At 41.6% G+C, this 72089-nt stretch overlaps 1 protein-coding gene across 1 annotated transcript; it reads left to right on the plus strand.

The window, feature by feature from the left end:
* The first annotated feature begins 11282 nt into the window (after positions 1 to 11282).
* Positions 11283 to 44534, plus strand: ACBD3 (acyl-CoA binding domain containing 3). Its single transcript, XM_079697313.1, has 8 exons — positions 11283 to 11579; positions 28374 to 28515; positions 29160 to 29300; positions 32118 to 32276; positions 34019 to 34193; positions 37939 to 38125; positions 40034 to 40318; positions 44101 to 44534. Exons 1-8 carry the CDS (start codon positions 11294 to 11296, stop codon positions 44310 to 44312), a joined length of 1587 nt encoding a protein of 528 aa, XP_079553439.1. The 5' UTR covers positions 11283 to 11293; the 3' UTR covers positions 44313 to 44534.
* Positions 44535 to 72089: the final 27555 nt, after the last annotated feature.

Genomic DNA, 72089 nt, shown 5'->3' on the forward strand with positions numbered 1-72089 from the left:
GATAGGAGATCAATAAATATTTGTTGACTTAATAACTAGTTAGCTATGAAAATAATTTGGGGAAGTTAACACCAGCCCCTTGCTCTGCCTTTTGCATATAGTAAGTGAGCAATAAATATTTCCTGATTGAATGTGTGAAAATATTTGAGCTTTTGGGTAGAAGAGGAAGGCTGCAAAGGTTACATTTAAGATAACCTGCTCTTCAGAGACTGTGGGAGGACTTCAGGGGCTGAGCTCTATGAGTACAGTGAATTGCCTCCAACAGATTCACCAAATTTATTCATCCACTGAATAATTTATTCTGTATCTACTATGTGCCAGGCATGAGGAAGGTTGGCAGTCCTGGTGGCCATAACGGGTGCCACCTCAAAAATTCCTAAATTAGGCTTTGAAAAAAGGTTAATTTTTTAAAATTTATTTTATTGAAGCATAGTTGACTTAACAATGTTGTGTTAATTTCTGCTGTACAGCAAAGTGATTCAGTGATACATATATATAAAAGGTTAATTTTAAAAATACAAAAATAGGGAATTCCCTGGCGGTCCAGTGGTTAGGACTCCGCTGCTGGGGGCCCAGGTTCGATCCCTGGTTGGGGAACTAAGATCCCACAAGCCGGAAAGCGTGGCCAAAAAAAAAGAGTATTTGTAATACAGGAATAGAAGATTCATGTGTTTTTTTAATATAAGAATACACAATGAAAAGATTTTAAAAATTAGCTGTAACCCTTCCTTCCCAGATAATCCTCAGTGACATTTTTTTTTTTTTTTTTGGCTGCGGGGCTTGTGGTATCTTAGTACCCGGACCAGGAATAGAACCCGTGCCCCCTGCAGTGGAAGCGTGGAGTCCTAACCACTGGACTGCCACGGAATTCACTGTGATATTTTAAAATAATGCCCATATAAGATTAGAACATTCAAACAGTACAGAAAGGTAGAAAATGAAAGGTTAAAACCTCCCTCATATATCCCATATATATTGATTTCTTTAGCTATATAAATATTTTAACCTAAAAGAACCATACTATAAATATGGCTCTGTAATATATATATATATATATATATATATATATATATATATATACATATATATATATATATATTTGTGTGTGTGTGTGTGGTACGCGGGCCTCTCACTGCTGTGGCCTCTCCCGCCGCGGAGCACAGGCTCCCGACGCGCAGGCTCAGCGGCCATGGCTCACGGGCCCAGCCGCTCCACGGCACGTGGGATCCTCCCGGACTGGGGCACGAACCCGCGTCCCCCGCATCGGCAGGCGGACTCTCAACCACTGCGCCACCAGGGAAGCCCCATAGTAACATATTTTTGAGATCTTTCCATTTTGGGGCATTTTTTAAAAATAGCTACTAGAACTCCCTCGAATGGATGCACCATTATGTATGTTGCTTGCCTCTTACTGCTGGGCACTTTGGTTGCTACTAATTTTTTTTTCTACTATAAATGTTGTTGTAATAAACATTCCTGTGCCTATGTCTTAGTACCCTTATGAGGGGCTCTGTGTCTCTTATCAAGAGGCCAGGCTCAGCCTACAGCCATACCACCCTGGGCATACCTCATCTCTTCTGATATTGGAAGGTAAGCAGGGTTGGACCTCATTAGTACCTGGATGGGAGGCCACGTTCAAATCTTGTCTCACCTGCCCTGCCCCAGGCAAAACAAGGGGACTGCAAAGGAGATTTTGTCTCTCAAATAGCAGCCTCTGCTGGGCTGGGTCAGGAGAGCCTGCCATTAGGAAATAATGCTAATACGGTTAATAGAACTTGTGTAATAGTGGTTCTCTGGGTGGCAGAATTCTGCCTAATTATTTCTTTATATTATTATATGTTGACAGAATTTTCTATAACAAACATGTACTTCTAAAGTTAAAAAAAAAAAAAAAGCAACCTCGACTTTATCTTAAATAGTTTTATGGCACGTCCTGGAGGGAGGTAGCAGTATCTTTGATGCTTCTTTTTCAAATTTTTAAATTTATTTTTATAGAGGTATAGGTGATTTACAATATTATTTTAGTTTCAAGTGTACAACACAGTGATTCAAACTTTTTGTAGATTATACTCCATTCAAAGTCATTATAAAATACAGCTGTATTCCCTGTGCTATACAATATATCCTTGCAGCTTATTTCTTTTAGACATAGTAGTTTGTATCCCTTAATCCCCTACACTTATCTTGCCCCCTCCCCCTTTCCTCTCCCCACTGGTAACCACCAGTTTGTTCTCTACATCTGAGAGTCTGTTTCTGATTTGTTATATTCATTCATTTTTTTTTTTAGATTCCATATATAAGTGATAACATACAGCATTTTTCTCTGACTTATTTCACTAAGCATTATATCCTCTAGATCCATCCATTTTGTTGCAAAATGGCAAAATTTCATTCTTTTTTTTGGCTGCATAGTATTCTAGTGTGTGAGTGTGTGTGCGTGTGTGCATCTTCTTTATCCATTCATCTGTTGATGGACATTTAGGTTGCATCCATATCTTGGCTATTGTAAATAATACTGTTATGAACATTGGGGTGCATGTATTTTTCCGAATTAATGTTTTCACTTTCTTCGGATATACACCCAGGAGTGGAATTGCTGGATCATATGATAGTTCTCTTTTTAGTTTTTCGGGGAACCTCCATACTGCTTTCAGTAGTGGCTGCACCAATTTACATTTCCATCAATAGTGCAAAAGTGTTCTCTTTTCTCCACATCCTTGCCAACGTGTTATTTCTTCTTCTTTTTTTTTTTGTGGGTGGGGGGCTGTGCCGCACGGCCTGTGTGATCCCAGTTCCCCCACCAGGGATTGAACCCGGGTCATTGCAGTGAAAGCATCGAATCCTAACCACTAGACCGCCAGGGAACTCCCAACATTTGTTATTTCTTGCCTTTTTGGTAATAGCCACTCTGACAGGTGTGAGGCGGTATCTCCTTGTGGTTTTGATTTGCAAAACCCTGATAATTAGCGATGTTGAGCACCTTTTCCTGTACCTGTTGGCAGATCTTACCAGGCAGGGCCTCCTCAGGGGAAAGGCTGTGCATATTCTGCATATGAAATGCAAGGGCCTCACGGGTCAGCAAGATGCTTGAAGCACTGGCAAACCTTCAGGGTACGGTCAGCTGTGGCTTCGGGGTCAGACAGACCTGTCTGCAAATCAAGGCTCCTCCACTGGCTCTGAACGAGGGTTTGTGACTCTGTGTACGTAGCTTAACCTCTGTAACTCAGTTTCCTCATTTTTAAATGTGGACGATGATGCTTATTTCAAGCAGCTCCTGTAAGGCTTAAATGAGAAATGTACATAAAGAGTTTAGCCTAGTCCGTGACACATACAACATGTTCAGTAGCTATTATTGGTGTCCTCCAATCATAAGTTCTAAGTTTTAGAAAGTTTTTCCTCTTATTGAGCTAAAATTTGTTCCTGTAACTTCCTTGCATTGCTATGAAATCTGCATGCTCTTTTTTTTTAAATTTCTTTATAATGTTCTTTATTTTTGCATGCTCTTTCATTCATTCAACAAACATGAATTGGTTGTTTCCCTCGTGCCAGGGGCTGGGCCAGGCCTGTGAGCACAACTGATAATAAAGACCAGTCCCTGTATGTGGGAGAAGTACCCCTCGTCCACATGAGAGTCATTGGGTTATGTAAGGAGAACAATCACTGCCTCCTTGACATACTTCTTTCCCAGGCTCAGCCTCCCTCTCCCACATCCATTTAGCTGTACTTCTTGCTCTTGTTGCTTGTTGATTTTAATCAAGGCTCAAAATTATCCCTTCTCCAGGAAGTCTTCCCAAACCGCACTAAGCAACTGTGTCCCCCTGCCCCAGTTATCTTGTCAGCCCTTGGGGACGCAGTTTCCATTCTTCCTATTTGTTTGCACTTGACAATCTTTTGGTGTGTTCCCACTTTTTTGGAGAACAACCCAAGGCTTCCAGGCACTGTGCAAGGAGATGGAAGACAGCAGTCCCGAACCACAGCCAGTGTCCCTCAGGAAACCTCAGTCACTCTTTGGCTTGGCCACCAGGGAGCTAAAGCGCACGTGCAGGTAAAGGAAGGTTGCGCTGCACGAGTGTGTGCTGGAGCTGGAAGGAGGCTCAGGCTGCATCCGAGACACAGGACCACAAGTGACCAAGCCAACCCGGAAGTCTGGTCTCCCGGCTTTAGTTCTATGCTCTTTGGAGAGCAGTCCTCCAGTACACCCAAGCAAGGGCACATCCAGGCCTGAAGCTTGTTCAGTTATGGGGGGAAGGGGAGCTCTTAAAGAAAAAGGATAAAAAAATTAGGTACAAAAACGAATGCTTAATCATAATGAGGAATGAAACCACAATGAAGCACAAATGCTAAAAGAGCTGATTAGTGTGACAAAATTGAAATGACACAGTCGTAACAACAGCTATTACTGTTATTTGATTCCCCGATACATCTCTATGCTTATTTTTCTTCCTACATTTTTTCGGCTGCATACTTCTTGTTCGCCATATGATACCAATTTCATAACTTAGTTTTCTACTGAGAGAATGGAAAGATAATTCATTCTTTCCTCTAGCATGGCTGATCAAAATTTGGTTTTTATATTCATTTCAAAAACTTTCCTCATCTGGGCAAACCTGCCCAAACCCCCAGGCTTCATCCTGGCTCTCCAGCTCCCAGGCAGGGCCCCAGCAGCTGCTCGTCTCACTGCCCGCATCCCTCTCCCCCGACTCAGGAGATGGCTACAGGGCCGTGGGTGCAGCGGCGAGCCTGCAGTCCCAGGAGCACCCCGCGTGGAGAGTGAGCCCGGGTGGGGCAGCGCTACCGCCTCCAGCCAGCAGGTGGGGCTGAAAAGCCCCTGAAGCAGAAGCCTTAGTCTCGGAGCATCTTTTGAATAGATCCTTGGAATCAGGGGCCTCCATTCCTAAACATTTAACTTCTTCTTACTGTAAGTGGAGGATATTACTTTATAATCATCATCATCGTTATTATTATATGAATATTATTATTTGCAATACAAATGAAAATTTTCTTTCATTGCTAATGTTGATTAGATCTCAGTAATGGGATTACAGAAGCATTGTTTTTTTAGATACAAATGTCTATGTCTTTGTGTGTGTGTGTGTGTGTGTGTTGGGTTTTTGTGTGTGTGTGTGTGTGTGTGTCTATGTCTTTGACTTTTTTTTTTTACTATAATAAAGGAAGAATGCTCTTTTATTAATCTGATGTCCATTAAATATCTTTGCAGCTGTTACATGAATGTTAGGTGTCTGGTGCATAAATGTATACACACTACCACAGTTGATAGATTTACACTGTACACTAGTCATCCCTGTCTGACTTCTTTTATTAGACTCACTTTTACTTTTGAACCTGAAGAAATATATATCATTTCATAATGGAAAGTGGCCCTTAAGAGTGTTTTGGATGTGAAGGCCTGAGAGGAATGATAACAGCAGCTATACTGATCATATCTTATCTGTTCAGGGATTTTACAGTTTCTAAAGCACTTTCACAGATATAAGTTAATTTAGGCCTTTCAACATCTTGTGACGGAACCAAGGCAGAAATAATTTCTACCTTTTATAGATAAAGAGATAGAGGTCCAGAAAATGGTCCTAAGGTCACAACACCTAAAAAGTGACAGGTTCAGTCTCTTGCCCTTACCTACTCTGGCTGGCTCTGTTGCACATCTCTTTGGAATCCATCTCTTCCTTGTCATCTCCCTATGCAGCTCCTCTTCAGGATCACATGGTCTTCTCCTGGGCTAACAACAGCTTCTTTCTGAGCTCCCTACTGCCAACCTCCCCTCCAGATTCTCCTTCCACCGCCGCCCAAGTTATTTGTGAAACTCCCTTGCATAAAATCCTTCAATGGCTCCCCATCACCTTCAGGACTATCCCTGGCCTACCCTTCTAGGCTCTGCACATCTGACCCCTCCTACCTCTTCAGGCTCATCTCCTGTCACTTCTCCAAGGCTAACCAAACATGCTGGTCTCTCTTAACCCTCAGGAAGTTAGCAAATGGTATTCCCTCTGCCTAGAATTCTACTTTCTTCAAATGTAAACATGCACAATGATCATACTTATCTCCTCTCTGAAGCCATCTCTAAACCCTCCTGGCAATAGGCTATTCTCTTTCTTCTGCATTAGGGAGTTCCAAACACAAATGCCTACAGTGGCCAGGCAGGTAACAATATAAATAGAGTTGGTGTAAAATGATCACTAGCACCAGCTACAGGCCTGTGATAAACATCAAGGACAGTGTCTATCACAATGGGCTGGGGGGATTCTCGCAAACTCGAGAGCACGTGTCCCTTCTTAAGAAGGCAGCCTCTACATAATTCCAGCTCATGGATGTCTAGCATCAATACCAGGCCCAGTGTCACCAAATTTCTTAATTTTTAAAGGTAACTCAGAAATCTGGACTTTTACATTAAAATTCCAGATTTGGGGGGAACTCCCTGGCGGTCCAGTGGTTAGGACTTGGCGCTTTCACTGCCATGGGCCTGGGTTCCATCCCTGGTCAGGGAACTAAGATCCCATAAGCCATGCAGCAAGGTCAAAAAATAAACAAATAAAATAAAGTAATAATTCTGTTAAAAAAATATTCCAGATTTTGAAATGCTAGCAACCCATTCAGATTTAAAGCACTACAGGGGCCAACTCTTGCAAGCCAAGTAAAAGACATTAGTGGGCAAGGTTCATCCAGTGGGCCTCCAGTGTGCAATCTTTCTTCTACAACGTTTTGGCTGCGTGGCTTGCAGGATCTTACTTCCCCGACCAGGGTTTGAACCTGAGCCCTTGGTAGTGAAAGTGTGGAGCTGTAACCACGGGACCGCCAGGGAATTCCCTCTCGTCTACATTTTAATGGAACATTGTACATAACAGTGGCCAAAATGTATTAAACACTCACTAAGTGCCTGGCAGGTCCTTTTCTAAGTGCTTTACGTGTATTCATGCATCCAGTCTTCCCAACAGCCTGAGAGGTGGTTACTATTATTATCCCCATTTTACAAAGGAGGAAGCAGAAGTTAAGTAACCTGCTCAAGGTCACTGAGTTGGTGAGTGCATTCCAGTACTGGCAGCCCGCCTGTAATATAAATGCTTCTCTCATGATCTCACCTACTGGACCATGATTCCTTTGTGGTCCACAGCCTCTCATCTGTGTATTTCCTACAATGTCTAGTATAGGGGGCACTCCCTAAATGTACGTTGAGCTGAACTGATATTGCATGTAATAGATGTAACTATACCTTCATTCACTCACTCAGTAAGACATTTGGAGTGCCTACCATGTTTCCTGTCCTGTGTTAGGGACTGTGGGAGTCCAGGGACATAGCCTTTGGTCTCCAGGTGCTTCCAGTCAAGGAGCACAAAATAATTATCATTACCAAAGGGCAGTAATTATCATTACTAAATTAGACTCACTGCAAAATTTTACCAAGGACCGAATATGAATTCACAAGATAAAGCAGGGAACGTATAATTCAACCCAGTCTCTGTCTGGTGATCTAACCGTATTTCAGAGATGAAAATATGTGGAGGGAACAAAGGGAAAGATTGATTTTAGGGAAGAAACTTCAAAAGCATTTCAGCAATGGTAATACTTCATCTGGCAAATGACTGAAAGGGATGGAGCTTAACTGAAATTCACATAACAAAGTTGGTTGATTGAAAAGCACTCTCTTTTGTATAGGAACAGACTTGGGGAAGATATTTGAAAGGTTTCAGAAAATATACATTTTTGCTGACTCTGTGTCTCCTCACATATAAAAGACAGGAGTGGGGAAATAGAGGTAGCTTCTCTGAACTGTTTGTAGAAATCAAATTCTACTGTGACAAACACATTCTAACTAATACCTATTGAGATGGCTTGAGGGAGGGAGGCATTACAGAAAGGGTGAAGGACATGTCATCTTGATTGTCTGACAGGTCTGACAGGTATACGTGTATGTTAAAACTCATCAAATTGTAAACTTCGAGTACTTGCAGTTTATTTGACGTCAGTCATACCTCCATAAAGCTGTGGAAGAAGTTTCCTAGACTCTTGCTGTTCAAAATGTGGTCTGTGGACAGCAGTATCAGCCCAGAAAGCTTATTGGAAATGCAGACTCTCAGGCCTCCCTCCTGAGTCAGAATCTGCCGTTTAACGATACCCTTGTGTGGTTCTCATACACATTAAATTTGACCTCTTATAGTGAATGTCTGGAACTCATTTCCTACCATGAGTTGTTAAAGGAAAATTATATTTCCTAATCTGTTTTAGGTCACTAAGAGCAACTACCTACAGGGCATTCTTTGATGGTTATATTAGGAAGAGGTTTATGTGTTTGATCTAGAGGACATGCAGATTTTTCAAGAATATTCAATATGTTAAACTCTAAAACAATAAAATGTCAGTAATTACCACTGTATCATATTTTACCTGTCCATCTTCCTAGGTGTGTTCTGTAGGTTTTAATATTTACATTAAGTTTAAAAAATTTTTTTCTGATTACAAAAGAAATGCTTATTGTAGAAAACTTGGAAAACAGAATCTATAATTCCAGGAAGTAGAGTTATATTTACCCATCTCATTATCACCCTTAAAAGTTATTGAGTACTAAAGATAGAATACAAACATGTAGTGTATTTATGACTTCTTGGAGGTTAGGCCTTGTGATATGCATATCTTTAAAGTAATTAGCGCTTCTCTGGTGGCGCAGTGGTTAAGAATCCGCCTGCCAATGCAGGGGACACGGGTTCAAGCCCTGGTCCGGGAAGATCCCACATGCCGCGGGGCAGCTAAGCCTGTGCACCACAACTGCTGAGCCTGTGCTCTAGAGACCGTGCTTCACAACAAGAGAAGCCACCGCAATGAGAAGCCTGTGCACCGCAGCAAAGAATAGCCCCCACTCGCTGCAGCTAGAGAAAGCCTGCACGCAGCAACGAAGACCCAACACAGCCAAAAATATAAAACAAAACAAAACATTTAAAAAAATAAAGTAATTAAAGTTAAATCTAAAGATCCAAGCTAAGTGAAAAAAAATCACTGGGCTTAGAGTACTAGAGTCTGTTTCGAGATGTGGGTTTACCATAGATCAATGAAGCTTAAGCTTCAGGGCCCCTCACTTGCACAGGCCACTTCCAAGGCCCTTGGAGAGGCCCTGGCAATATATTTACCAGATCAAATGTTTCTGTAAAAGTTTCTAAAGTAAGATATTTAAGACCACTGTCACATTGTATTCAGACTTCCATCACTTCTCTTCTGCATTAAGTGGTGCAGGAATGGCCACTGGCTTTTTTGAGACCTGGCTAAGGGAACAATGATTGAATTAGGGATACATTTCATTTGGGTTTACTGGCGTGCATTTATGGTTTTCAGTCATTTCCAGCTACTGTTAAATTATTACTCACTGTGGGTGTAGGAATGGCTTTCTGGAATACACCTACGGCTCATTATGCCAGCTCAGCCAGCACCATGTCACAGAGGTGCAGGACTAGAGGGCAAAAGAACTCTATGATGCCTGGCACAGGAATGTAATGGCATGGGCAGCAGAGGAGAAACAAGATTTGAAAGAAAAGGAGAAACTAGCCCATAGAAAATCCTTCCGACTGTCAGAAGTAAAAAATCCTTCCGACTCTAAGTAGGGGATCAAATCTCTCAATGCCTAACCTAAAATGGAGGTTTTCACTCATCAGGAATCTAAGTAATGTCATATATACAATTATAAGTGCACCATACTTATTTTTGTTTCTATGGAATCGAATGGAATATATTAGAATTCTTGCATTTGTGGGACACAAACTTGCAGTTGTACTGTAGTGAGTCTTTATGTAAAGTCACATGTTTTGTTCATCTTAATGGGTGAGATTCTGTCTTAACATAGCAGATAAATCTTGTTCTGAAAATCGCTGGAGATCCAGTAAAAACCAGGCAAAAAATTGCCATTGAAGCAGCCAGACAGTCCTGAAATATTATAGCTCATAGGTGAGAGAAATTTGACACGTCTTCCCAAATTTGACAATAACCCTAAAAAAATACACAGTAATTCAGTAATAAGTTGTGAAGCTAACATTTATAAGCAATTAATAATAAAAAAAGAAAGGATCACCATGCTAAAGACTGATTTTTTCTATTTTCCTTATAGAAAACATTACAAAATAATTATCATAGGAAAAGCTGATCAAAAGTATACAGCCGGGCCTCCCTGGTGGCGCAGTGGTTGAGAGTCCGCCTGCCGATGCAGGGGATACGGGTTCGTGCCCCGGTCTGGGAGGATCCCATATGCCGCGGAGCGGCTGGGCCCGTGAGCCATGGCTGCTGAGCCTGCGCATCCGGAGCCTGTGCTCCGCAACGGGAGAGGCCACAACAGTGAGAGGCCCGCATACCACAAAAAAAAAAAAAAAAAAAAAAAAAGTATACAGCCAAAAAGTGTGGGGAAAATTATTATAAATGTTGCCCATAAAGTCTAGGAACACAGATAAATATACATAATGTTGTCAAGAGCTTTTTCAATCTTTAAAAAATAAATAAAATAATTATCTTCTGGATTTTTGGACGCCCTGTAGAAGTGTGTCAGGCAGTTAATAAAAATTTTATGGTTATCTGTGTGATGTTTGTGAGTTTTGTTAACTTTTCAAAATGTCACTTGTGAGTTCTTTCTCATTCTAAATATATATTCACTTTCCTACCTCTCTGCTCGTAATTTTTGTGTTTTTTACTTAATGAGGGCCCCACAAATAGTAGGAGCTTCAGTTCCCAAAAAAACCAGGATGTGCCTTTCCACGACAGTCTCAGAAGCCACGGAATTTCTCTGCAGCCTCAGTTTCTTCTTAAAAAAAAAAAGGCATTTGCTCGGCATTTCCTTAGAATTGCCAGAGTTCTGCCAACCATACAACTCTCTACAAATGCGGAGGGTCTGACCGGAGGGGTAGGGCGCTCACCAGCAGTCACCCTCCCGTCACAGACCTTACTCGGAGTCCCTCTGACCCCGCCCGACCCCTCCCCTGCCGGACACCGCGAGCCGCAGGAAAGAACGGCGGGGCGGGGGCCGCTGGGCCGTAGTACCCTCCCTCCGGGAGGAAAGAGGGCCGGAGGGGGACCGGGTGAAGGTGGGCGCGGGGCGCTCGGGACCCGCGGGGCTAGGGGTCGGGGCAAGTGGTGGCAGAGGGGGGGGCCGACCGACGGATGGGGGATGGGGGGCAGGGCACCATGCTCGGGAGCGCTAGATTCTACTCGGCGGCGGAAGTTCCGGTGTCGGTAGGCGGAGGTCAGAGGTCAGCAGGAAGTCGATACGTGGCCGCCGCCTGTCCCCGCCGAGGAGGCGCAGCAGGCGGAGATGGCGGCGGTGCTGAACGCAGAGCGACTCGAGGTGTCCGTCGACGGGCTCACGCTAAGCCCGGACCCCGAGGAGCGGCCCGGCGCGGAGGGCGCCCCGCTGCTGCCGCCGCCGCTGCCGCCGCCCTCGCCTCCCGGGTCCGGCCGGGGCCCGGGCGCCGCAGGGGAACAGCCGGAGCCCGGGGAGGCGGCGGCTGGGGGCGCGGCGGAGGAGGCGCGGCGGCTGGAGCAGCGCTGGGGCTTCGGCCTGGAGGAACTGTATGGCCTGGCGCTGCGCTTCTTCAAAGGTGAGCCGAGCAGGCCCCACCCCCGCCGCCTCTGCCCGGCCCCGGGGAGACTGGACCCGTCTCGTCCTCACCCACCCGTGCGGGACCGCGGTGACCGGAGCTGGGCTCTGTCCTTGGGGTTACCCGAAGTTTGTCACTACCCGCTTGGCCACTAGGTCCCACCCGTAGGGGCCTGGAACCTTGGTTTAGCAGTCCGGGTCCCGCCTCCCTGAGGTTACCGGGGCATCTTACCTGATTTAGCTTCTCGGTTTTCCAGGAGACTGGGTGGAAGAATGAGCCCTCTCTCTCTTTCCCAGAGGTTCCCGTTCTGGGATTTTTTTTTTTTTAACTGTCGCATTCCTTTTCCTGTTTCATTATGGCTTGGCACGTCAGAACCACCGATTTTTGCCCTTTTTCCACAGTGAAAGAAATCTTTCCATGGGTTTCATACATATAGTTTCCATTCATTCTGGAGAGCCTAGGACTTGATCATCTGGCAGTATTGAGGTGGCAGAGAGAAAGAAGTAAAGTATTAATCCCCCTTGGCTTGTCAAACTCTGAAGAGAAGGGATGCTCACTGTGTAACTAGTAACTTCTAGATGGTTAAAATTTTACCTTATAAGCAATGTCCAAGAGTGAATTCTCAGATTAAGGCCTAAAAGTACCCTCTGTACTTCTCACAGAATTAATTGTAATACATCTTGTCCTAGAGCTAGATTGTGGTGTGTGGGTTTTTTTAATTGGGTGATTCACGTAGTCAGATGGTGGTGGTACCAGTCACATGACCTTGTCAGTGGGAAAAACTGATGAGAAGAGATGCTTAGATCTTGTGGGGTAGTTGAGCAAGGAGAAACATCGGCAAATGAAACTTTAGACGTGGTTGCTAGTTTCCGTTTACATTCCAGAACAGCATATTTATGACACTTTTCCCAGAGGGAGTACCTTTTGGAGTACATATTTTACTAGCTGAAGTTGAGTCGTTGAAAGTAGTGATACATTTGAAAGTTATTTGTTTTCTCTGAAAATGACTCTGTGCAAACTAATGAAAGTCTTTTATAAAATTTCCAGAATATTTGGTCATTCCCCTTCATTGCATTTTTTATTGAAAAGTTTACCCTTGAAATATTCATCGTCATTGCACGGTGAGTTCAGCTCTCCGTGCCAGCTTGGGGAATTGGTAATGGCTAATGGGTTTTGGATCACTTGACCCTTAGGTCACTGGCTTGAATTTAGAGTTTCCTGAGGTGATGATATACTACCACTTACGTAAAAATATGGTGGTTTCTGTACAATTCATATAACTACATTTTACTTAAAATTTTTATTCTTGGAACTTACTTTTCCGGTGTACAATAAGATTAAAGTATATTATAGCAGAATAACGTGTAAGAATAGAAAAGAATGAACTTCTAACTTTCGTCATATAACTAACAAAAAAATAAATGGATAATTTTATCTTCTGAGCCTGTCTTATTTGAAAATGGAAGTAATGTCTTCTTTGAAAGATTAAAACACTCTTAATGTGCAGTAAACTTAGCATTGCTTGGGAGTCAGGAAGCTCTGGATTCTTTTTTTGGGGCTGTGCCGCGCAGCCTGCGTGATCCCAGTTCCCCGACCAGGGATTGAACCCGGGCCACGGCAGTGAAAGCGCCAGGTCCTAACCACTGGACCTCCAGGGAATCCCTCTGGATTCTATTTACCATGTACTCCTAGACAATTAATTTTTCTCTTCCAGACTCAGTTTGTTTATATACAGAGATATTATATGGCTGGATTAAATGAAATTTGACATCTCAGATTTAAGGTTTAGTGCTCTAAACCTAACATTTTAACATGTTTGTTGAGTGGTAGGACTCCTAGGGGAACCTGTCATTTGGGACCTAGTTGTCAGTCACCTTAAAGAAAAAAGCTACATTGTTACTTATGATTTACTCAGTTCCTAAGTTAAGCTCTCAAAGCAATATCCAAGTACTTAAAAGGAGAAATAACAGTCTAGCAATCAAAAGCTCCCTTTCTGCATGGATCATTACATGTTAGCAATGAAGAAGCTATTAGTATATGAGGTTCCTGAGTTGGGGTGGGGGGGAAGGATCTAAAAACAGAAGAATTATGGAAGGTAGGGTGAGTCAAGTGTTGGCTGCCTTTGTTTTAATGTGTGAATTTTTCCAGCATAATACTTGGCATTTTTATCAGTCTTGCAAGGACTTTAATAAATCACTGTTTTGTGGTTTTGTATCTCACATGAATTAGAAATAACATTACACTTTATCTTTTGCTGTGGAATAAATACGAATCTTGAAAGCATGGCTATCTTTTTCCATTGAAAATAACTTGGATTGGGAATTAGGAGCCCTGTTTCTCATTCTGTCCCTGTCACAGTGATCACAGGCCAGTGACTGAACCCGTTGTGTCAATTACCTAACCCTCTTAGTTTTTGAAGGTAAAAGTAAAATAATAGATGAAAATACTGGAAAATGTAAGTTAGCATTCTGCCATCTAAGCTCCAGACATTGTTGAATCCTTATTATGGATCAAGTTTTATATAAGGTTACCACTGTAAATGAATAGTATATTCCCTTTTGCTATTATGGAACTTAGAGTCCAAAAGAGGAGTTAAAGACCCGGTGGCAACTGCAATACAGTGTGGAGGATCCAGAGAGCAAATGCCATTCCAGAGAAGGAAGGGGGAAGGCCAAGAGCCATGAAAGGGCAAGGCACGTGTGTCGGGGAAATGGCAAATAGGAAGTAGGTACTGTAGTTTGATGGAGAGAGCTGGGAAGGTAAGTTGGTGTCATATCCGTGGAAGGACTGGAATGCTATTGTAAATAGCCTTTTTGACAGCAGACAGTGAAGAACCATTGAAGGTTTTTAAAAGGAGGAGCAAAGTTGCCCAGTTCTACTTTAGGAAGGTTAAGCTGGTTTTCTTATCTCTTTGGGTTAAGGAATGAATCAGCTGGCTTTATTGTAGCCTTTATACTTATTGGATAGAGTTAACCCGGGGAGCTGTGTTTTGGTTTTTAGAGTTCTTGGGGGTGAGTTTTTCCTTCTCTAATACTTTGTTGCCTCACTCCATTAAGCTGGTAGATGGTTGCATTAATTTAAAATTCCAGAGTGATAATTGCCACCAGTTATTGAGCAGATGGTCACTAAATATCAGGTACTATTTTGAGAGCTGTATATATACTGTTTTGTTTAATCCTCTACAAGCCCTTCAGTGGGGGTGTTATCCTGGTTTCTTAGTTGAGAAACTTGCCCTGTAGGCCCGTTAGTTATCAGTAGTAAGAGGCAGAGCGGGTCCTGGGTCTGTCGGATTCCAAAGGCAGTTCTTCCTGCTATAGGAGATGAAAAGCAAATAGGAGCCTTGCTTTTTGATGGTGTTCCTAGGAAAATATTCAAAACTACCTACCTTGTTGCCTTATCACATTTTAGAACTTCTTTAATATATTTGCTTGAAAATATTAAGAGCTAATGGAAAGAGATTGTTTTTCTGCTCATGGTCACTTGATCGAGAATCTCTTTAGAGATCTGGAAAGGTAAAGTGGGGGAGAATCATCTGCTCTAAGTTCCCACATAACAGTGTTACCCGGTTTCCAATTTTGGTTGTTATGAAAAAATCCCCTCCAAAGGACTGAAGTAAATGTGCCCATCAAAAATATTGATAAATGCTAAATCTCGTTGCTACTAATACATTATTAGACCTTTTGAGAGGCCTGCATTTAGCCAACATAATGATTGTGTTTTACTCTTGGTAAATTGAAAATGGATGTGTGATTCATTAACAATTGAAAAATGGTAATATTCTAATTGTCTTTCCTTCACTGTAATACTTTTCCTCACATGCTATTTGGTTTGGGGTACAGCTTAAATAAGAAAGAAAAGATAAATGCTTCTTTCCCATTATTAGGTTTCAAAATAATGAGTTGTTTCCCTTAGCAGCCTCAAAAGGTGACAGTTTTCAAAATGTTGTATACTCATGCATGTAAACCTTTTTTTTTTTTTTTTTTTTACTTAGGCTCTTATTATTGATGCTCAAATTGTACGATCTTTAGCAAGTGGTGGCCTCTTAAGATTGGCTCCTAAGTTCCTTTGACATGACTAGTAGTCTTTTATAGCTTCCTTGGTATCTGGTATGATGAGATGTTCCAGATTCATCTTATACATTTCCTGCCTCCATAGGAATCAGCCATTTCTCCAAAGAGACATGGTTCCTGTAGTGGGAAGCGGCATTTGAAGAGCCGTAATCTGGGTGTTAGCAGTGGACGCTCATTGCTACTGGATTGGTCGTTATTTCAGTAGACAGATCTAGGGTGTGTGTGTGTGAGGGGAGTGATAAGTTTTTGAGGTTGCGATATGTGAAAGGAAGCTGTAGTTGAATTTGGAGGAACTTAAGTCTAGGACTCAGTTTCTCTGTGGAATTGTTAATGCATTTCCACTAGCGTTGCTGTCGGTGACACTGCGTTACGTTGCTGATAGCAGAGCAGCAATCATATGGACACACTGAATAGTTCCATTTCCTTCTGTCCTCTTGAAACATATGCATCTCCAAGAACTTTTATAAATGGCTCCATTAATGTTTTAAAATACTGTACAACTGTAATTTATTCTTTGGTAACATAATAATTAGTGTGTGCCTCCTGGACTTACGTGGACTAGCTTCAGATAATTTCAAGTTTAATTGTTACTATTGAATATCTATTAAATGTTGAGTTTATTTTTCCCTTCTTTCTTTATTTTCTTTATCTTTAGGTATACATGTATAGCGTAGGAGGATGTAATAGACCTAAGAGACACTTATAAGAAAGAAAATGATAGCCGCCAAGAATAGTAATGCCTTTTAAACATCTGCTTTTTTTATTTGCTATTTCATATTAGATTTGAGCTGAACTAAAATTTTCCTTTGATACTGGATTCAAGGATATGTTTATATATGTGTTTGTATATGTGTATTTTTTGTATATATTTTGTATATGTGTATATTTTAGTGTAACTGATTTTAACATTTGCCTGAGGCCTCCCTTTTATTTACTGCACATGCAGAAAAGTACACAAGTCATAAATGGTGCTTGATGAATTTTTACAAAGTGAGTACACTTTGGTAACCAACAACCAGAAGGAGGTAATGTTTACTTTTATCAGTTAGCTAAAACGAGAGCTACTCTGGCTCAGTATTTAAGGAAGTTGAGTTCTGGAGTGAACACTACCTGGGGTACTTTTTCCTAGTTTTGCCACTCAGTTGTTTAAAATCTGCCTTCCTTTACTCAAATTGTTGTAAGAATTATAAGAATTGTGTATGTATATATATATATGTGTGTGTATATATATATATATATATATGTATATAAACTCTTAGCACAGTACCTAGCAATTGGTATTCTGTGACTGCTTATGTTGTTGAAGAGGAGAGATTACCAAGAATTTATTAGAGAGTGTGTTGAATTAATGGGGGGGAAGATCAACTTTTATTAAGCACTTTGTACATGCTAGACAGTTTCCAGAGTTTCATACTCATTAACTCAGAAATACTGCATTTATTATACTTTCTTATAAGTAGTATAAGAATGTATCAGTCAGTTTTTTTCTCAATTGAACATGGACGAGATGTGGTTTTAATATTAATATTTCTAAAAGATGGATTTTATTCAAAGTGTATTCTCTGCCAGGCAACAGTGATAGGGCCATGAAAGAAAACAGATTTGAGCTTAGGCTGCTTTGGGGGAAATTCTGTATCTGGCATGAGAGAAGGGGGAGGTGGTCCTGCTATCTTCCACACAGTTCAGACAATCCCTGGATACTGCTTTCAGTTTGAGGCATCATTCTTCAGGGTTGAAGACAAAATGGAGCTCATTCAGAAGAGAGCAACTTGTATAGTGTGGGAATTCGAATCCCTGCCATCATTATCGTAATAGCTGCTGTTTAGTGAGTGTCTGCTCTACTCAGGCACTGTATCAAGACTTTGGAACACATTATTTCTAACCCTCACAAGAAATGTGAGAAGTTATTATCTCCATTTTATTGATGGCAAAACTGAGGCTAAGAAAGGTTATCTGTGTCTGTGTTATATACTTAGTAAATAGCAGAGCTGGGTCTTTAGGAGGTATGTATGAGTGAATAAGCTGGGAATATTTAGCCTAAAGAATAGAGAACTCAGGGCAAATATGATGTACAGTATTTTGTGGCTTTTTTTGAGGTCTGATCTGTTAGATGTGTTTTATTTAATGCCAAGGACTAGAAATAGACCCTGTGGATAAAATTGAGACAGATCTACTCAGAATAAAGAGCTAAAATAAAAGTCACAGCTATCCAAACATGGAATAGGCTGTTTGAGACAATGAATTCCCATCACCAGGAAGTGTTCAAGCATACGTTAGCAGTAACTAGGTGGGTATGCTTTGATTTCTTTATCTTAATCTTTTATGTATCTACTTCAGGTTTTTTCTTCGTTGTTACTGTGAGGCTTATATAATATAGTTATACTATAAAATACCATACTGTAGTATAAAAATATAGGTTAAGCTGATAACTTCCATAGCATACAGTAACTCTATTCTTTCACTTCTCCCTCCCTCACATTTTAGATTATTGATGTTACAATATACATCTTTTTTTTTTTTTTTTTTTTTTTTTTTTTTTTTTTTTTTTTTTTTTTTTTTTTTTTTTTGCGGTTAGGCGGGCCTCTCACTGTTGTGGCCTCTCCCCTTGCGGAGCACAGGCTCCGGAGCACAGGCTCAGTGGCCATGGCTCACGGGCCCAGCCGCTCCGCGGCATGTGGGATCCTCCCAGACCGGGGCACGAACCCGTGTCCCCTGCATCGGCAGGCGGACTCTCAACCACTGCGCCACCAGGGAAGCCCTACATCTTTTTATATAGTGTGTCCAGTAACAAATTATTGTAGAGCAAGTGGTTATGTAGAGAGGATTTGAACTTTGGTTGTGCATTTCAGTCGTCTATCTTTAATATCCTTTCCAACCCATAGATTTTATTGGCTTTCATTTCATCAAATAAAGGCTAGAAGGAACATTGAAATAATTTGTTACCTTCCTCTATCTTAACCTCCAGAGAGAAGAGAAAAATATTTCTCAGTAAACTTACTCTGACAGTTGACATGTGAGACTAATAACTTTTTGTTTAATTAATTTCAGATGGAAGGGTAATCTTTCAGAGCTTTGGGCTTGGTAACTGTGATTATAATGCTATTATCAAATTATTTATGCTGTCTTACTAGAACCGTAAAGTTAGATACTTATGAATTTAATAGAAATGTAATCTAGAAGCCATTTCTCTCTTTATTGAGAAAATGTGTTACCACAAATTTAGTGACTTAAAGCAACACATACTGTTTTATAGTTCTGGAGGTTAGAAGCTCAAAATGGGTCTCACGGGGTTAGAATCCAGGTGTCAGCAGAGCTCTGTTCCTTCTGGAGGCTCTAGGGGAGAATCTGTTGCCTTTTCCAGCTTCGGGAGGCCAGCTGCATGCTTTGGCTTGTGGCCCCTTCCTCCATCTTCAAATCTAGCAACATAACACCTTCAAATCTCCGTCTGACTCTTCTTGCTCTCCCTCCATTTATAAGGACTCTTGTGATTACTTTGGGCCCACGTGGGTAGTCCAGGATAAGGTCAGCTGCAATCTTAATTCCCCTTTTTCATGTAACCTAACATATTCACTGGGATGTAGATTCTGAGGATTAGATGTGGATCTCTTTGGGGGGGGGGGTGGTATTACTATACCTACCACATGTTATAATGTCTTAAGAGCTGATTACTGAAATTGAGCATATGAGTTTACTCCTTTTACCTTTTTATCAAAGTGAAAACCAAGGCAATTTAAAAGGTCAAGTTGTACTATAAAATTTATAAGGAAAAATAGCTAACCCCATCTCTCTTTTTTCCCATCTCCAAGACCTTCTCCCCCAAGGCAACCACTTTCCATTATTTTAACTATTTCTTCTGGTATTTGTCTCCATTTTCCTGCTTCTTTTAATTAATTAATTTATTATTATTATTATTATTTAAATATTTATTTGGCAGCACCAGGTCTTAGTTGTGGCACGAGGGATCTAGTTCCCTGACCAGGGATCAAACCCAGGCTCCCTGCATTGGGAATGTGGAGTCTGGACCACTAGGGATGTCCCTGCTTCTTTAATTTAAAAAAAAAAAGAAAAGAAAAAGAAAAAAGTAACATACATGTATGCCTCTCTCTTCCTCCTTCTCAAACTCTTAATTTTATAATATCACATTTGTGATTAAATCAGTGTCAGTTGTTTCTGTTTGTTTTATTCATACCTGAGACAGATCATGCACTTTGATTATATTTTGGTTCCTATGCAAACTCTTTGTCTTTTGTGTAGTTAGAGGTAATTATCATTTTTTTCTCTGTCCTCAGGTAAACTCTTTTTTTTAAGAGACATCTCTCCTAGATATCCTTAAATTTTTGATTCAGTCTTAGCTTTCTACCTTCTGAGTCTCTGCCCACTGTCATCCTGAAAATTACCTTCACCTCTCTGTTGTGTTGGAATTCCTTCTCCTGGAATTCCGTATTTTCTTTTAGACTTTGTTTTTTCCTGTTGGAAATTTCTTTCAGCCTTTTTTTTTCCCCATGTTGGGAGCTTTCTCAAATGTCCGGTGATCCTTGGGTATTCATTCTTGTTAAAGGGTGAGGCACTGGAGAGCCAATTGTAACCTTGAGTACAAGCTTTTATTGTAGGTAATGAGGCAGAAGTTTCATTGGGGAACCCTCGACATCAGTATCTTTCAAACTAGTATGTGTAGGTCTTTTATTTTGGGCCAGTTTTTCATGAAAATATTCCTGTCTCCTGCCTGGAGTGTATGAATCTAGTTGGCCAGCATTTAGGCACTAGGCAGAAGGGAGGGTGGGTGGAAGTTGTTTACCATTTACTAGCGTAACTTTCATTTCGTTTCTCTTTAGTCCTGCAGTTCACGCTCAGGCTGGTGTTCTCCTACCTGGAGTATCTGTGATTCATGTTCTCTAGGATACACATCCAGACCTCTGCTAAGTAGGGGCAAGGTAGCCATCTGCCTGCTTGGGGTTGCCAAACAAAATGGGAGGTAGGGGTACCTGCTTTTTAGATAGTTTTTATTTATATACATATATATATGTGTGTGTTTATTTATTTATTTGTTTGTTTTACTTCTTGGCCACGCCCCAAGGCATGTGGGATCTTAGTTCCCCAACCAGGAATGAATCCGAGCCCCCTGCATTAGAAGCATGGAGTCTTAACCACTGAACTGCCAGGGAGGTCCCTAGATAGTTTTTAAACCAAAGCCCCTGTTTTTATCTAGACTTCAGCTTTTAAAGAACCTGGTACCTTCAATTCCTGAGCCTTTCCAGGGTTCTCTGAATTGGCTTCCTTTTTCCTTTTAGTGGGGTTTCACTGAGGATCAGGTGTAATTGTGTGTGTTCAATTCACCATGTTTAACGGGAAGTTGAATTTTATGTTTTCAATCCTTTTAATTATATTCGAATTTTTAAAATATTTATAAATCATTTGGCTTTTGCATTTATTTCTTCCTTTAGTCCAGGGTCAGTAAACATTTTCAGTAAAGGGGCAGATAGTAAATATTTTAGGCATTAAGGACCGTATATGGTCTGTGTTCATATTCTTTGTTTTTTGTTCATCTATTTCTGCTTGTTGTTGTTTGACAATTCTTAAAAAAGATAAAAACCATTCTTAGCTCACAGGCCTTAAAAAACAACTGTGGGCAGAGTTGGTCTAGTTTGCCAATCCCTGCTTTAGTCTGTCTCCTTTAGGTAAAATAGATTTTTAACCTGACTTTTGGTCTTCAATTTTATAGAAAATAAACTTTTTAATATAATTGTTACTGAACAGATGCCAACAAGTGATCCCTTTTAGTCCATTTGATTGAAAACGACTAGCTTTGTCCTCACGCTCCTCCAGGTAGTAGAGGTGGTCATTTCCTGCTTCTCACTGCTGTGTTTTCACACACTTGCACCTGAAGAATAGCTCTGCCCCTTCTTTCCAGCATAATTTACATTTGTCTTTTAGGTTGTCATGGAAAGCGCTTTTCCAAATTGATTGAATTTAATGACTTTGTACTGATTAACTCTGTAAGTGCAGGGACCGAGGTTGATGCCTCTCTTCCTTACCGGCAGGACTGAAAGAGCTTTCCTTTGGGTATATGGTCTTGGCTAAAGATCTTTGAGTTTCAGCAAGGCTTTTCTGTCTATTGCCGTTATGGTAGTTATAACTTCTTTCCTGCTAACTATGTTTAATGCCCTTGGAACCAGAAATAATTTTAGGAGAGGGAATTCCCTGGCCGTTCAGTGGTTGGGACTTGGTGCTTTCACTGCCAGGGCCTGGGTTCGATCCCCGGTCAAGGAACTAAGATCCCACAAGTCGTGAAACAAGGCCCAGTTTAAAAACAATAATAATAATAAATAAAATATATTTTTTAAAAAAGAAATAATTTAGGAGAAAATTATTCTCTTCTAACGCAGAAAAACTAAACAAAACACACCTTTGTGGTGTGTGAACTAGAGCCATCTGAAGAGTAGGAGAGAAGTAACTTTTTTGTGATACTATAATAGTCTGCCGAATGATATTGATCGTGAAGGGTTTTCATTTTCTGCTTTCGTTGAAGTTTAGAGTGTCAACATGATGTGGGCTGTCCTGTACTAAAGGTGGTTGGGATTCTTAGTATATCCTTCTGGGTTTTGTATATTCCTCAGGAGAGAATAATTGATCTGTTAATCTCATCCCAAAGGCTTAAGGATAAGTTGCCTTGACTTTTTAAAAACATTTGTTAAAAAAGAAAAAAAGCATATGTGTATTTGATATAAAAGTACATATGCACATTGGAAATCTGAGGAAATAAAAAATGAATAAAGAAAAAATCTGTAATCCAATCTTTCAGAAATAATTATTAGTATTAACATTTTGGTGTGTTTCCTTTTCTTTGGTTTGTGTGTGTGTGTGTGTGTTTTTAAGACAGATTTAGTTCCCAGCTAGAATAATGATGAATAATTTGAAGATTCAGTAATACGTATTAAAGGAAGGATTATAGAGCAAGTCTTAAAACTAGCAAATACATAAAAGATTCTATGGAAAGGCCAGTAAAATTCACAAGATTGGATGTACTGTTGTGCTCATTTTCACAGAACTTGACTTGTACAGTCAGTTTCTTCTTTAGAGAGATTTGTTGGGTGTGGTTTTGGTGTGGTGAGTGCCAGTTAACAAAGCGTGTGCTTAGTGCTGGCGTTCATGGTGGTGAACAAATTTATGTGAGTGCTTGACAGAAACTTATACTTAAAAACATACTCCCCTTTTGAAAAATTAATTCCGTCAGGCATAAAAGGGCAGATGTTAAAATGACATCCAGGGCTTCCCTGGTGGCGCAGTGGTTGAGAATCTGCCTGCCAATGCAGGGGACACGGGTTCGAGCCCTGGTCAGGGAAGATCCCAAATGCCACGGAGCAACTAGGCCCGTGAGCCACAACTACTGAGCCTGCGCGTCTGGAGCCTGTGCTCCACAACAAGAGAGGCTGCGATAATGAGAGGCCCACGCACCGCGATGAAGAGTGGCCCCCATTTGCCGCAACCAGAGAAAGCCCATGCACAGAAACGAAGACCCAACATAGGCTAAATAAATAAATAAATAAATAAGATGACATATTAATAAATAAATAAATAAATAAAATCTTAAAAAAAAAAATGACATCCAAAAATCCTAAAACCCCCCTCCCTCTGTTGATGAGTCACCTTTTAGGGTCAAGGTTAGACTAACACCTTGCTGAATAACGGGTAGTTTCCTTGTTGACTCACCCTCTCCCATGGTCCCCGATTCTAGTTTGAAATAAAGGAGCAAATTTATCACCTCATAAGAAATGGACCCTCCCTCCATTAGAATAACTTTATAGTAGTCATATTTTTAAAATATTTTTTCATACCCGTTAGCTTCAGAACATCTTCCTAAAGCAAATAAGAATTCTTGTGTGTGTATGTTTGAAAACTGCTGTATTACATGACTACTCAGAAAAGTGTTTGGTCTTCTAGTGAATAAAGTTTCCATCTGATTTTATCTTTATTTGGGTCAAAGCAACTACTTTCATAGAATTTAGACTTTTTTTTTTTTTTTTTTTTTGCGGTACATAGGTGTCTCACTGTTGTGGCCTCTCCCGTTGTGGAGCACAGGCCCCGGACGTGCAGGCTCAGCGTCCATGGCTCACGGACCCAGCCGCTCCGCGGCACGTGGGATCCTTCCGGACGGGGGCACAAACCCGTGTCCCCTGCATCTCAGTTTTCTCTGAGAAACTTAGCATAAGAAATTAGCATAAGAAAACTTTTGGTGATTAATATGTACAAAATTAAGGTAGATGGTAAAGGAAGCTTATGGGCATCTTTAAAATTGGAGAAAGGCTTTTTGGTAGAAAGTTGCCACTATTGTTTCACATTTTTTAGCACCCTAACATCTTAGAATAAAGAGTTCTGGTAAGCTAATTTTGTAAGAAAAATCTTAACTGTAATTTTTAAAAAGAAAAATCTGTATGTGTAATCACCTATTTTTACATAGTTATAAACCTAGTATCTAATTTTTTATTCTAATTATTTAAATTAATACATCATAAATATATTCTCTGAAATGCTATATAGCCCTTATATTGTTATTTTAATAGCTGTATAATCTATTCAGTGGATTACTATAAGCATTGCGTTATTGTTGAATAAATATATTTTAAATTTTAAATAATGCAGCAGTGAACAGGTATAACACCGTGTTTCTTGCTAAGATAATTGTTCAAGGCTGTATTTAGAAAAGATTCATTGGGAAGTGAATGAAATAAGGAGCACCTCTTTTAGGCTTGTTGGGTTTCATTTTTTATTTATTTTTTAAAATTAACTTATTTATTTATTTATTTTTGGCTGCGATGGGTCTTCATTGCCGCACACAGGCTTTCTCTAGTTGTGTCTAGCAGGGGCTACTCTTTGTTGCAGTGCGAGGGCTTCTCATTGCTGTGGCTTCTCTTGTTGTGGAGCACGGGCTCTAGGCACGTGAGCTTCAGTAGTTGTGGCACACGGGCTCAGTAGTTGTGGCTCACAAGCTCTAGAGCACAGGCTCAGTAGTTGTGGCACACGGGCTTAGTTGCTCTGCAGCATGTGGGATCTTCCTGGACCAGGGCTCAAATCCGTCTCCCCTGCATTGGCAGGCGGCTTCTTAACCACTGCGCCACCAGGGAAGTCCCTAGGCTTGTTGGTTTTTACATGAAAAATAATGTAAAGATGTATTTTGGTTTTGTAAGCTCTCATCTGTTCTGCTTTATTTTGATTAAATAATATGTTGGAATTAAACGTAACTACTGGCCCAACCTAAAGAGTTGTAACAAGTCATATTACCTCTCTGACATAATTTATTTTTTCCTTAACTCTAAAATAATCGTTCCTTTATCTCAATATAATTTTTAATAATTTGTTTGCAGTATATATATACACCTGAAATATGCACCTAAACACAATTATATACTGTATTGCCAAGCTATACATTTTTTTTTTTTTTTAAATAATTTATTTATTTATTTATTTATGGCTGTGTTGGCTCTTCGTTTCTGTGTGAGGGCTTTCTCTAGTTGCGGCAAGTGGGGGCCACTCCTCATCGCGGTGCGCAGGCCTCTCACTATCGCGGCGTCTCGTTGTGGAGCACAGGCTCCAGACACGCAGGCTCAGTATTTGTGGCTCACGGGGCCAGTTGCTCCGCGGCATGTGGGATCTTCCCAGAGCAGGGCTCGAACCTGTGTCCCCTGCATTGGCAGGCAGATTCTCAACCACTGCGCCACCAGGGAAGCCCCAAGCTATACATTTTTAATTGAGCTCAGTAGTTTGTAAACTCCAGGAGGGCAATGAATCCTCGTGTCTAGCACAATGATTTGCGTACAAGGGCTCAATAAATATTTATTAAGTTGAATGAATGAATGTAAAAAAGGGCTTATAATTTCCATCATTGATTGAAATAGACTTCTAAGAGTTAGATTTTAAAATGAAGATTGCCTTTTAGTTGGTAAGTATAGACCTATGGATAATCCTGTTCTAAAAGCTTTAGAGGAAGTTCCTACTCTTCGTGCTAATTGTTTAGTGATAGTGTTTGCTCAGTAGCAAAGACAGATGGCAGGTCCACAGGTTTCTGAGTTGTTTTCATTTTTATTACATAAGTTAAGGTCAGAGTCACAGTTTTGTCTTTTTTCCAAATATTACATGAGTTTGTTCTTGTTGAAAAAAATGCAGATAGAAGTGCGTATGTGTAATTCTCTTCAGTTCCCACCCACAGTTTTGGCAATCACTTCCCCAGAGGCAGTACCTCTTAACAGTTTAGTTTGTTCTTCCACATATTTTCCTTTGAAAGATTAAAATGTTTCTAGTTTTGGGACTTACCTGGCGGTCCAGGGGTTAACACTCCACACTCCCAGTGCAGAGGACACGGGTTTGATCCCTGGTCCAGGAGCTGAGATCCCATATGCCGCACAGTGTGGCCTAAAGAAAAAAAAAAGAACTATAAAATGTTTCCAGTTTTCAATTTTCTGATCGTCACTCCTGATCTTAGCCCCCTCCCACTTTCTCATTCTTATCTTTTTAGTGTGACTCCTTCTAGATATTTTTCTTTGCATTTACATTCATATAAATGTACCTATAGAATATATGTTGACATGATGTATTTCATCAGTTCTAAGACTTACTATTATGTAATTTAAGAAAGAAAAACTGCCAATTATAACTGTAAAATACAATAGATTGTAAAAGCGAATCTGATTTTAGAGATGTTAAAGTGTGGGTGCAGAAGTACTTAGAATTGAGGATATATATTTTGTGCTATGATTGTACGTAGTTTTGTGCAGCTTGCTTTTTTCATTTAACAGTGTTCCCTTTATGTGCTTCATTTATACCACAGGCTGAATATGACACATTATTTAGCTGTTCCCTTACTGATGAACTTTTAATTTGGTTACAGTAACAAGAAAAGAGTGCTGCAAGAATATCCCTATATCTACCTCCTTATGTGTATTTGGGAGTGCTTATCAAGGGTAGATGATGAGAATTGGAATTATTGGACCATAGGGCATCTACATTTATAAATTTGGAATATATTGCCAAATTTCCTTCCAAGATAACTGTAACAGTTTATACTTTCAACATTAGTGTATGAGAATGGGTACCTGTTTGTCCTGTTCTTACCATCTCTTGATGTTACTTAACTTTTTTTAACCTATCTGATGGCAGAAAGCGTCGTAGTATCTAATGGTTTCACTTTCCATTTCCTTGACTAGTGAAATTGAGTATCTTGGCATGCTTATTGGCAACTTCTGGTGTTTTCTTCTCCTCTGAGTTTCCTGTTTATATCCTCTAAACCATATTCTTCTCTCATCATCAGTGATTTTCTTTTGGTGACCTCTGTGTACATGGATAAAATCTGTAGGCAATATATACTACTTTCTACCTCCTTTTTTGTTTTGAAATTTGGTAATCTCTTATTATCATTAGAATCAACCAGTAATTAATCCTACCATTTATCAAAGAAGTAGAACTATTCTATAAGGACTTCCCATTTACCCAGTTTCATACTACTTTGGAATGTTGTTGGTGGTAGTTAAGTCTCTACAGGTCAAATTGGCTTCTCTCGTAATTGCCCATTGGAAATCTGCCAGAGCCAGCCATAATACGAAGGAAGTAAAAGGATCTAACAGTTATTACCATTAATACTATCCTGTTACCTCTGAAGTATCAGGACTTTTCACTTTATTGGTAAACAGACTAAGAGGTTAAATGGTCCTACAGCTAGGAAGTGTCTGAGATGAGATCTAAACCTAGTCTGTCTGATTCCAAATCCCTTTCTACCACATCATAGTGCCTCAGTGGGATGGATACTTTTTTTTTTTTTTTTTTTGCGGTACGTGGGCCTCTCACTGTGTGGCCTCTCCTGTTGCGGAGCACAGGCTCCGGATGCGCAGGCTCAGCGGCCATAGCTCACGGGCCTAGCCACTCCACGGCATGTGGGATCTTCCTGGACCGGGGCACGAACCCGTGTCCCCTGCATCGGCAGGCGGACTCTCAACCACTGCGCCACCAGGGAAGCCCCGAATGGATACTTTTTGAATATACCCTTTCAAAGTATATGTAATTCTCTCTTATGTTAAAAGTGTTTGATACAAAATTATTTTTTAAACTACTTTAAGAAATGATTGCTTAACATTTTTTTTCCTTTTTTTTTTTTTTTTTTTTTTTTTTGTGGTATGCGGGCCTCTCACTGCTGTGGCCTCTCCCGTTGCGGGGCACAGGCTCCGGATGCGCAGGCTCAGCGGCCATGGCTCACGGGCCCAGCCGCTCCGCGGCATGTGGGATCTTCCCGGACCGGGGCACGAACCCGGGTCCCCTGCATCGGCAGGCGGACTCTCAACCACTGCGCCACCAGGGAAGCCCACATTTTTAACATTTGTAAAATATGTCAAGTGGTACACTAATATGTGTGTCCTTACTGTAGCTTGACAGATTGCTTTTTCTTTAGTAGCGGCTTTTTTTTTTTTAATTTAACTGTAGTTGATTTACTCTTTGTAGTAGTTTTAACATAAATATCAGTACTTAAGCTTTATTTTAAAAAAGTTAATTCAGCATAAAGTGTTTCTATCTTGGCTTTGACTATTAAAATTTAGTACTTGAAATTAAAGTCTCCCTATAGTGGTGTTTATATATATCACAGGCAATTTGTGATATACCTTACAGCAAAATTTCAACATATGATGCTGAAAATTATGTATTTTGCCAGTGCTAATTGTTTTCTTTGTATTTATTTTTCTTAAAGAAAAAGATGGCAAAGCATTTCATCCAACTTATGAAGAAAAACTGAAGCTTGTGGCACTGCCTAAGCAGGTTCTTATGGGTCCATATAATCCAGACACTTGTCCTGAGGTTGGATTCTTTGATGTGTTGGGCAATGACAGGAGGTAACGGTATTTTATTGTATAATGAATTTAACGAGAGTAATGTTGAAAAGGGTACAAAGTAAATTGATTAAGATGTAAATACTGGCTCGTTAGCTTTAGAATAAGAACTAAACAAACATTTTTGCTTGCAGCTTTTGGAGTCTTCAGACGTTTATCTGTTTTTGGCTCGGAGATGTTTATGGCTAAATATTGTGCAAGAAGTTTACTCATCTGTTTATGAACATACGACAAGTACAGCTTCATTTGATTCTTCCTAAATAATATTTAAAAAGCCATTTACAGTATAGTAAATGATTCCCTTATTGGGACATACAGAGTTGTGACAAGAAAGAATATATTAATTATTTTATTCAGTTAAGGCTAACCTATGATATAAGAAAAGTAAAACTTTGATACCTTTTACTGGTATGGAAATTATTAGCAGTGCAGTTAAACTGTGGTTTACGACAGTAAGTTTGGTTTGTATGTGGCATATCTAATTTAGTAAATCAGTACATGCTTGTTGAAGTTTTGAACCTTTTGTTTATAGTAGAATCATTCTTCATTTTAGTTATAATTGAGACTTGTTCATATTTAGGTTTAAATTAAATCAAATTCTCATTCTATTAAGAAGAGGAAGTAACTTTTCTTGTTATTCTTTACAGGAGAGAATGGGCAGCCCTGGGAAACATGTCTAAAGAGGATGCCATGGTAGAGTTTGTCAAGCTCCTGAATAGGTGTTGTCATCTCTTTTCAACGTATGTTGCATCCCACAAGATAGAGAAGGAAGAGCAAGAAAAAAAAAGGTGAAGTTTGAGGGCACAGAATACTTTATCCTTGAGCAGCCTACTGCATAGTATACTGATGCTTTTGCTTTATGGAATGTCTATTTTAAATCAGGTGTCTTACTTCCATTGGATCCCCACTTCTTACGGCAATTGCTCAAACTTTCCGATGGGAGCAGGTGTTTTTCTTATGAGTTTTGAGGGGAGAGAGTTTACTCCTTCCGTCTGGCTATACCTTTAAAAGTAACCACCCATCCATCATGGCAGCATTCCTTTTGTGTTACTGCACTAGGTTTCTGAGCAAGCACAGTAAGCTCAGCCACCCCCCTCCTCCTTACCCTCTGGTCTGATACATCCTTTGCTGCTGCCTCCCTTGGGTTTCTAGAATATTCATACTCCATATCATGGTTATCAGCTGTGCTACATGGTAGACCTTATATAGGCATTTCATATTGGCTGTGGCTTCCAGATGGCTTATTATTTCCTGAGGTTGCATGGGGAGCTGTTGAATGTGCTGTTTCTATGTTTATGGGATTCTCTGTCATGGTTGTGAACTCAACAGAATTATAGTTAGCCCTTTATTTATTTATTTATTTTAATATTTGTTTATTTGGTTGCACCAGGTCTTAGTTGCAGCAAGCAGGCTCCTTAGGTGTGGCACGCAAACTCTTGGTTGCGGCATGCATGTGGGATCTAGTTCCTTGACCAGGGATCAAACCCGGGCCCCCTGCATTGGGAGCATGGAGTCTCAGCCACTGTGCCACCAGGGAAGTCCCCCAGCACTTTATTTATCTAGAGGTTATATTTTCAAGAACTTTGACAGTCCAAAATTTCTAGGTAATGAAAATAATGCTGTAACACCAATTTTCCCTCAGATTATATTATACTTACTTTAGAAACAGTTGGTTCTCTGGTTTCCCACCTTAACCTGGAATGGAAATAACATTAGAAGAGAAAATAGCCTAACAGTGAGGGAGGAGACAGAAACCATGAAAAATAGATGCAAGAATAATAAAAGTGTGGCAGTCAGGGCTAATGTGAAAGTAAACTTTCCATCACTGTATTATGACATGTACAATTTTTATGCTTGCAGTTATAACTCCTGAGTTACCAAGAGACAGAGTACTGGGTATAATTTATTTCTCTTTAAGAGAATAGAAAATATCTTAATACATTTCCAGAAGATACTTATCCAAAGGAAGATAGTTTTTAGCCAGAGAAAATGTTTTGATTCTTATGAGAATGGAATGAGGTTCCTTTACTGGAATTGATTTATGTGCTGCAGTCCATTGTGTAGTGATATTGGATCATTGAGGTGTAGCTGTGTCTTTGGAAGTAGTATATATTGCTTTTTTAAGGTCTTTTTTTAAAAAAAATTATTTATTTATTTATTTGGCTGCTCCGGGTCTTAGTTGCAGCATGCGGGCTCTTTTAGTTGCGGCATGCAAGATCTAGTTCCCTGCAGGGATTGAACCCGGGCCCCCTGCATTGGCAGCACAGAGTCTTAACCACTGCACCGCCAGTGAAGTCCCTTAAGTTCTTTTTTAATGATAAATTGAATATTTAAGTTACTGCTCAATATGTAAAACTATATTTTTCCTTTTAAAAATATACCTTTGTCATGAGATGAGGTCCATGTAGAATTCTTTTAAAGCATTTAAGACTAGACTTCCTCTATCCTGAAGCTTAAGCTCTGGTTTATGGAACATCTTGCCCTGTGTACTATCTGTGACATATAAAAAGTAGGTCATGTTATTGCTGTAGTTTGAGACTTGGTTGTGGCTCTGGTGTGTTAATCACTTACAGAAGTTTGGGGAGAAAAGTGGGGTAACCCAGACACTTCTCATGGAGGGCCATGAAATGGGGTCTTCTCTGAGACCCCTCAGAAGTCTTCTCTTTCATCCCATCTTCAACCTCCCTGCACTCCTCACAACTCTCAGCCCATATGGCATCCATTCCTAGTGCAACAGAGTCTGCTCTCCCTCGGGAGAGGGGCTGTGGTGGTGAGCAAGAGCTGGGTAAGGGCTGCACCTAGATCCCCAACTGTTCTTTTCTTTTTTTTAATTTCAGAAATTATACACGAATATAAGCAATATAAATGATTTTCCATTTATGGCAGTATATGAAGCACAAACTGAAAACCTTCCTTCCCACCTTACTTTTAGTCTCACTCTTCTCTCCGTAGATAATAGCGGACAGATTTCAGGTATATCTTTCCAGGCCTTCTTCTATTTATTTACCTGCTTTTTCCATTAAACATACATATTAAATGTCTTTACATATTGTGCCATGTAATCCTATTCTTTTTTTATGGCTACATGGCATTTCAGGGTGGATTATTCATTTTTCTACACATGTATTGCGTGCTTATTCTTTCCCACACTGTGGTAAGCCCTGAAGATATAGCAGTGTGAGGTGGGCAGTCTCTGCCCTTATGGAGCATGTACTTTAATGAGTAAGGCAGATGTATTGCTAACTTTATCACACAAATTTAATTTCAACCACAGCAGGTAGTATGAAGGAAAAGCTTGTGGTTGCTGTGAGCATATCTTAGAAGGGAGGTTTCAGGGTATCGTAATGTTTTAAGTGGTACCTTAACTGATGGACTCCTTTTTCTGTTGCTGTGCAGCAGTCATTGTTTTTGCTGTGATCTGTATATTTTGAGATTGACTCCATATGATAAATTTCTCCTCATGAAGTATATGTATTTCAAATTGTGATAAAATTATCACGATTCTCTAAAAAGCTTGTGTCAGTCTTCACTGGGAAGTAGTCTTAAATTATTTTTAAACGGGATTCTTTGTTTAGGGTTCATTCTCTCTGTCCTTTACCTTGTAGGAAGGAGGAGGAAGAGCGAAGGCGGCGTGAAGAGGAAGAAAGAGAACGTCTGCAAAAGGAGGAAGAGAAACGTAGGCAAGAAGAGGAAGAAAGGCTTAGACGGGAGGAAGAAGAGAGGAGGCGGATAGAAGAAGAGAGGCTTCGGCTGGAGCAGCAAAAGTACGCGTGTTGTGTGGCTTGTGTTTCACGACGAGCAGTGGATTGCCACACTGTTGTGCCTGACCATTTACCATTGTGTGCCTTGGAATAGTTCTCTGATTTGTTTGACTGGGAAGGCGACCAGCATTAGCTCCTTGCCATTTGTACCAATGATGTGTTACCAAGGAAGGCCTCATCTTAAGCATCATTTGGTTGCGAATGAAGAATGTATTAGAAGGATTTGGGATTTGCTCCCAGAACCCAGGCACTAGAATAGGAACTGAGGTTGCTTGCTTGCTCTCTGTCTTTGGGTCCACACAATCTCTTGTCTTTGCTTCTCTCAGCTATGTCTCTGTTTCATTCTTCCTGTTCTCTGCAAATTGTCACTCTGCTTTGGCATATGCAAGGCTATCCTAGCCAAGATTTATGTGGTCTTTGTTTTCATGCATCTGACAGAGACTGGCTGGCATATGAGAGACCCAGTTACAAATTCCCAGGCCAAAGGATCTAGTTGGTTCAGCCTGTGTCGGGTGTCTGTTCCTAGTCTCCTAGTACAGAACTTGGGAGCTGAAGCCATTTCTTATTCAGTAAGGGCTGTGAGAGCAGCTGTCTCAGAAGGGACTGGTTCTTCCAGAGGGAGCTGTGGGAATAAGGAGGAAGGGATTAACGCCCATAAAACACTGTGGGAAGAAGGCCTAGGGTTCTAGAGGTGGCATGGCATGTAGATTAAACCAGAGGACACGCGGGTCCATTGTTTTCTCCCCATTATTTCTGAGTAGTTCCTCAGAAAAGCTTCAAAGTGACCCAGGGCCTCAGTCTACCTTGGAGAGAGACTATGACTGCTACTCTTTTTGAGGGGAGAGGGGTGCCCTAGATGGACCCAGTGTCATGTTCTATTCAGGAGTTTGTGAGATTCTGCTTTGTTATTATCTTAACAGATGGCTTTGAGGTGTTTATGTTTGGTCACATGACTGAGTTAAGCATGTGGTTCCTCTGGAAAAAAAAAAAAGAAGAGTAATAGTTTACAGAAGTCAGTATCTCTAAACCAAGTGTGTCCAGATATTATCTTCAGTATCCCTCTTTAAGGCAGGCTTTACATTAAATGCCAAGGGCACTCAGATTTTCACTGGCTTTCTTTATACTTACCAGAGCCATCTGTAACATCTTTTAGCTCTTCTGCCTTTTCATGTATTTAGGTAGAGAAACCATGGCCAACAGTTAAATATCTCATCTCTGCCATAGATGACAACCCATCCTCTTACAACACCATGTTTAAAGAGTATAGGCTGGAGCCAGACTGCCTAGACTTGAATCCTGGCTCTGGCATCTACTAGCAGTGTAATCTCGGGCAAGTTACTGAACTCCTCCATTTCCTGCTTTGTGAAACCCTACCTCAGAGGGTGGTTGTGAGAACTAAGTGGGTTAGTACATGGAAGTGCTCTGAACACTGCATGGCACATAGTAAGGGCACAATAAATGTTAGCAGTTATGATGGTGATGATAATGATGGTGATGATGATATGCTTATTACTCTCCCTCTTCATCCCAAATTTTCCTTGAAAAACCTATGTGAAAAATTAGGGGCCAAGTTTATTTTCTTATTCTTTCTCTGGACCTAGGACACATGTTGATTGGTATACATTACTACCTTAGTCATTTTTAAGAGTTATGCATTATAAAAATCAATAACAAGGACATTTTATTTTGTCATGAACAATCAATCTCCTGTAGTCAGACTAGTGTATATTTTTTAATGTTTTTAGGCAGCAGATAATGGCAGCTTTAAACTCGCAGACTGCCGTGCAGTTCCAGCAGTATGCAGCCCAACAGTATCCAGGGAACTACGAACAGCAGCAAATTCTCATCCGCCAGTTGCAGGAGCAACACTATCAGCAATATATGCAGCAGTTGTATCAAGTCCAGCTTGCACAGCAACAGGTACGATAGATAACCCCCGAATTCAGCCATAGAGAGGGTTTTTAGTTTCATTGGAACGCAAGTTCTTTTTTAACAGTTGCTGATGAATTTTGCATTAGTTAGCCTCTCAGGTATAACGTAACTTTTAGATGACCTTTATTAAGGGAGATTTTAACATTGCACTGGCAATTATGAAAGGAAGCATATGATATCGAAGCAACAAATGATGTGGCCACTATTATATTGTCATAACTGTATTTGGGATTTGTATGGACCTAGTGTTATTCCAGTGAGTTTGACGTAGATTCTAATAGTGATCCTGGAACCATGAGGACTTGGGTGATTAGTGCCCCCACAGGCTTTGGTTCCACATAGGAATATGTGGTTTAGGGGAAGGACATGCGACTGGAGGTCACACACCACTTGGATTCTGTCCTGGCTTCGCCATTATCTTGTTTGATCTCAGGCAAGTTACCTATTGCTCTGATTTTTCCGCCTTTTCTCCCAGTCAGTAAGAATGGGCTATAAAATCCTGGTACTTGTTAACCTCACAGGACTATCAGAGGAATAAAATGAGAAAATAGTTACTCTGTGAAAGTATTTGGTACATAGGGAAGATAACTGATTTTACATTCATTTTTTTACATCTTTCAGAGGCATAAGATGCCTCCTTAAAAGTTAACCTAGCTAAGTTTACGTATTTAATTAATTTTCACTTATAAAGTAGTTACTACCTGTCCAAATACCTGAGTGAAGTAAAGTGTTGCAGGGAATTGCCTGGCGGTCCAGTGGTTAGGACTCGGCACTTGCACTGCCAGGGGCCCAGGTTCAATCTCTGGTCGGGGAACAAAGATTCCGCAAGCCACACGGCATGGCCAAAATAAAAAAAACAAAAAACACAAACTATGTTTCTCTGTAAATTTAATAAAATGTTTGTTTTTAAAAAAAAGGAAGAGAAGTGTTACATTATAGTTGCTCCATATTTCTTGTTAGGTGAAGTAATCTTTGTTGTTTTGCCAAGCTCTTTAAATTCCTTGAAAATTAATATCCTCACCTAAAATACGTTTTCCCCTGAGTCTTTAGCATTTAGTGAGCAGCTAAAAGGCACTGCAAGTTTTGTATAATCCATGAGAAGAGGAAAAGGATGTCAAACTAGAGTTACAAGATAATAAGTGGTATTTTGGAGGGATTTCTTTTCTGTCCTCTAAAGCCTGTTTCAACTTTAGCATATGACTCCCTGTTTCCTGCTTCTTTGATGGGCATTGAGATAATTTTTTAATAGGCTAGCTCATTACACACTGTCCTGCTTATAGGTTGCTATCACTTAGTCATAACAAAGTCAGGCATATAGGGGAAAACCAAAAACCTTTGAAACAGAATTGGAAAGCCATATTTTAGATTGCAGTGAACAAACTCAAGTTTATCAAATTGATTGGTTGTCTCTGGAAAGAGAGAAGGAGAGGGACTGGGGAAGGAGCAAAGGGAACTTCAGTCCCATAAAGTATTAATTTTTATATAAATACTGAACAAAATAACAAAATGGGAACACTTGTTAATTTGGGGGTGTGGTTACATGGGTGTTCGTTACATTGTTCCTGTGCCTTTCTGTTCTTTTTAAAACTTCCTGGAGTATAGAAGAGAGATTATGTAAATACATAATTACAATCTATTATATGTAATAGATGTATATTCATAGGCAGTGGGATCCCGGGGTAGGGAGTTGTTCATTCTGCTAGAGAGTTTCAAGAAAGGCTTGAAATGGAGAGGGACCATTTGAGCTGACCAATTGATCATCCACAGAAATGCTTTTTTTGCTTTCCTGTCATGCAGTGAATGTTCTGAGTGTGCTGACTTGTTTTGGTTGTATGCCCTTTTTCTTGAAGCTGGTACTCTTTTAGAAAACTGATGTGGAAATTACTGAGAATCTAGGCCTTGGAAGAAGGTATTTTAAACTCTTAAGTGTTTTGCCAACCTGCACTAGCAGCAGAGAGAGGCATTGCTGTTTAAGTAACTGGTTTGTAAATGATATGCCAAAATATATCATTATCCCTAAACCATGAAACTGTATTATAAAGGCTTTTTTTCCTATGTTTTCTTTCTTTTCTTTTTTAACTGTTGTAAATGTATGCTTACTTATTATAACTTAGTGTTTTAGTTTAAAAAGTTACTGAAATGCCCCAACACTCAACAGTAGATTGGATAAATAAATTTTGTATTTTCACAGTGGCATATCCTGTCGCAATGCAAACAAACAAAATACAGTTATAATTACTTGTGACTTAATAGATGAACCTCACAAACAAATGTTGAGTAAAAGAAGCCAGACACAAAAAAGAGCATATATTATACAATTTCCTGTATGTAAAGTTCAAAAACAGGCAAAGCCAAATCTGTAATATTACAAGTTAGAATAGTTGTTACCCTTGGGGGACTTTCTGGAAAGGGGTACCAGGAAGGGTTCTGACATGCAGATAATATCTTATTTTATTTTATTTTATTTATTTTTTGGCTGAGTTTGGTCTTTGTTGCTGCGTGCGGGCTTTCTCTAGTTGCAGCGAGAGGGGGCTATTCTTCTTTGTGGTGCGCGGGCTTCTCATTGCAGTGGCTTCTCGTTGCGGAGCGTGGGCTGTAGGTGCGCAGGCTTCAGTAGTCGCAGCAGGCAGGCTCAGTAGTTGTGGTTTGCGGGCTTAGTTGCTCCGCGGCATGTGGGATCTTCCTGGACCAGGGATCGAACCCATGTCCCTTGCATTGGCAGGCGGATTCTTAACCACTGCACCACCAGGGAAGACCCACAGGTAATGTCTTGATCTGGGCGTTGGTTACATGTGTATGTTTGGCTAATGAAAATTGATCAAGCTGTACATTTATGATTTGTATACTTTTCTGTATGTACATTATAATTCACAGTTCCCCCAAAAGTTACTCAAGTAATACTTAGGCATTTCTAGTAGTATTAATATTTATTCATCTTGATAGGAGAGGGATGTCCTAAAGTAGTTGTCCTTTAGATTTAAGATGTTTTTATTCTCCATTTTGACTCAGAGGACATTTTGATTTCATGTTTATGAACATACGTATTTTAATCATAATTATGTAAACAGTGATGAATTTTCATTAAGAAAGTCTTTTGACCTCAAACTCCATTTTATAAGCCTATTTAACTTTTAGGTCAATACTTTTTACATGATTAACAGTTTTTAGTTTAATCGTGATAAGAATTTTTCTGTATATAGTTTAGAGTGAAGATTTAACTTATTGATTACTTTTGTCCATATTTGTTGCTTTGGGGGCCCTTATCAGGTTTCACCAGTTATAGCTTCTGCCTGTATGAATTTTCTTCTGTGACCATTTATTTCTACCAAGTTTAATTTTTCTATCTGAATTTTATCAAGATTTTCTTTTATCAATTTTAAGAACAGATATTACTGTGTTCAGTTTTTACCTATAATAATTTTATTTTGGGTTGATTATTTCTACCTACTTTAATTTTTCCTGGTTAGTTTTTCTAGTGATCCTCAGGTCACAAAAATGTGATCCTCAGTTACAGTTTTTTTGTCCATGTTAATATTTTGACATTTTTAGCTATCAGTTTGATATTGTGATACTAATATTCATTATAGATAGGATAAAAACTGATAAAGTTTATTAGTAATTCCTTGGAGCTTCTTGATGGGGCAAAAACATAGGGTCAGAATGCATTTCAGGGCAAATGTCTGGTTTATTAACCTTCCTGGTCAGTGTATCTTCACTTTTTCTTGACTTATAGGCAGCATTACAGAAACAACAGGAAGTAGCAGTAGCTGGGGCTTCTTTGCCTACATCATCAAAAGTGAATACAACTACGCCAAGTGATATGATGTCAGTGAATGGACAGGCCAAAACCCATACTGACAACTCTGAAAAAGAGCTTGAACCAGAAGCCGCAGAAGAAGCCCTGGAGAATGGACCAAAAGGTATGGTTTGGCATATGTGCTCTTCCATCCACATGCTGTAATTCAGACTTCATGAAAAGCAAAAGTCAGGAAGTCAGGTTAATTAGTTTTTGAGAGCAATTACATATTTGTGAGAGTTGAATGCTTTTTCACTCTTTAGTCTGAATCTGGTGCTTCTGGTGACTCTTTGAATAGTTTAGAAGAGCAAATCAGATGTCCTTTGGACACTTTGGTTTGTCTTGTATATATTGGTTATCTGTTGCTGTGTGACACGCTGTACCTGAATTTAGCAGCTTAAAATAATAAACATTTATTATCTCTCACAGTTTCTGTGGGTCAGAAATTTTAGAGCTGCTTAAAACTGAGTGGCGGTGGCTCTGGTCTCTGATGAGGTTGTAGTCAAGATGTCGGCTGGGACTGCAGTCATGTGAAGGCTTGACTGGGACTAGAGGCTCTGCTTCCAAAGTGGTTCCCTCCCCTGACTGGCAAGTTCGTGCTGGCCGTTGGCAGGAGGGCCTCAATTCCTTGCCCCATGAAGCCTCTCCAAATGGCTGCTTGAGTGATCTCAACACAGTGGCTGGCTTCCCCCAGAGCACATGATGCAAAGGAAAACAAGGCAGAAGCGTCAGTGTCTTTTATGCCCTAGCTTTGGAAGTAATACATCCACACTTCTGCCATATTCTGTTGGTCCTGATGCATCTTGGGTGGTAACCTTACAAGTACATGAATACCCACAGGAGAGGATCACTGGGGGCCATCTTGTACATTGGCTGCCATATATTTACAATATATTTTTGAGACAAAAGTACCATGTTACCAATAAGAATTTAGGTTTTCAAAGGTCTGCTTACCTTTTCATGGGCAGCTCATTCATTCATTCAACAATTGGTTGAAGATTTTCTGAGTGTTGGGCTACAGTGGTGAAGCAAAATTACACACATAGAATGAAAATTGTGGCTATGGTAGGTACTGTGCTGGAGAGAAAGGTCTCTTATGATGTGAGAGCACATAATATGGGGGATGTGACCTAGTTAGAGAGGTCACCAGAGGTTTTCCTGGGGGAAGGGACACTTGAGCTGAGAGGTCTGAAGCAAGAGTAAGAGTTCACTAAGTAAAAAGGAAGAAGAGAACATTTCAGTGACGGTGATCGGAGATGGTGGTGTGGTTCATAAGAAAGTTGATTTCAGAGTTCTTCCTTGTTCTTTTTAGAACAAGTAACAGAATATAGTTTCAGAAAAGACCTTGAAATACCTTGGTTCACACAGCCTCCCCCCCTTTTTTTCCTATTAACAGTTTACCAGTATTTTCAAATGAATCTTTTGTCAAAGGCTCTGTGAATAACTCTGGAAAACCTGTTGAGTACACATAGATACTGCTCAGTAACAAGACTTTACCCATTTTTACTCAGTCGCTAGTGGTGCCATTCCTATCCAAGTTTTTCTCTTTCTTTGAGTTCTTTTAGAATAGCCCCTCCCCTAGAACTTTGGTTTACTCTGAGGTCAAGACTTTTTTCTGACAGAGAGACTGAAGTCAAAGCCCAGCTTTCTTTGTTCACATCCAAAAATGAATTTATTTCAAGTCCAGATCTCTCTTCTTTGTTAGAATGTTTCCCTGTCTCCAGCTAGGAAGTTTCCAAGGTCATTCTTCAATGCCCATATGCAATTAGAGTGTTGGAAAATATCCTTCTTAAGACTATGGATTGCATTCGTTACTTAAAGTGGTATGATGACCTCTGAATACCTGTGGCGTTGTTAAATGTAGTAATTTGGGGGGAGACTTCCATGGGGAGGCTTTTAAAGTTCTCAGTCTAAGGTAGACCAAATTGCACTTGGTGCCTTCATGTGACTGAGCAGGTCGTCCTATGCAAATGTTGCTGCCTACTGGTGAAGGCTCATCCTCTTTAGCCTTTGTAATTCCTGTTGCCTTTAGAATCTCTTCCAGTAATAGCAGCTCCATCCATGTGGACACGACCCCAGATCAAAGACTTTAAAGAGAAGATTCGGCAGGATGCGGATTCTGTGATTACAGTGGGCCGAGGAGAAGTGGTCACTGTTCGAGTACCCACCCATGAAGAAGGATCATATCTCTTTTGGGAATTTGCTACAGACAATTATGACATTGGGTTTGGGGTGTATTTTGAATGGACAGACTCTCCAAACACTGCTGTCAGCGTGCATGTCAGTGAGTCCAGCGATGACGACGAGGAGGAAGAAGGTAGAGCCATTGGTCCACATTCAGTAGCTGGGTTATGTGTTGGCAAAAATGCTAGCAGTTCAGATGTCAGCCAGCCATATGCTTCCTAATTAACACTTCCTCGACGGGAATCAGTCGCTTTGTTATTGGGACCTTGGGCTGAAAAGATTGTGAGAGAAGCTAGCCTCTTAAGGGACTGGGGCCTGAACGTGAATTTTTTTTAACACCAGGAAGGTCTGTTTGACAGTTTATTTTACCGCTTTCTGAATGCTGTTTTACTTCCAGCCTTGTGTGTTGAAAAGCCAAATGTGCAAGGCCATTTTGAAAAATTTTAAAAGAGCAAGCAACAAATTCTGCCAACTCTGAAATTTATTTAAATTTATATTTCTGATATCAGCTTTTTAGGTTGTTATTCTAAGATTTATTTTCTCTAACTAGACAAAATAGAGTGTTTCCAGTGACCATCTAAACTATCTTGGTCTAGGAAGTAGGTTGTGAAATGTACTGCTTACTAATTGAGAAGATGGTCTCTTCAGTTTTGTTACTATCCAGAAAAGTTAGAATGCAGGGCTTTTGTACACACCTAGTAAGCACTTAAGTATCTGTTGACTTGACTGAGAGTAATATGGAAAGAGTGCCCTGACTGGGAGAGTGGAAAAGTACCTTCAATTCTTGGCCCTAACTAACCTTTCAGGTGACTTGTAAACAAACTGCTTATTCTTGAAGAGTGTTGGTAATCACAGAGACTCCATTGGGATACGTTTAAAGAGGTAGTTGTTGGAAGGTGCATGGAGGGGGGCTAAAAGTTCAATCAGCTTTTGATATACAAGTTCAGTTACATCACCAAGACAGTCTAGGCCCTTTAGGGTCGTGTATGGCAACACACACACATGGGCCAGTGTCATTTAGGAGCTACTTTGTCTTACATGGCGTTTTGTTTTCAGCAAATCTTTATTTCTAAGTACCACCAGCAAGGTAAAGCATTGCCCATAAATACTACTAATGGAACCAGAAAGAAAAAAAATGTAAGAATGGGGGGAAAAAAAAGCAGAGGTGAGAGAGAGACCTGAGATTGCAGGGCAGGTGCCACTACCATTGTCTTAAGTGCCCCTCAGCAACATCGGGACCAGTAACTAAGCCATTTACTAGCCTTTCTGATGCACATGGGGACTCACTAAAATCAGATGGTTTGCAAATGTTTGGGAAGGGAAGTTTGTTTTTTTTTTCTTTTTAAATTTATTTTTTATACAGCAGGCTCTTATTATCTATTTTATACATATTAGTGTATACCTGTCAAGGGAAGGGAAGTTTTTGTTGCATGTGCAAATTACTGTACTTTGTGAATAGTAAGAAGAATTCTCTGTTAAGAAATGGGTTGAGGTAATATATTTCTCCTGGCTTGTAAGCTATAGGTAGCTTTTAAAGGAGATTACTTCCTAGCCTGAGCCCTCAGCTGATTATCATTTTGGGGTTATTGCTGTTGGGAAGAGCACTGGCAAAAATGGCTGGAGTCCAGTGCCTGACTAGAGGTAACACATCCTTGACCTTTGCTCTAATGTATGATAGCCCTCAAATGGAAAATGGCATTACCTATCCTTGTGCTGTTCCTAATCATAAAATGACTTGCAACTAAAACTAACCCATTAAAACCTCTACATTAACAGTAACGACAGTGAGGGGAGTTCCCTGGTGGCCTAGTGGTTAGGATTCTGGGCTCTTACTACTATGGCCCGGGTTCAGTCCCTGGTCAGAGAACTGAGATCCTGCAAGCTGTGTGGTGTGGCCAAAACAAAAAACAAAAAAAAAAAGCACAACACTGAGGATTTATTGCTCCCCAGAATTGTTTCCTAAGAGTGAGCCTGTCTCCTTTTTGAAGATTTATCTCACAAATGGCTTTTAGCCATATGCCTCCTTATGGAGGCTACTGTGCCACCATGTCTTATCCACATTGTGTATTTTATTTTATGGGGGGTCCTTTTAGCTTGGTTTAAGATGGAAGAGGAGTCCAATTTTTATGTTTGTTGCTTTAGTTTTTCTCCATTAGGTCTTGATTGAAAGATGGAGGAGTTTGTTTTCTCTGAAGAAAACATAATGGTAATCCATCCTCCTGCTGTAATTCTCCACTTGATTGTTTCCAGGTCCCAAGTCTTTGCTTAGATTGATGAAAGATGCATTGTTCGTCTATCCCAGTAACCTTTAGTTTTATAGATTTTGAACAAAATTTGGATCTTGAATTAGTGGGGCCTGATAATCTGTTTCATGGATATTCTTATGGGCAGTAGTGTATAATTTGAATGGCTTGTATTTCTCATTTGCAAATGGAGGACATTTAATTTTCAAGTAGTATTGCTGTGATAAAGCAAATCTAATTTGGGCCCGTTTATAAGTGTCATCTACTTTTTCTTTTTTTTTTTGCGGTACACGGGCCTCTCACTGTTGTGGCCTCTCCCGTTGCGGAGCACAGGCTCCGGATGCGCAGGCTCAGCGGCCATGGCTCACGGGCCCAGCCGCTCCACGGCATGTGGGATTTTCCCGGACCGGGGCACGAACCCGTGTCCCCTGCATCGGCAAGCGGACTCTCAACCACTGCGCCACCAGGGAAGCCCTCATCTACTTTTTTTAAATCAACTTTTCATTTTAGAATAGGTTCAGATTTACAGAAATATTGTAAAGATAATACAAAGAGTTCCTATGTACCTGACAACCCAGTTTCCCCTATTATTAACATCTTGCATTGTACTGTGGTATGTTCATCATAGCTCATGGACCAATATTGATACATGATTAACTAAAGTCCATATTTATTCAGATTTCCTTAATTTTTCCTAATGTTCCAGGATCCCATCCAGGATGCCACATTACAGTCACCACGTCTCCTTAAGCTCCTCTAGACTGTGAGAGTTTCTTAGACCTTCCTGGTTTAAATTCCTAGTAGTGGCCCATTGACAGTCGTCACATAATTGACTCATGTCTCTGTAATTCATTCTGCCATGTTATAAACCTGAAAGTCTTTTAAAATCTACGCTGAGTATTCCCTTGATCTATTTTCCTTGAGGCTGTTTATATTTAATATGTTAAACTGAGACTTTTAAACTGGTTCATAGTTCTCATTCCTATAGGTTTCTACAGGTTTTTTGTTTTTTTTTCCTAACCTCATATCATTACAGTTCAGAAAACTATTAACTGGGGCAAACCTAGAATCAGAGCTTATATTTTGCCACTGAGATCATCCCTGGGTTTCACAGGCCTAGTGAAAATAATTGAATTTTCAGAGTGTCTGTGAATGTCTACCTCTCTAGTGTGGCTTTTTCATTTTACTCTTTATATTTCAGATAAACAGAAAATAATAGTCCTCATAAGCTCCCTTCCCACCTTCCTAAAACAAGAGAGGACTTTCATATTGTTGAGAAGAGGAGGATCAGAGTAACATTTTCCCTGGTCTCACTCAGATCAGTGAGATTCCACCTGTTGGGAGGAATTAGGAATTGAGTGGATGTGGAAGGGAAAAAGTGGGGCTCAGAAATAGGAGCAATGGTCTGAGTACAGAGAGGGAGAGAGGATGCTGACTGCTGCCACCACCAGATGTTTGCCACTGGGCTTCCAGGGCCCAGACAATGCTTGGTACATAGCAGCTGCTCAGGTATAGAAGAAATCAACATGTTTGCCTGCAGAAAGTTGTAGAATGGATTGAGAGAATTCCTAATGAGCAATTTCTCAAAGAAAGGATGGAGTTTAAGATGCCTGAGGCAAATGTGGTTTTCCTGGATCTGTTCACACTGACATGTCTCCATTCTTTCTCATAGAAAACATCAGTTCTGAAGAGAAAGCCAAAAAGAATGCCAACAAGCCTCTACTGGACGAGATTGTGCCTGTGTACCGACGGGACTGTCATGAAGAGGTGTATGCTGGCAGCCACCAATATCCAGGGAGAGGAGTCTACCTCCTAAAGTTTGACAACTCCTACTCTTTGTGGAGGTCAAAATCGGTCTACTACAGAGTCTATTATACTAGATAAAGATGTTACAGAGTCTGGAGTCTAGGGTTGGGCAGAAGATGGCATTTAATTTGGAAATATCTTTTGACTTTTGTGGAGCATTGCAGTCTGTGTTTACCCTATTGATTTCGGTCTGATGGTTTGTGACTCTTCTTGGGAATCAGGATTTCCTTGAAACTCTTGAGCATTAGTACTTTGGGGTTAAAGGGACTCCTCAGACTCATCCAGCCCTTTGGTGCTGACCAGCAGAGTCACAAGTGGATGCTGACGTTACATGAGCTACATGTTAAATTTTTAAAGTCTCCGAAATAAAACAGCTCAACATTGACCCCACCTGGCTGATGGTTAGTGCATTGCTGCCTGCTCTGTGTTTTATGAGAGCACTTAGTTCCTTTACAGTGCCCTCTGAGTTGAAATCCTTTGTTAGTAGTTGACATGAGGTACATCTGACTTTGCTCGAAGGTCACCATTTTTAAAACTTAAAAACTTAAGACCTCACGGATTATAATAGAAAAAGAAATTGCCTCAACTTGATCTTGTTCTGAATGACCCAGATTGTTTTTGCTTTGGGTGCAGCTGTTCAGTTCGGAGTTATGTTACAGATAATTATTTTCTGAATAATCTTAATATAGAGTGTTCAAACCTGATTGATAATTGAAGTATCAAGATACATAGAACACTTCAAACATCCATCTTAGCAAGTCTCCACAAACTCTTGGCCATTTTCTCTTCATCTGGTATTCATAACTACCAGTAGCAATGCAAAATTAATTCATTTTTGCCTTGATTTGGCTTTATAGAGCATCTCAAATTGAAACTGTTTTCTACACAAGCATATAGTTAGGGATTTTGTAAACTTAAAATGACACCTACTGAATTAAAATATATAAAGTCATTTAAATATAACTCAGTGTATGGGGAATAACATTGCACTAATATGGAAATCACTGCCAGAGACAGTCCATTTTCTTTTCATTTGATACTACTTAGGCATACACCCTACATGATTCCAGTTGGGAATTACGAGAAAGAGTTGGAAATGCGTATGCCTGTACTTAAATTTTTTTATAGCTTTAATCTGTATTATGTTTTCATTGATGGGAAGAAGTACATCTTTGTTTTCCTTACTGAAAACAAATATGGATTAATTGCCTCAAATTTGTATAAGTGATTGACTCATCGTCTGGAGATTCTTGTTTTCAGAAGGGAGGGTGGTATAGATAGAAAAATCACAAAGATGGCAATATACACATAATGCTGTTATTATATGTTGTTACTGAAATACTTAGATTTTTAAAATCTCAAATCACAAATCACTTCTTGTAGGAGGGTTTCCATTGATTAGCTGCAGTGTATACAATTCACTACATATGGGGCTGTTTGTTTTTTGTGTGCTGCATTTCTTTCTGTTTATCAATACCTGGTTTTGTACATATCTAACTCTGTACTCTTTTGGTTGTTCAGAAACTGGATTATTTTCTCCTAAGCGATGTTTAATGTGTGTTTTTTAATTTTGATTTCAGTAGTCCTAGCTTATGGATGTCCGTACTGTTACACCAGAAGGTTTGTCAAGCTGTCCATCAGCTCTCATGTGTACATGGTTTAGAAACCTTGGGGTTAGGCACTTCCTGGCTTTTTTTTTTTTAATGAGAAAACACTGTATTTAAAATGTAAAATAAACTTTTAAGAAGCAGGCACTAATATATATTTCTTCCAGCCTTTGATTACAGATTTTTCCTTGCACATGTTAAGATGAATTATCCTCCAAAAATATTGTTCTTGGGAGCAGTGTATGTTACTTGACATAGCGGCAATTCCTGTCACATGTTCATGTCAGAATATTTTTGGTTTTAAACTTTTTTATTGCCTTTGGCTGTTGATTAGTATATTACAAGTGCGATTTCAAAAAGATCTTGAAAATAATATATTTAATCAATTAAAATGTTTATCTGTATCTTGTTGATGTTTCATTAATATAGTTACTCTTTGAAGCATTAGTTCTGTATTTCATCATTTGGGTAGGACAGGAAATGTTTTAAGTGATCTTTTCTGTTTTAGAAAGTTAAACAGCAAAAAACTATTTCTGGCTAATTATTTCGTTTCTGCTGTGAATTACCCTAGTTTGTTAAAATAGGTTAACAGTTTTTCAGACTTCTTGATTGAAGGGAAAACGCCGACTTTTCTTATTGACAGTAACATAAAAGTATTTCCCCTTCCAAACTATTTGTGTACCATGTTCCTTGAAGATGGAATATGCTCCTTTAAAATATCTCCTGAGGGGCTTCCCTCGTGGCGCAGTGGTTGAGAGTCCGCCTGCCGATGCAGGGGACACAGGTTCGTGCCCCGGTCCGGGAAGATCCCACATGCCGCGGAGCGGCTGGGCCCGTGAGCCATGGCCGCTGAGCCTGCGCGTCCGGAGCCTGTGCTCTGCAACGGGAGAGGCCACAACAGTGAGGCCTGCGTACTGCAAAAAAATATATATATATATCTCCTGAGGTGTGGCGCCTGGGAAGCAGCAATGAGAGGCATGCCCCAGTCAGTGTGATGTGGAGTGCCACAAACTGTTCTAAAAATGACCCCACTGAAATGCACGGTCACTTGGACATTAATTTTTTTTTCCCCTTTGGAAATTTGGAGAGGCTAGATGAGGTTACCATCTTTTTTTTTTTTTTCCCTCTCTGTGTAGTTTGTTGCTACGATGAAGGCAGATCATGGAACAGTTAAGGAGAGTTGTTGATGTGTGAGCACATCTTAGAAACCATGCTACTGAGTCTTGACCATCTGCTTTATGGAAGAGAAGAAACAATTAGTTCAAAATAGCAAATGATTGCTAATAATTCCTTGGGACTTAGAGTGCAGTAGTCTATAGCCAAAGCCATCTTTGTTTGTGTCCTCAGCTCCTTCTCAGTTCAGCACTTCTGTCAGCAACCTAAAAATGTATGCATGTATTCCTGGGGTAGCACAAATCCTAAGTTCATTTCCATTCACTAACTTTTCAAAATGTGTATGAATAAATATTGGACTTTAATCTCCATACATTTGCCTAGGGTTCCTCAACTTTCTTATTGAAAGTTTTTTAAGACCAAGTTGATTATTGTCCTTTCAACACCCTTATTTTGAGTTTATTACATTTTTTTCAGTTGCTTATTATATTGCTTGATTTGTTTTGTAATTAGAGATGTAAGCACTAGCTCTGTTTTTATTAGTTGACATGTCACTTGTAAGTTGCAAATTGATTAGGGTACTTAATTTAGTACAGAAAACTAAGTGGCTGACTTTTTCAGAACTGACATTGGCATTTGGACTCAGGCAGTCCAAACATGGGGTAAACCTGTAAACTGAGCAGTTAACTCATCTGTGTTGAAAGCTTGTGTGTGGTTGCTTAGTTCAACCCTACAGTGAACTGGTGATTTGCAAGTCTGTTTCTGAAAAGAGCAAGTACAAATTTGATTACAAATGCCAATTTTTTTAACCTTTCTTTATGGCATATCTGTACAATTATAACAATTTTTACCCTTTTCTAAGATCATTAATTTAAATATATCCAGTATGAAGATAACATAACTTTGGGGGGGGCATGGCAAAATGCAGAAATATAAACATGTTTTTCAAAAGGTCTACATTTTGGAACTTAAAATTTCAGGTTGCGTTTTGGAGAACATTTCCTGTTAGTAGGTGTGGGTCTACTGTGTTCTTTCAATCTGCTCTATGTTCTTCTGTGGAGTGGCTCTTTGACTGTTTTTTGTTAGTGAACATTTTTGGTTACTTCTGATTTTTTTCTTATAAATGGTGTTCCAGTGAACACTCTTTTATATGTCTCTGCATATGTGCATGACTTTTTCAAGAGTAATACCAAGTAGTGGAATAGTGGAATTGCTGGATAAGTTCTGTGCTTTTTTTTTTTTTTTTTTTTGGCCACATCGCGTGGCATATGGGATCTCAGTTCCCCGATTGAACCTGCGCCCCCTGTATTGGAAGCACAGAGTCTTAACCACTGGACTGCCAGGGAAGTCCAGTTCTGTGCATTTTTTATTTTATTTGTCCTCCAAAGTGGCTGAACTAATTTCCCCTCTAATACACTATGGTGGGTAGCATCTGAGAATACTGTTTTTTCTCTTTTAACACTTGATATTATCAGACTTAAGTTTTGGTTAATCTGATGGGTGAAAAATGGAATTTCATTTTGTGTGTTTCCCTGATAACCAGTAAGATTAAGCATCCGTTTTTATTGTTATATGTATTTCTTCTCCTATAAATTGCCTGTTTATGTCCTTTACCAATTTTCAGCTGGGTAATTTTATGTTGATTTATTAGCATTTAAAAAAATAGTTCGTATACTTATACATTATATGTAAGTATTTTCTCCCAGTTTATTGCTAGCCTGTTAATTTTGTTTATGGTGTTTTTGGTGTGTGTATGTCTGTTTGGTCATAGAAGTTATAAACTGTGTTGTCAGTTTTATTCAGTTTTTTCCTTTATGGCTTTTGCTTATTTCCATATATATATGAGTTTGTCTGTGAACTTTGTTCCATTTATCTGTTTGACCATATATGTGCTAATACTACACTTTGAATACCTGTAGGTTTAAAATATATTTTGATACAAGGTGAATCTCCTCTGTTCTTTTGATACTTTTTCTTGGCTATTTTTGTACCCTTCTTCCATATGAATTTAATCATTAGGGTGTCATATCGATATTTCATGAAAAATCTTGTTGGGATTTACATTACAATACTGTGTTGAATTTCTAGATTAATTGGCAGAGATTCAGCCACTGATTTTTAGTGTAGTTTAGATTGCCTTTCTAAAGAAAGGTGGATAGTTCTTTGTTCATCTTTTACTTATTTTTTAATTTATTTTTTGCGGCACGCGGGCCTCTCACTGTTGTGGCCTCTCCCATTGCGGAGCACAGGCTCCGGACGTGCAGGCTCAGTGGCCATGGCTCACGGGCCCAGCTGCTCCGCGGCATGTGGGATCTTCCCAGACCGGGGCACGAACCCGTGTCCCCTGCATCGGCAGGCGGACTCTCAACCACTGCGCCACCAGGGAAGCCCCAGTTCTTTGTTCTTAAATGGTAATTTCAGTAGAAGAAATGGAAAATACAACCCTTAAGTGGTCTTTCCTGCCATAATTAATTAGAATACTGGCTAATCTGGGACAACACTCAAAAATAAAGTAGTTCAGATAAGATAGTTGTTGTCTCATACAGGCCAAAGGAGGCAAGTGTTGCAGGGCAGGTGGGCCGCAGTATTTGATGAAGTGATTGAGAGCCCCAAATTCCTAAAATGTTAACTGCTCCACCATCCTGGGGAATATTGTTTCTGTGTGCATGGTTAGACTCAGGCTTGCTGGGATTACATTCCCGATTCAGCTAGGGTGGGGGGAGGGGTCCATGACTAGTTTTAAAGAGAAAACCCCTATTTCTTTTCATTTTCCATTAGCAAGTACTTAAGTTACACGGCCGTCTCTAGCTGGGCGGTCTTGTGCACAGCCAAAACTTGGAACTTGGAGAGGGGTGAGTGTGTTTATTATGAAAAGGAAATGGATTCTAGTGGACAGTGAGCAGACTTGGGTTTATCAAGTGAGTTTTTTTTTAACAGTATTTTTTTTTTTAAATTATTTTATTTTGGCTACATTGGGTCTTTGTTGCTGCATGAGGGCTTTCTCTAGTTGCGGCGAGCAGGGGCTACTCTTCATTGCGGTGCGCGGGCTTCTCACTGCAGTGGCTTCTCTCGTTGCGGAGCACGGGCTCTAGGCGCAAGGGCTTCAGTAGTTGTGTTGTGCGGGCTCAGTAGATGTGGCGCACGGGCTTAGTTGCTCTGCGGCATGTGGGATCTTCCTGGAGCAGGGATCAAACCCGTGTCCCCTGCGTTGGCAGGTGGATTCTTAACCAGTGCGCCACCAGGGAAGTCCCCAAGTGAGTTTTAAAATATATAACTTTCATTGATTTTTTTTCCATTATAAAAGCCATACCCATTTACTATAGAAGATTTAGACAGTATACATAGGTGAAAAGAATAAAATTATAAACCTACCACTAGGAGATAATAGTTATCATTTGGGAATTTTCCTTCTGATCTTTTTTTCTAATTTTCAATTACGATATAATTCTAGTGTACATTAAAGTATAGAGCATAACATGACTACTCATGTACCCAGCACCCCCTTTGGTCATATTTGCCATTTTGCCTTATTTGCTTCAGATCTTGTCTAATTAAATAAAACATTAATGAAAAAGTTTGAGCCTTGTGTACCTTTCCCTGATTACCAATCCTCTTTCTTCCTCCCAAAGATAATCATTATTCTGATTTTTATGTTTATCATTCCATATGCCTTTTTTTAAATAAATAAATTTATTTATTTATTTTTGGCTGCATTGGGCCTTCGTTGCTGCGCGCGGGCTTTCTCTAGTTGCGGCGAGCAGGGGCTGCTCTTCATTGTGGCGCATAGGCTTCTCATTGTGGTGGCTTCTCTTGTTGTGGAGCATGGTCTCTAGGCATGCGGGCTTCACTAGTTGTGGCTTGTGGGCTCTAGAGCACAGGCTCAGTAGTTGTGGCTTACGGGCTTAGTTGCTCCGCGGCATGTGAGATCTTCCCAGACCAGGGCTTGAACCTGTGTCCCCTGCATTGGCAGGCCACTGTGCCACGAGGGAAATCCCCTGTATGCCTTTTATAATAATGTGTGTTGCCAGAAAAGTTTGATTGCCAGAATAGTACAGTTTTACAGAATCCTTTTTGAATTTTATATAAAATGATATCATTTTATGTTTTTTCTGATCTGCATTGTTTTTAGTGATTACCTTCATATAGTTCTACGCTTAGAGTAATCCATCATGTGGATACTATATAACGCCATGTAGTCATTCTCCTGCTGTTGGATGTTTAGGGTTTTTTCAGGTTTCCACTATTATAAATATTCTTGTAGATGACTACTTATGCTCATGTGCAAGAGTTTCTCTAGTGTATATATCAAGAAATAGAATTAAGTCATAAGCTACATGGATCTTCAACTATTCTGGATAATGCAGAATTACTCTTCAAATGATTGTGCCAATTTAAACTCCCAAAAGCAATATACAGGGGTGCCTGTGTTCCACATCTTTACTGACAGTTGTCAGATTTTGTATTTACCAATTGGATGGATATAAAACAAAATCTCATGTGTGGTTTAATTGCACGTCCTTAATAACCAGTGAGGATAAGCATTTCTTCATGTTACTGGCCTTTTGTGAAGTGCATATTTATATCCTTTATCCATTCTCTTGTGTTTTTTCTTGATTTGTGAGAGTACTTTAAATATTCTGGATCCTACAATTTACTTTTGGTCACGTGCATCACAAATAACTGGTGTCACACTTCAGGTTGTCTTTTTACTTTATTTATAATGTCTTTTACTATTTAGAAGTCTTTACTTTAAATTTATTAAACTTTCATGGTTTGTGTTTTCCATATCTACTTTAAGAAAGTTTTCCTCAGCCCTGAGGATATAAAGATTCTCCTCTGTACTTTAAAATGTGTTTTGCATTTAGGTCTCAAGTACACGTTAAATTTATTTTTGATGTGAAGTAGGAGGTTTTTTTTTTTTTTTTTTTTTGAGGTACGCAGGCCTCTCACTGCTGGGGCCTTTCCCGTTGCGGAGCACAGGCTCCGGACGCGCAGGCCCAGCGGCCATGGCTCACGGGCCTAGCTGCTCCGCAGCATGTGGGATCTTCCCGGACCGGGGCACGAACCCGTGTCCCCTGCATCGGCAGGCGGACTCTCAACCACTGCGCCACCAGGGAAGCCCCAGGAGTTATTAATTTATTTTTCTATAGGGATAACTAAAATTATTCCACTATCATTCATAAACTAGTTACCTGTGTGTATTTTTATATTTATTATTTATATGAGTCTGATACAGAAAATATATATATATTCATACTATATATGTACAACAGCTTATATAAAAATTAGCTTCTCACCCTGTCCCCAGCCACCCAAGGATTCACACTTTGCTCCCTGAAGGCAACCAGTATTACCAGTTTCATGTGTATTATGCATATCCAAGTAAATAAGTACATATTTATAAATTCTCCCCTACTGTATATACTCTACAACTTTTTCCAACTTAAAAACTCACTTTTGTAATCTTATATCAAGACATACTAGCTTCATTCTTTTTTTTTTTAAGACTCAGAATATTTATCTTTTGCCTATTATTATTATTTTTTATTTGTTTATTTTTGGCTGCACTGGGTCTTTGTTGCTGTGCACGGACTTTCTCTAGTTGCGGCAGGCAGGGGCTACTCTTTGTTGCGGTGCACGGGCTTCTCATTGCAGTGGCTTCTCGTTGCAGAGCACGGGCTCTAGGTGCGTGGGCTTCAGTAGTTGTGGCATGCGCACTCAGCAGTTGTGGCTCACGGGCTCTACAGCGCAGGCGCAGCAGTTGTGCATGGGTTTAGTTGCTCCGCAGTATGTGGGATCCTCCCGGACCAGGAATCGAACCCTTGTCCCCTGCATTGGCAGGTGGATTCTTAACCACTATGCCACCAGGGAAGCCCCCATTCTTTTTTATAAATATATATGTCATTAGATAGACCAGTGCATCTTTTTCTCTTTTTATTAGATGAAAATCACATAACATACAATTAATCATTATAAAGTGTACAATTCAGTGACATTTAGTGCATTCACAGTGTGCAACCACTGCCTCTAAAATTTTTTCATCTGCCCAGCAGAACACCCATACCTGTTAAAATCACACCATTTCCTGCTCCTCCCATCCCTTGGTAACCGCTAATCTGTCTTCTGTCTCTATGGATTTGCCTATTCTGGATATTTCATATATAAGGAATCATATAATACATGACGGTTTGTGTTTTTCTTCTTTCGCTTAGCATAGTGTTTTCAAGGTTCATCCAAGTTGTTGCATGTATCAGTACTTCATTGCTTTTTATGGCTGAATGCTAATCCATTCTTTGGCTAGACCACAGTTTATCTGTTCATTTGTTGCTGATGGACATTTGGGTTGTATCTACATTTTGGCTGTTTGTGAATAGTGTTGTTATGAACATTTGTGAACAAGTATTTGTTTGCTTGTTTTTGGTTCTTTTGGGTGTATATCTAGGAGTAGAATGGCTGTGTCATATGATAATTCTATGTTTAACTTCTCGAGGAACTGCCAAATTGTTCTCTGCAGCGGCTGCACCATTTTACATTCCCATTGACCACAAATGAGTGTTCCTATTTCTCCACACCCTCTCCAACACTTGTTTTCTGTTTGGGGATTTTTTTTATGGCCTCATAGTGGATGTGAAGTGGTATCTCACTGTGGTTTAGATTTGTATTCCCTTAACAACCCATGATGTTGGTTATCTCTTCACGTGCTTGTTGGCCATTTCTATATCTTCTTTGGAGAGATGTCTATTCAAGTCCATTGCCCATTTTTAAATTGGGTCATTTGTCTTTTTGTTGTTGAGTTGTAAGAGTTTGTTATTATTATGAATATTAAACCCTTATTAGATTTGTAAATATTTTTTCCCACTCTCTAAATTGTCTTTTCACATTGTTGATAATGTCCCTTGGATACACAAAAGTCTTTCATTTTTATGAAGTCCAGTTTATCTTATTTTTTCTTTTGTTGCTTGTGCTTTTGGTGTCAAATCTAAGAATCTACTACCAAATCCGAGGTCATGAAGATTTACCTCTATGTTTGCTTCTAATAGTTTCATAGTTTTAGTTCTTACATTTGGGTTATTGATCCATTTTGAGTTAATTTTTGTATACGAAGTGAGGTGGGGTTCCAGCTTCATTCTTTGGCACGTGGTTATCCAGTTGTCCCAGGACTGTTTGTTGAAGAGACTGTTCTTCATTGAATAGTCTTGGAATCCTTCTTGAAACTCAGTTGGAATCCTTGTTGAAAATCCTTGTTGAAACCATAGATGTTTCAGTTTATTTTTGGCCTCTCAATAAGTGGATTGTACAACTTCAGTAATAAAGGATATTTAGGTTTCCAATCTTTGCCATTAGAATTTTGCAGTAAATGATCATGTACCTATATCATTTTGCATATGTATCTCAGGGTAATTTCATTTGTTTCTTTAGTAAATCTTTAAATCTCGGATACTTTTTTGGTGCTATTGTAGATTATCTTTTTTTATCTTTGTCGTTTTTTAAATATCAAGTTTATATCAAGGCTTATTGAGGTATAAATTAAAGGCACTAAAATGCACCCTTTTGAGTTGTACTGTTAGGTGTTATGATGCCAAATTTTTTTACCTTGTCCCATTGGAGTCAGTCCCCTTTCGCTGCCTCCTGGCAACCACTGGTCTGATTTCTGACCCTGTAGATTTGCCTTTGCCAGAATGTCATATAAGTGTAAACAAGTGGAGCTTTTTGTGTCTGGATGTTTTTATTAAACATAATGCATTTGAGACTCATCCTTGTAGATATACAAGTAGTCTATTTCATTGCTGAGAAGTATTCTCTTGTATACCATAGAAATATTCTATTGTTTATCCATTCATCTGTTAGTGATATTTGGGTTTTTCTAATTTTTGGTAATTAGGAATAAAGCTGCTGTAAACATTCATGTATAGGTATCTGTGTGGATATATGTTCTCATTATTCATGGGTTAATATCTAGGTGTGGGTTTGCTAAGTTGTTTAGTAAGTATATGTTTAATTTTTTTTTTAAACTGCCAAACTGCTTTTCAAAGTAGCTCTGCCATTTTGCATTCCCACCAACACAGTTCTGTCTAGTTGCTTCATATCCTCACCAGCACTTTGTATGTCATTTAAAAAATTTTAGCCATTTAATACGTAGTATCTCATTGTGATTTTCATTTGTAGTTCACTAAGGACTAGACGTTGAGCATCTGTTCATGTGCTTATTTGCCATCCATATCTATCATTTGATGAATTATCAGTTCAGATCTTTTGCTCTTTTTTGACTGGGCTATTTTCTTACTATTTACTTGTAAGAGTTCCCTATATTTCAGGATACAAACCCTTTACAGGAATGTGTTTTGCAAATATTTTCTCTCATATTTTGGCTTGTCTTTTCATTTTCTTAACAGTACCTTTAGATGAGCAGACATTTTAATGTAATGAAGTTTAGTTATCAGCTTTTTTCTTGTATGATTTGTGGTTTCTGTGTCCTAAGAAATCTTGGCCTAACTCAAGGTTTTCTGCTATATTTTCTTTCAGAAGTTTTATAGCTTAGTTTTACGGTCCATTTCAAGTTGATTTTTGTCTATAACGTGAGGTAACAGTTTTTTTGTCTTTGTACATAAATGTCCACTTATTCTACCACCATTTATTAAAAAGACTCTTTCCTCTTTTGAATTGCCTTGGCACCTTTGTCAAAAATTAGTTGACCATACACAGGTTTCCCCCACTGAAAGTAGAGCATTCCTGTGAAACCTTTCATAAGCCAAAGTGACATAAAGTGAAAAAGCAGTTATGTTAGGACATACCTTGCTCACATGTACAAAACAAATCGAGGTAAAGTGCAGATGTTCACAGACACAGTTCACAGCTCTGGTGGCTTGATACTGAGCGTAGTTCCCAAGGAAGGAGCTTGGCAGTGCCACTCTCACTGCTCGGGGTGCACACTGCCTCTATAACAGCTCAGCTCCCTGCAAAACACTCCTTTTAAAAGGAGTAATGGGCTTCCCTGGTGGCGCAGTGGTTGAGAGTCCGCCTGCCAATGCAAGGGACACGGGTTCGTGCCCCGGTCCGGGAAGATCCTGCATGCCGCAGAGCGGCTAGGCCCGTGAGCCATGGCCGCTGAGCCTGCGCGTCCGGAGCCTGTGCTCCGCAACGGGAGAGGCCACAACAGTGAGAGGCCCGCGTACCGCAAAAAAAAAAGAGTAATAAGAGTAGACATCCTTGCTTTAGTCCATCTTAAAGAGAAGACATTTAGTCTTAACCATTAAGGATGATGATAGCTATCGGTTTTTCTTTATCAAGTTGAGAAAGTCCCCGTCTGTTGGTTTGCTGAGAGTTTTTTGTTTGTTTGTTTTAATTTATTTTTGGCTGCATTGGGTCTTCATTGCTGCGCTGGGCTTTCTCTAGTTGCTGTGAGCAGGGGCTACTCTTCATTGCGGTGCAACGGGCTTCTCATTGCGGTGGCTTCTCTTGTGGAGCACGGGCTCTAGGCGCCCAGGCTTCTGTAATTGTGGCACATGGGCTCAGTAGTTGTGGCTCGCGGGCTCTAGAGCGCAGGCTCAGTAGTTGTGACACATGGGCTTAGTTGCTCCACGGCATGTGGGATCTTCCAGGGCCAGGGCTCAAACCCGTGTCCCCTGCATTGGCAGGCGGATTCGTAACCACTGCACCACCAGGGAAGTCCGAGAGCTTTTATTATATGTTGAATATTGCCAAATGCTTTTTCTTTGTCTATGGGGATGAGATATACATGACTTTCCTTTATTGGCCTATTGATATATTGAATTATATTGATTGCTTTTCTTATGTTGAGCCAACTTTGCATTTCTGGGATAAACCCTACTTGGTAATGATCCTTTTTATATATCACTGGATTCAATTTTTAATATTATGTCTGTGTTCATGAGGGATGTTGATATGTAGTTTTGTTTTCTGATAATATTGTTGTCTTGGTTTGGTTTCAGAGTAATGGAGGCCTCATAAAATGAGTTGGGAAGTATACTCTCATCTGTTTTCTGGAAGAGCATGTGTAGGCTTGTTATTATTTCTTCCTTAAACGGTGGTGGAATTCTCCAGAGAAGCTATCTCAGCCTGGAATTTTCTTTCTTTTTAACTGCGAACTTACTTTTTTGATACATACGTAGAGCTATTCAGGTTATCTATTTCTTCTTGAGTGAGCTTTGGTAGCTTGTCACTTTCAAGGAGTGTGTCCGTTTTACCAAACTATCATTTACTGGTATAAATTTATTCATAATATTTCCTATTGTTCACTTAATGTCTGAGGATCTGTTTAGAGTTGTCTCCTCTTTCATTCCAGTTGGTATCTTCTCTCTCTTGATCTGATTGGCTAGTGATTTATTTATATTTTTAGAGTCAGCTGTTGGTTTCATTGATTTTTTTTTAACATAATCGATTTTACCTCTTACTATTACTTCTTTCCTTTTGCTTGTTTTGGGTTTAATTTGCTCCCACCTCTCCACCCCCAGTTTCTTAAGGTAGCTTATTAGGTTATTAATTGGAGATCTTTCTTTGTCTAATCATTTGAAGCTATGAGTTTCCCTCTAAATGCTGCTTTATTTACATCCCATAAATTTGGTATACTGGTAAATTTGGTATTTTTGCACTTATTTAAAATATTTTCTTATTTTCTTTGTGATTTCTTCTTTGATATATAAGCTGTTTAGAAGTGCATTGTTTCATTTCCAAATATTTGGAAATTTCCCAAATGTTTTCTGTTGTTGATTTCTAATTTAATTCCATGTGGCCAAAGAACATATTTTATATGATTTCAATCCTTTTAAATTTATTGAGACTTGTTTTAGATCCAGAATAGTCTCTCTTAGTAGATGTTCCACGTTCACTTAAATAGAATGTGTTATCTGCTCTTGGTGGTTAGAAAGTTTTGTAAATGTCAAGCAGGTCAAGTTGGTTGATGGTAGTATTAAAGTATTCTATATCCTCACTGATTTTATGTATGCCCTATCAATTACCAACAAAGGAGTGTTAAAGTCTTCAACTAAATTCTGAGTTTGTCTATTTTGAATCCTTTTTTTTGGTCGATTTTTGAATTATGTATTTTGAAGCTCTATTATTGGGTGTCTGCATTTATGATTGTTATGTCTTGATGGATTGACCTCTTTTTTATTATGTAATGTATCTCTTCACTCCTAAGTTTTATTCCTTGTCCTAAAGTCTGTTTCATCTTGTATTAATATTGCCACTTAACCTTTCTTTTGATTAAAATTTACAGGGTATATCTTATTCCATGTTTTTACTTTTAACTTGTCCATGTCTTTATATCTAAAGTGGGTTTCTTGTTGATAGCATATAGTCGGATTTTTTTTAAAAAATCATTTGCTCTTAATGGGAGTGTTTAGACAATTTACATTTAATGTAATTGTTGGTAGATATGCATTTAAATCTATTATACTCTTGCTGTTTTCTCTTTGTTGCATCTGTTCTTTGGATGGTTTTTCCCCTCTTTTACTGCCTTCTTTTGGAATTCTCCTACTGACTTATTCTTTTGTTTTTACTTTTTTTGGTTTACTTAGTGTTTGTGCTAGAGTTCATAATACATGTCTTTAATGTGTCACAGTCTACCTTCAAATATATTATACCACTTCATGTACAGTATAAAAACATTACAGCAGCATACTTCATGTCCTCCCTAGTGGCTTTAGAATAGATTTTTGCCTGGGCTGTGGAGGAGAGAAGGATTCCTGGGAAGGAGGTGGGTTTTCACATCCGTTCCCCCAGAGCAGCCTATCACTCCTGCATGCATGTTCCACCAAGGGTGGCTCTCTCCATCCTCCTGGTCTGTACCATTGGAGGCCCAACCCAGAAAAGAGCTTGCAAGTGAGTGTGAGTTCTCCTTTTCTGGTCCTCTCTGCTGTCAAAATTGACACACTAGCCCACACTTGGCCTTTAAAAACTTGTTAAAATTTTAGTTCATTTCTTCTTCTTTATCTCCAATGGCACCCACCTTTTTCTTCCATGATCAGCATAATATGACATGCTCAGTGCAATCCCTTTCTCTGCTTGGATGTGTTTATTACCCTTTGGAATTCAGTTTATTTGGTTCCTTTGTAATAGCTCTGAGATGGGCCCAAGGAAAGTTATGATTTTTGAATATTATTCGGTTTTTCTTCCATTGTTAATGTATTTCTACATCTTAAGAATGGTGAACCTAGAAAATATATTTTTAAAATACCTTTTTTCGTGATTTGTTGCTAATTGTTTTGCATATTGATCTTGTATCCAGGAGTCTTTTTAAAAAATATTTATTTATTTATTTATTTGGTTGCACTGGGTCTTTGTTGCGGCAGGTGGGCTCGCATGTTGTGGCATGCGAACTCTTAGTTGCGGCACACATGTGGGATCTAGTTCCCTGACCAGGGATCAAACCTGGGTCCTGTGCATTGGGAGCACAGAGTCTTAACCACTGTGCCACCAGGGAAGTCCCCAGGAGTCTTTTAGAATAAGCTATTCTATCTTGAAAAGATTTCACATTTTTTCTCTCCAGCCTTAGAACAAGATTATTTGATACTGGTATTGAGAGATGACAGTTGTACCAATCTGGTGACAGATTGATTTTTTATTTAGTTTATTTTTATTTTAGTAAAATATATATAACAAAATATTTACCATATTAACGATTTTTAAGTGTACATTTCAGTGGCATTAAGTATATTCATGTGTTGTGCAAACATCACCAATATCTCTAGAAATTTTTCATTATCCCAAATTGAAACTCTGTCCCCATTAAACAGTAACTCTCCCTTACCCTCTGCCTCAGACCCTGGTAATCACTATTCTACCTTTCTATCTCTATGACTTTGACTCCTCTGTATACTTCATATAATTGAAATCATGCAATATTTGTTCTCTTTGTTTCTGGTTTATTTCAGTGAGCATAATGTCTTCAAGGTTTACCCATGTTTGGCATATGTCAGAATTTCATTCCTTTTTAAAGCTGAATCTTATTCCATTGTATATCTGTGTATACCACATTTTGTTTATCCATTCATCCGATGATGGACATTTGGGTTGTTTCTACATCTTGGCTGTTGTGAACAGTGCTATGAACATGGGTGTGCAAATATCTCTTGAGGACCCTACTTTGCAACTCTTTGGGGTATATACCCAGAAGTGGAATAGCTGGATCTATTTTTCACTTTTTGAGGAACATCTGTACTGTTTTCTATAGTGTCACCATTTTACTTTTCCACCAGAATGCAGTGTACAAGAGTTCCAGTTTCTCTCCAGTGCCTGTTTTATATATTTATGAAACAGCCATCCCAATTGGTGTGAAGTATCTCACTGTGGTTTTCATTTGTATTTCCCTAATGATTAGTGATGTTGAGCATCTTTTTTTTTTTTTTTTTTTTTTGAGCATCTTTTCACATGCCTGTTAGTTACTTTATGTCTTCTTTGGAGAAATGTCTATTCAAGTCCTTTGCCCATTTTTTAACTGGGTGGTTTGGTTTTTTGTTGTTGAGTTGTAGACGTTCTTTATATATTCTGGGTATCAATCCTTTAACCGATAAATGGTTTGCAAATATTTTCTCCAATTCTTTGGGTTGGACATATTGATTTTTTGAAGGCTTTTGCTTTCTTACCTGTGGCATAAGCAAGATTGCTGAACCTTTTTTTTTTTTTTTTTTTTTTTGCTGTACGCGGGCCTCTCACTGCTGTGGCCTCTCCCGTTGCGGAGCACAGGCTCCGGATGCGCAGGCTCAGCGGCCATGGCTCACGGGCCCAGCCGCTCCGTGGCATGTGGGATCTTCCCGGACCGGGGCACGAACCCGTGTCCCCTGCATCGGCAGGCGGACTCTCAACCACTGCGCCATCAGGGAAGCCCGAATCCTTTAAACAGTAAGTGCAGAGGGGATAGAAAACAGATAACACTCTCCACATCCATCCACTGGGCTTCAGGATTATATTGAGAACTAGCTTCAGAGTCCAAGGTCTGATGAGGACAGCTCTGTCACAGCCAACTGGTGATTATACTTTGAGCCGTGCATGCAGTAAGCCTCTCCTCTGTGGTCTCAAAGACCTTTATTTGGCTACTCTTCCGGAGTCTTTTGTCTGCCTTTTTTTGGTTTGTTTTAAAGGCCCTTTTCTCAGCGATCTGTGAGGAGACTGAGAGGTTTCTGCCTGTATCGTGCCCCCACAGTGATTGTCAGGAACTCCTCCGACTTCAGCCGTTTCCAAATAAGGCAACCAGCAACAGCCTGGAGCCTCAATTAATTGTCTCTGGGGACAGCTGCCTGTCCCCAGAAACCTTTTGCCATGAACTGGCTGTGAAAGGGGAACAGAATCTTTCCTGGAACAGATTCATTTAGCTCTTTAATATAATTAAATCCCTTAAAGAATTAAAACTTCTGTGGCCAACACTGTCTTTATGTTCCATTTATTAATATCCTGTGAATACTATTTCTGCCTAAGGGATTGTATACCTGTGTAGCATCTTGGGGAAGTCTTTATATTACACAACAAAGCACTGAGTACACAGGCAATCCATGGGGATCACAGAAAATTAAAGTGAAGATTTTTGTTTCTTCTGGCCCAAAAATGGGTGTACCACAGAATCTCTGTAATGCTTTCTGGCTTCACGTACTAACTGCCAGTATCTGAACAGGCTGCCTCCCTCTTTTCTCAGTTTCCCTGTCTTTCCAAGACAGCCCTACCCGCCTACCCTGCCCCCAGTGTGTAGGGCACACACGTGCTGCCACCAACTGTGAGGTTAACAGAGAAGCAGCTTTTCTGGACTGACTTGTATTTCTTATCTCTGAAATGGGAGGTTTGGACCAGATGAACTGATCTCTGAGATGTTTTGTGACAGAACTTCCCTCCTGGGCAATTCTTTCATGCTGGGAACAGACATATTTCCTCCTGGTATCCCTACTACGAAGGTCTCCATCCTGGCCAGAAAGAGCCCCAAATTCTGGAGACAAATTTAAAGGAAGAATGAGTGGCTAAAGCCAAGCTCCAGACTTAACAACAGTCCCCAGAGAGGGAGTGGGCACTGCTGGTGGAGTCCTGCTGCCAGGTCAGGGCAGCATGATTGGGGTCAGAGCCACCAGACTGCGTCCCTGCGGCTGTCCCGAGGGTTGCTGACTCATGGAAATTTCTCAGGCTCAAAGCCTCAGAGCCCAGGGAGTCTGCACTTTTATTTCACCACTCCCCTTTAACAATGTTAAAAAAAAAAAAAAAAGGAAACGGCGCACCTTCATAAAAGCATATAATCATTTGCAGCAGAACCAAAACTAGATTTGGAGCTACCCAGTCATCTTACTTGGAAACTGTTTTTTAATACTCTTGGTTTCTCCAGTCATTTTACGAGAGGCCTTGGTATGTATGCTTCAGTGGGACTGTACTATTTTATTTCACCTGTAAATGTAGACCCATGACACTCCCCCCCCCACTTTCTTTTGGATAGTTTTTTGCGTGGCTTTTATGGAAGAATTTTCTTCTGTCCAGTGGGTGTTATTGTTAAAGCCAGCTCTCGTGGAGCCATGCTGCTAACCAAAGTTAATGACAAGACCTGCCTCCATAAAATGAGGGTTTGGAGGAGGAGGAAAGCAAAACCCTCGAATCTGTTCCTACACTTGGGCTGACAAGTGCTTCTGGAGAGAAAGTCTCCTCCCTCTCGAGGGTGTTGGTCCAGGTCACGTGGCCTCAGGGCCCCTCCACTTCTTTGCACGACCCGCCCTCGCTCCCGTACAGCAACAATTACGGGCCTGCCGCTGCCCCTCGACCCCCAACTCCAGCAAGTGAGCTCGCTTCCCACCAACAAGTGAGAAGCCCCTTCATCTCCGCTCTGCATCACCTCACGTTGCTGCCTTGCTTCCCACCGATCCCATTCCATCCCCTGTCCCCCAGGGCCTCCCTGCATCATTTAGGTTCTCTTCTGGCCTGGCCGCCTTTCTCTTCCCATGTAGGCATGCTCACATTCCATCTCAAAAGGAAAAAGGCTCATGTCCCCTGAGCACTATGAGCTTTTGCCCAGTCTCCCTTCCATCACAGGCACAAGCACAGGCCTAGTAGCTGTGGCTCGCGGGCTCTAGAGCACAGGCTCAGTAGTTGTGGCGCACGGGCCTAGTTGCTCCGTGGCATGTGGGATCTTCCCGGACCAGGGCTCAAACCTGTGTCCCCTGCATTGGCAGGCAGATTCTTAACCCCTGCGCCACCAGGGAAGCCCCACCCTTTAAACTGAGTAGGTCTGGGGTCTTAGTCACATGGGAGGAGGGGGGAGGAGGGTTGAGTGACACTTAGAAACAATGGGCCTGCTACTCAAGGTGGTAAAGGGAGACGCCGCAGTTACACGATGCTATCCACGTACCTTCTGGATTCTCCTGTGGATGTGTCGGAAACCTTCCCCTAATCTGCCCTCCTCCTCAATCCCCCATGTCAGCAAACTGTGTCCTCTTTAGAGTCTCCCCTCATCAGCCCCCAAGTCCTGTTGGTTCCCACGCCAACGCTCTCCTCCCAGGGCCGGCACCTGTTCTCCCTCCACCCTTCTCCCGGCCTCCCCATCCACCCATCCATTCTCTGCAGCGCAGCCAGAGAGCTTTCCAAAAGGCAGATCTGGGCTTCCCTGGTGGCGCAGTGGTTGAGAGTCCGCCTGCCGATGCAGGGGATGCGGGTTCGTGCCCCGGTCTGGGAGGATCCCACATGCCGCGGAGTGGCTGGGCCCGTGAGCCATGGCCGCTGGGCCTGTGCATCCGGAGCCTGTGCTCCGCAATGGGAGAGGCCACAACAGTGAGAGGCCCACGTAAAAAAAAAAAAAAAACAACAAAAGGCAGATCTAATCATGTCCCTCAGCTTACAACCCTTCGGATCCCCAGAGGATTCTAGATAAAAGCCAAACTATGAAAGCCAGCTAATTACAAAGCTCAGCATCATCGGCTCCACCTCCCCACTGCTCCCCACTTGCCTCCAGGACACACCCCCAGAATTCATCCCAGTTACCCTGCAGGGCCTTTCCTCTGGGGACACTTCTACTTCCCCTGGCCAACTCCTGGTGACCTTCAGGACTCTGGAGCCCCCTCTGCTGCTCCTGTCCTTGCATAGCCTCCTACCATAGCCCAGGCACTGGGACCAAATCGGCTCTTACCCCGCCGCCTCTGCAGACTGGAACCGAGAATCCTAGAGCGCCTTTCATCTGTGTGTCTCACGGTTCCAGCACAGCATCGGGCATCCATCACGGGATGAAGGTCATCCCTTCCCAGGAGGGCAGGAGGCAGGATGGCAATAAGAGAAGAGAGCAAGTCTTTTCAGAAGACTTGACAGACTTGGGACGTCGTGATGGGTTTGTTGGGTGACACTGGGTGGCATGGCTGAAGGGGAGTAGCGCCCAGCAGGAGCCACCTGGCAGAGCTCACTGCCACCAGCACTCCAGTGCACATGCAGTCACTGGTCCCCAGCCTGTGCCCACAAGCTTCTTTATGGGCATGAATTGGGGCGGGGGACGGTGTTGGCGGACGAAGGGCAGAGGTGGTCCCTCCAACCCCTCCAGCCAGGTTTCCCCGCGGCGGCCCAGCCTGCCCTGTGCTCCTGGATCCCCACTCCCACCTACAAGGCCTCTGGGATCGCCCTGGTGGCGCCTGGCGGTGGGCAGGGGAGAAGACCCGCGGGTTAGTCGGTGTGTCCACTCTGGTAGGTCTCCTTGTGAGTCGGCGCTGCAGCCAGGGAAGCAAACAGGATCAAGCTCGGCAAGCTTGCTCGCTTGGGGCCCTGAGGCCTCCCCTAGCCGGGTGCTTCCTGCCCCAGGGCCACACTCTCCCTGCCTGGCTCACCTCCTTTTCCTCTCCCCACACCCGCCCCAGTCTCTCCCCAGCATCCCATAGCTCTTCCTGGATTTTCTGAGCTTCACTGCATGAGGGTTGGGTGGGGAATAGGTACAATCCCATGAGAGGCAAGGAGTCCCTTGCCTCTGTGAGGGAGGATGGTTATAGAAGCCAGTAAAAAAGGAAGTGGAGGGAAAGGTTAGGGGGAGACTGTCCCTGAGTGGAAGCTACCATCTGAAGTTCAAGTGCACCTGACAGAAGAAGAAGAATGGCTAATGCTGAGTGTTCATTTGCTTCGTAGCAACTATGGTGCTAAGTGCTTTAAGCATGCGCTCATCTACTATCCCCATTTTACAGGGGTGAACACTGAGACTAAAGAGGTGAAGTAATTTTCCCAGTATAGACAGCAAATACTTGGCAGAGCTGAGATTCAAATTCAGCCGAATGTCATTAAGACTGTGGTTTCCAGAGTCAGACACTGCCTGAGGTCAAACCCCAACTCCAACCCCTCGCTCTGTGGAAACTTGGGCAAGTTACTTAAGTCTCTGTACTTCTGTTCCCTCATTTGTAAAATGGTGATTAGAACCTACCTCAGGTCCCCACTGAGGAGTGAAGTTAATACCTGAAAAGTGCTTGGCAAAGGGCCTGGCACGTGATAAGTAATCCACAAATGTGGTTATTATGATTCATCGCCATTATCAGGCTGCAGCCCTGGAAGTGGCCAGCTACTGTTCTGCTTGGCTAAGTGGACCTTAGCTTAGTCACCCTAGTCCAGACACAGAGGGAAACGCCCTGCTGGATTTGCCTTCTTCCTGGAGCCAGAAGGTGACACATGTGTGTTCTTCTTATCCAGTCACTTGTTGGGAGACTGAGTGGATGTCACTAGATCCTCAGCCCCGGGACCGAGACCTCCCACACTCCTGGTGGGCTCTAGTATTGCTATCAGGACCAGTGTTACTGATTTTCCCTTTTGCTTCAGGCTCCAGTACACTTCAGACCATACTGAGCCTGTCTTTATTTAATATTTTGTTCATGATGGATTTTTTTGCATGAATTTTCATTTTTAAAATATTACTTTAAAATGTCTATCTTGATAACTGGCTTTATTGGCAACCCCTTAAATTCTGAGCCTGAGGCAAGTGCCTCACTCACCCTCATCCCAGCCCTGGCCCAAGGGGCTGATTGAGTGCCTCACAGTATGGCAGCTGGCTCCCCCGGAGCCAGTGACCCAAGAGTGAGCAAGGAAGAAGCTGCAATACTTCTTCTTTTTTTTTTTTTTTTGCGGTACACGGGCCTCTCACCTCTGTGGCCTCTCCCGTTGCGGAGCACAGGCTCCAGCCGCGCAGGCTCAGCGGCCATGGCTCATGGGCCCAGCCGCTCCGTGGCGTGTGGGATCTTCCCAGACCGGGGCACGAACCCGCGTCCCCTGCATTGGCAGGCGGACTCTCAACCACTGTGCCACCAGGGAAGCCCTGCAATACTTCTTAAAGCACAACCTTGGAAGACACTTCATCACTTCTGCAATATCCTATTCATCACACAGGTCAGCCCTGTTCAATATAGGAGGGAGTACATAGGTACGTGAATACCAGGAGACAAGAATCATGGCACCATCTTGGAGGCTGGCTGCCGTACCAGGTCTCCTCCCCAGAGTCTCAGTGGCTGGGAGAGGCCTCCACAGACTGGAGCCAAGTCCTCCCTTCTTTACCACATTTCCCTCTCTCAGACCCTGTGCAGTACTGACCAGGCTGGGCTATTGGGGCCTGCGTAGGATCCTTCTTGCTGGTCCAGGGAGAAGCACCTGACCCAATCAGCCCTCCCCCAGAGTTTCTTAATTTGGGAGAGTGAGTTGATCCCCTGGTGGAAGATGTGACCTGTGGGTAATTATGTCCAGCTGGATGGAAAAATGAGCCATGAGAATCGAGAGAATCCCAGGCCTCAGCTCCCACTGTCCATGAGGCCAAATGACATCCTTGCTCTGCTTTGTCCATTGTCTGGGTTTTAGAACCAATAATAAATTCCGGCTTCCTCCCAAGTGTATTTGAGTCAGGTTTCTGTCACTTCATCACCTCTTTGTCAGTGGCCTTCCGTGGAAGATGATGCTAGGGGGTTGCTTCTCAGAGTCTGGCCAACGCTACCTGCATCCAAATCACGTAGGGCTCTTGTCGAAAATGTCGGCGCCTGGGCCCCATCACAGACTCTCGGGGGTGGGTCCAGGAATCTGCAGTCTTCACACTGAAGCTTGGGGCCCTGCAGTAAGGCAGCAGCCGCTTTCTAGCTTTCCTCTGCCCGGGCCTGCAGCTCCTGGTGGCTGGTGCTGACGTGGACTGAGACGCTCAAGATGTGGAGGGCCCATGAGGGGGATGTGGGTTCACAGCGTAGGACCAAGTCGGGTGAGGAGATGTAGGCATCCAGGCTGAGCTGGGGCCAGAGCCTGAGGTAGGAGGGAGCACTACCCAGGAAGGCGGCTGGGAGGGGAGAAGCTTCTCGTTCTCGACGGGTGGTCTTGACAAGTCATGTCAACACACAACCTGCTTCCCTGCTCCCCCCACCCCGCCCAGTTAAAAGAGGAGGTTGGCCCAATGATGGCAAAGGTCCCCTCTAGCTACAAAACTCAAGGCCCTGGGAGATGGGCGGTTTCCCTTGCAGAGGCTTGTCCTCAGGGTTGCTTCCTGAGGGGTGGGGACCTGCAGGCTCCCTCCCTGGCCGAGGGCTGATCTCTGCTGTTTGTTTGTTCACTTCACTCCTCCCCAGGGGCTGAGGCTCCCTCTGGGAAGCAGGTGCCAAGGAGCCTGGGCACTTCTGGGCTTAGCCTTGTTTCCACAGCACCCAGCCACCCTGCCAGGAAGATGTGGGTTTCTCCTGGTTGACACCCAGAGGACCTTGGCCTCCTCCATTTCCTGCCACACTGCTGGATCGCACAGAGGATGAAGTAGTGGGACATGCAGTAAACTGGGATTTGCAGGTCCCGAACTCAGCCTTTCATTCAGGCCAGTCCTTCTGGAAGTATGGGCTCCAACCAGCAACAGGGAACAGGGAACTTGTTAGAAATGCAAATTTTTGGACCCAACTCTAGACCCACTAAATTCTAGGGGTAGGGCCCAGCCATCTGTGTTTTAATAAATCCCTAGGTGTTTCTGATGCACATGAAAGTTTGAGAACCACTGCTTTATCCGTGTGCCTTGGACTCTGCCAGTGTCAGCACTGAATGTCTTGAGTCCCAGAAACCTTTCAGTTCCCGGCAAACCGGGATGGTTGGTCACCCCAGCTTTAGGTCTTGTGTTTCATTTTCTGTTGCTGTGAAACAATACCACCCCCAGAATAGAGTGACCCAAAACAATATTATTTTGTTAATGAATCTGCAACTTGGGCAGGGCCAGCCCATCTCTGCTCCACTCTGTGTTAGCTGGGCTGCTCAACGTCTGGGGTTTGCTGCGTCATCAGAAGGTCTGGCTCCTGGGACTTCCCTGGCGGTCCAGTGGTTAAGACTCTGTGCTTCCACTGCAAGGGGGCATAGGTTCGATCCCTGGTCAGGGAACTAAGATCCCACATGCTGCACGGTGCAGCCATAGAAGGAAAAGAAAAAACAAAAAAGTAAAAAGGTCTGGCTCCTGTGCTGAGACTGGAATAGTGAGGCCTCTGGCATCTCTGGCTACACGTGGTCCCTCCAGCCTGGTGGCTTCAGGGTAGATGGCCTTTTACCTGCCGATCAGGGATCCCAGAGGGCATGTCCCAAAAGAGAGAATACAAATGGGAAGCCTATTGGGCTTCCCTGGTGGCACAGTGGTTAAGAATCCGCCTGCCAATGCAGAGGACACGGGTTCAAGCCCTGCTCTGGGAAGATCCCACATGCCACAGAGCAACTAAGCCCGTGTGCCACAACTACTGAGCCTGCGCTCTAGAGCCCGCGAGCCACAACTACTGAAGCCCACGTGCCACAACTACTGAAGCCCACGCACCTACAGCCCGTGGTCCACGGCAAGAGAAGCCACTGCAATGAGAAGCCCGCACACCGCAATGAAGAGTAGCCCCCGCTCGCCACAACTAGAGAAAGCCCACGCGCAGCAACAGAGACCCAACTCAACCAATAAATAAATAATTAAAAATTAAAACTACCCCAAAAAACCAACTGGGAAGTCTGTCATCAAACATCACTTCCAAAGCAGTCACAGGCTCCCCAGATTCCAGAGGAGGAAACAGACCCCATGCTCCACGGAGGGTGTGACGTCACCCCTGTGTGGCGGGAGATGCTCATCCAGTCAGGAAACCCACTTAGCCACACCTTGTCTCCTGCCCCAGCACAGAAAGTTAAGGGAAGGGAACTCTGATCAGCCAGAGTCCATTCTTCCTCCCTGCTTCCTTCTTCCGACTCTACAAAGTCCATCGCGCACCTACAGTATGCTAGGAACTGGGGCTGGAGGCTAATGTTTCTCTGCAAATTCATTTACTATTTAAAGAGTCAGGCCTGAGCTCCAGTCCTGGGAGCCTGGGGCAGCTTCAGATGCTGGGAGTGGAGAGCCTGGACACTGCTAGGGGGGCTGAGCAGCAGGGTGGGCTCTGAACTTAGGGACAGTGAGGGGGTGGGAGAGAGAAGAGGGAGGGAAGGAAGGAGGGAGAGAGATTCTGCTATTGCTGCTGCTGCTGCTGCTTTGAAGCTTTTCTAGACAAATGGCGAATTATCCCACGCGGATGAGGGCTTTAGGTGTTTCAAAGCACCTTCCCTCACATCATCCTATTTGATTCCAAATGGACCATTAGAGCAGTGCCATAACAAATTGCAATTTGTCCAGTGTCTATTTCCTACCTGACGGTGAGCTCCTTCGTGGGGCAGGACTGTCTACAGCCATCTCGAACCTTCAGTGGCCAACAGAGAGAATCCTTGTGCCATCCGATCCCATATTTTCTCCAGGAGCTGGGTTCCTCTGCAGGTACTAGCAATATGGAACACGGGGCTGTATTACTGGAACTCCCGCCCCACCCCGCCCCGCCCCCGGCCACTGCAAGCGCTGTCTAAACTTGTATGAATGAGAAGAAAGCAACCCCTCCCCTGTGCTGTCACGGCCAGTCCCACAGCCTGAATTTCAGCCCCTGTGTTGGCCAGAGCCCCCGGGCAGGGCTTAAGCTGTGGAACCATTCACGGCTGCCCCGCCCCCCACCGCGCGACCTCCAAGGTGTTTAAGTGAGGCAGCTGGTGCCTTAGGAAAATCTTCACCTGTCTTCTAGGGGCGAAGGGGTCAGACGCTGGAACCACTTCCCCTGCAGCGACTGGGGCTTCCGAAGCCCAGGCCTAGTCTTACTGGCTTTGGCGCCATCTAGTGGACATGTCTGGGTCCCCCTGGCCCACAGACCTTTCTGTAGCCCAGAAGCAAAACCAGCGACCTACCTGGCCACACGGGTGCCTCTGGACTTTTTGAGTCCCAAATCCACAGGCCAGCCGCTCTCCCACGTGGCTTAGCGTGCAGTGGGGTGCCTGCTGGATGCCAAGTCAACACTTCTTCCCCTGAGATAGGCAGGGATTCACACGGAGACTCTCCCCTTCAAATCCCAGCCCTGCACTCAAACGTGTGCACAAAAGTGCTCATAACTAGGGGCTTCCCTGGTGGCGCAGTGGTTGGGAGTCCACCTGCCGATGCAGGGGACACGGGTTCGTGCCCCGGTCCGGGAGGATCCCACATGCCGCGGGGCGGCTGGGCCCGTGAGCCATGGCCGCTGAGCCTGCGCGTCCGGAGCCTGCGCGTCCGGAGCCTGCGCGTTCGGAGCCTGTGCTCCTTAAGGGGAGAGGCCACAACGGTGAGAGGCCCGCGTATCAAAAAAAAAAAAAAAAAAAAAGTGCTCATAACTAGAGCACAATGAAACAACCCAAATGTCCATCGAGACAGTGAACACTGTAGGAAAAAGAAATATGAGGGGCAGAGGGAAAGGTTAGCAGCTGGCAAGAAAGTGACATCCTGTCAATCAAGGCTCACCTTCTCCTGCTCCAGAAATTGCCTCATGGAGAGAAAAGTAAAATAGGAAGAAAAATAACTTTCTTTTCAAAATAGAAAGGGGAGGGAATTCACCAGCGGTCCAGTGGTTAGGACTCGGCACTTTCACTGCCATGGGCCAGAGTTCAATCCCTGGTCGGGGAACTAAGATCCCGTAAGCCACGTGGTGCAGCCAAAAAAAAAAAAACCAAAAACAAAACAAGTAAAATAGGAAGGGAAAATATTTTGAATGAGATGAGCACAAGTAAGAGACTATGCCTGCAATGGGAAATGCTGAAATGAGAAACCAATCAGGTGCTCCTTTCATCCAGCAGCCATCAGGAATTTACTGTTGCAGCTGCATGGGAAGTTCACAGATTTTTTTAAAATTTAATTTATTTATCTATTTTTGGCTGAGTTGGGTTTTTTGTTGCTGTGTGCTGGCTTTCTCTAGTTGCGGCGAGTGGGGGCTACTCTTCATTGTGGTACGCGGGCTTCTCATTGCGGTGGCTTCTCTTGTTGCAGAGCACGGGCTCTAGGCGCGTGGGCTTCAGTAATTGTGGCACGTGGGCTCAGTAGTTGTAGCTCGTGGGCTCTACAGCGCAGGCTCAGTAGTTGTGGCGCACGGGCTTAGTTGCTCCGCGGCATGTGGGATCTTCCCAGAGCGGGGCTCGAACCCGTGTCCCCTGCACTGGCAGGCAGATTCTTAACCACTTCGCCACCAGGGAAGCCCCAAGTTCACAGATTTTTAATTTCCTTCTTAGGGAGTGATAGAAAAACCAAATGAGAATGCTCATAACTTTCTCAATCATAACTTCCCACTTTCATCTCCTTCTCCCTTTCTAGCTTCCCATCCAATTGTGTTTAATGTTTAGAAGAAAAGGTAACCACCTTTCGAAGACATCCATGCAGGTACACTCAGGATTGGAGAAGTGTGCTGCCAGCTGGCGGGTGATCCAGCAGGTGCTGGAGGACGTTCCCAAATGCTTTTGGAAAAGCCAATGAACCCTTTTGATCAAGACCTTGTTTGTTTTTGCTTTGGTTTTTGGTTTTGGTTTTAACCCCACCTCGTGGCTTCTGGGACCTCAGTTCCCTGACCAGGGATGGAACCCAGGCCATGGCAGTGAAAGCACTGAATCCTAACCACTAGACCACCAGGGAACTCCCAATCAAGACTTTGTTTTAATTTTAAAACAAAAACACTGATATTTCATCCTCCCAACTCACGGGGATTTTATGGGGATTCAACCTGAGAGGGATCGAAGCATTTTCAAAGGTGGGGGAATTCCCTGGCAGTCCAGTGGTTAGGACTCTTCACTCTCACTTCTGAGGGCCCGGGTTCGATCCCTGGCTGGGGAACTAAAATCCCATAAGCTGCATGGCGCAGCCAAAAGC

This window comes from Hyperoodon ampullatus, assembly GCF_949752795.1.
Source record: "Hyperoodon ampullatus genome assembly, chromosome: 2".
In the NCBI taxonomy this organism is placed as follows: domain Eukaryota; kingdom Metazoa; phylum Chordata; class Mammalia; order Artiodactyla; family Ziphiidae; genus Hyperoodon; species Hyperoodon ampullatus.

Excerpts from the sequence above, each read along its gene's own strand:
- ACBD3 (XM_079697313.1), top strand. The coding sequence starts at position 11,294 with ATGGCGGCGGTGCTGAACGCAGAGCGACTCGAGGTGTCCGTCGACGGG. Across the intron at positions 29,301-32,117 it reads GAAGAGCAAGAAAAAAAAAG|GAAGGAGGAGGAAGAGCGAA; the intron begins GTGAAGTTTGAG and ends TTTACCTTGTAG. Across the intron at positions 38,126-40,033 it reads CCTGGAGAATGGACCAAAAG|AATCTCTTCCAGTAATAGCA; the intron begins GTATGGTTTGGC and ends TGTTGCCTTTAG.